This window comes from Dendrobates tinctorius, unplaced genomic scaffold (genome assembly GCF_039654945.1).
Source record: "Dendrobates tinctorius isolate UK_male_01 unplaced genomic scaffold, ASM3965494v1 ptg000084l, whole genome shotgun sequence".
Taxonomy (NCBI): Eukaryota; Metazoa; Chordata; class Amphibia; order Anura; family Dendrobatidae; genus Dendrobates; species Dendrobates tinctorius.
The window spans coordinates 20,676,130-20,748,218 of NW_027361752.1; positions in this window are offsets into that span (position 1 = coordinate 20,676,130).

Below are 72,089 nucleotides of genomic sequence, written 5' to 3' on the forward strand. Positions count from 1 at the left end.
ATGATCACATTTATTTTGACACAGATGTTTTATTTTAGGCAAAGTGATGTAGATCAGTAATTTACAGTATGTGAGTGAGAATAGATCATATATTTTTGCATGTTTGTGCTTAAGTTGCTTTTATTTTCTGATAATTTTTGGACGTCAATTTTTCTTTGCATTTTGCTAAATTCTAAATAGTTTACACACGTTCAATGATTTAACAAAACATTTGTAGAAAGGTGATATTATCACAAGCTTTTTATTCTCCTACAATGGGGAATATTTAAAGCAAAGGAACTGCTGAACATGTTGGAAATGTAAGATAATTGCAAATTATAACAAAGATCAATATGTAACAAATGGCAATGCTTTTGTAATTTATTGCAGCCATGTGGGTTACAGAAAGGAAAAAATCAATGGTAATTACTGGGAGATTTAAGAAAGAGCACCAATGAAAAGTATTTATTCACGATTCATTATTCATTACTCTTTTTAGCTCTTAAGAACATTTCACATTTTTCAATTTTGCAGTGGACACTCTATGGCAGCGGTCTCAAACTCGGCAGCACATAAAAAAAATTTGAGCTGGGGGGCTGCATTCCTTTCAAACTTAATACACCCTATATACGTGCGGCTCTGCACACCTCGTACACACAGAGCTCCGCTCCATACACCTCGAGCACACAGGGCTCCGCTCCGTACACCTCATACACACAGGGCTCCATACACCTCGTACACACACGGCTCCACTCCATACACCTCATACACACAGGGCTCCGCTTCTTACACCTCGTACACACAGGGCCCCGCTTCTTACACCTCATACACACAGGGCTCTGCTCCGTACACCTCGTACACACAGGGTTCTGCTCCATACACCTCATACACACAGGGCTCCCCTCCGTACACCTCATACACACAGGGCTACGCTCCATAGACCTCATACACACAGGGCTCCGCTTCTTACACCTCGTACACACAGGGCTCTGCTCCGTACACCTCGTACACACAGGGCTCTGCTCCGTACACCTCGTACACACATGGCTCCGCTCCATACACCTCGTATACACATGGCTTCGCTCACCTCATACACATAGGGCTCCGTACACCTCGTGCACACACGGCTCCGCTCCTTACACCTCATACACACAGGGCTCCGCTCCGTACACCTCGTACACACAGGGCTCCGCTCCATACACCTCGAACACACAGGACTCTGCTCCATCCACTCTGTAAACCCCTCCTGAACCCACGCATAAACTTACCTTCATCCACTACCATGACAACCAGCACACAGACAGCAGCCTCCGTCCTGCACACACTGAGGCCCCTGATCATGTGACCTCTGACTCCTCCCCCTCCTGTGACCTTATCACAGGTCCTGTGCAGTGTGTGCACACAGAACAGCCAATGCCATCGCCGCTCCTGAATGCGTGCCTTCCCCCTGCCTCAGGGAGTGAGACATGTGGTGCACCGCGGGCCGCAGATGCCTGCCTCAGGGGTCGCCACGGGCCACGTGTTTGAGACCCCTGCTCTATGGGATTTGTAGAGTTTTGGTGGCTACACTTAGGGGAATTGTTTTTGTACATGGCAAATGCCTTTGGGGGATTAAATACAATGTTCTACATATTAAACATGGTTTACTGTTGTAATGATAGTGATATGGTCTAAGAAAGTGTTGGTATCAGGATGTAGATACAAGTGGGAGAAGAATTGGCCATAAGGTCATGAAAAGGGCATGGAGACTTTTCTTTCCTGGGTGGTAAAAACCCAGTACTTTAATGGCGGCCCTATTTCATCTTTGCTTAACTTGCCTCTTTTATGTATGCCATTGATTGCTATGTAAATTGAGTGTGCAACATAATTGTTTGAAGTTAAATAACTTAATTTAAAGCTAAGAACAATTTTTGGACGTTTACTATTAGGATATGTATATGAAAATTCCCAAAAGAGCAAGTTATACTGTACCTTATCCATTGGATAGAAGGATAATTCACAGATTGCTAGGGTACAACCACTGGGAACTTAAGCTGTTGAGCTCTTAAACCAAGAACTCCGTAGAGCCCCATTTTGAATAAAGAGGAAGTACACATGCTCAACCTGAGCTCCATTGTCTATGGGAAGGCCATAAATATCCAAGTGCTGTACTCAGCTTTTTCCAGCAGTCACAGAGGCAGTAAATGAAGCAAAGTCCTAGCATGCACACTTCCACACTATTCTGGGCCTGGCTCTATCCTACTCTTAGAGGGCAGACCCCCAATGATCAGTACATTATGCCTTATTCCATAAATAATGATAATAGAATAGTGGGCGCACACCTATCAGTCAATGAAGTAAAGATATGCAAATGGGGTGCAAAACCTGGTTTCCATACAAACATGTGAGAAAAGGAGAAAAAAGACGAGACCAATAATGGTATGCACAACCACAATGTAATATAGAAAAACCTTTATTGCACCGCAAACATAACCAACCATTAAAACCAATTAAAAATATGGATACATAGCAATCACACTGCACCCCCTAAGTATGAATCAAATCTGTGGAAAATCCACCGTCAATAACAATGATAGTTGAGCTAACTAATGCATAAGGCACATATGGAAATCAGCACATAATACAAAAAGAATGATATTCATATATGTGAACCATGTGTCAATGATAAGTCCTGACAATGATTACAAATATACCATTATAGCAATAATACCAAGTTATATGGCCGCATGTGGAGTGCCATGAGTGTAGGTTCCATGGTGATAACTTATAGTAATATGAGCAAAAGGCTAATAATTATCTATATAAAATGAACCAATATATAAGCACACCACCAAAAACCAAAAGATAATAAGATTCTCTTGCATTCACAAGAGGAAATAAGTATACAACCTGGTAACTGACGGTCTAATGCAGGTGAATGAAAAAGGCATAATAGCCATGAAAAGGATAAGAATTATCCCAGTCACAATAGTAGCTAAAAAAAGGCTTATAATGAAGCCATATAAATGTGGGTCCACAATAAGAGGAAAAGGGGGGTGTGGAGAGAAATAATGGATAACTTGTTAGGTAGATATATATATATATGTGTGTATGTATATATATATATATATATATATATATACTCTGAGCTAGTTCCAGCTATTAACTCTAGGTCTTCCTACTGTCAGTCAAACTACGACGCCGGCACTAATAGCGCATGTCACAATACAAAGGGGAACGCGGGCAGCGTTCCGTCTCCATACATTTTCCCCTTTTCCGCTCCTATAATGATGGTTCATCTCAGCCACCCAAAGCTTGGAACGCACCATACAGTTTGCCCTCGCACATAAAGTTAAACACTGTGGAGTTCTCCTCCACTCAGAGTACCGCTGACCGGGTCCTACTCAGTTAGGCCCCTAGAGCTAGAACCATCCAAGTCCTTTTTAATCCTGCACTAGTCCATTAGGATGGTTTGGCCCTTCTTGGCACAGGCCCAGGAACAACAGCAAAGTCTCTATTTCTTTTCAGGTAATCCTCACAGCAGAGAGAACATTCTATTGTCCCGTCATCAATCCTTAGGACAATGACACAGTCCATTTCTTCACACCTGTCCACGAGACAGGAACACAGTCCATAAGGGACAATGTCCATTCTAGATTGAATTCAGTCATGATGTGGGACCCTCCAGCTGCTGCAACGCATCTCAATCCAGCAGGAGGAAGTGCCACGAGCACAACAAATATAGGATGGAATAATCAACTTCGACCATTCGTGGTTATCTATGTGGGGAAGTTCCGGATGTGTAGATCAAAAATATGCTGGATCTTGGCTCTTAGAAACTTCAAACTGTTCCTGTCATTGGGTGCAACGAGCACAACTTGAGTTCTTCCAGCTTCCGACTCCTTTCTGCCCTTCTCTTAACTGGTTTTCCTTCAACCTCACTTAGACCCAGATTTTTCTTCTTGATCTGACCTGAAATACATACATCACTGAGTGAGCACCCTGGGCCACATATACTGCAGCGGCGTTTGATACCGCCACTGACAACCCTGAAGGCACTCAACACACAACTCCTGGATCTTCAGCAAAACAGTGGGGACTCGAGGATGTCTCTCTGGCCATGTCCGCCATGCAAACTCCCGGACCTGAGTAAGTAACGGCTCATGTGGTGGGCACTTCTTGCACCTCTACTCAGGGCTGAGGAAACTAAGGAAATAAAACCACACTCTAAAATGTCAAAAAATAGTAAATTTACTAAATGGGAACTACATTACTGCAGTGAAAAATAGATAAATGCTACTTAATGTACAAATGGAATACTGGAAATAATGGAACTGCAATATTGCTATAAGAGAATTATAGAAAAATGAAAAGATACTAAGCACATAAATTTGACAATTCATGGGAGCCCAACAGGCATCGACAATAATGTGTCTGGTGAGGCCTTCACCTTCAGGACTATGGGCCATCACTCATTCTTCACTTCTCTTCTTAAATTGAATCACATCAGTGTTCCAGCATGCCATTTTGATATTGACTATCGTCACGAATGCAGGGGTCAACTTAGGGGATGTTAGGCGACTCTTGAACATTTGGGCCTGTAAGGCTCCAGCCGCCTGGCTCTTCCATGGACCATGAACCAAGCTACGGTAAGGGACCTGACCTCCAGTTCCAGTTTGGTCTTTAGTCCACTGATAGAGGACCTGGTTACAGTCTCTGCATTGTGACTGTGTAAGCCCACTCACAAGGATAACAGACATACAAGGAGGAGGCAAACACCTGAAAATGACAGGTCCCTATTCAGACCAGGAAAGTCACTAATCAATCTGACCCTGATTTGTCCTTCTCTGACCACGGAGGCTGGCACCCTAAGTATACGCATTAGCACCACCACGTAATGTTGACTTGCCCTGAATGTATTTAACTACACCCTCTCTATGAACAATGTGCAACACTAACACATAATAACTGTAAAGTGAAATACATCAAAAACTGAGGATAAAGCACAGGTCTAAGAATGTGTTCACACAGACACAAAGGAAAGACAGAAGAAAATAAGAAAAACCACACAGCAAACAGAAAACGTGGAAAACTTCCCAGACCCCAAACATAAAAGAAAAGAAAGGTTACAAGGGAGGAAGACACAAAAACTAACCATAGGAAAAGCAACAGAGATTAACCAGATAAAATAATTCCTAGCTGAAGACCTGAATCTTCGAACAACATTTGTCTTGAAATATAGCCAACAAAGATGCAGGTGTAAGGTGAGTATAAATAGGCCCTCCAAGAAGGAACAGGACAGAACCAAATTGGGAAGTGAGATACACTTGAATAGAAGCAAACCCAAGAAAGGAAATAAAACATAAAAGAACCATCAGCAGTTGGACAGAGACCAAACTGGCTGTGACTCGGGAAAAGGGGGAAATTGACAATGCAGCAAGAGTTCACCGGTTTAGGTAAAAAACTGAGGCATGAGAGTACCCCCCCTACGAGGGGCCACTAGACCCACAGAAGCCCCAAATATCTGACATCACTGATGGAATTCTCTCACATGGTGATCCGCATGAAGATCCTCTGAATTAACCCAGGACTTCTCTTTAGGACTATAACACATCCATTAACGAGATAGTCTAAATGGCACCTGATCTGCCTGGAACCCAGAACTTGCTCCACCTCCCACCCCCCCATCAAAAGCCACCTTAATTATGTCTTGAGGACTCAGTTACCCTTCAAACTATTTTAAAAAGGCAAAAATGAAAGAGTTGTAAATAGAAACACCAGCAATAAATATCAAATGTCCATGCTATAAGGCGACTCAATATCATACTGCAATAAAGGAGGAACAACGACTATATATAGCCAAAATTACAAAGGAGAGTTGTATTTATCAAAAGTTATAATTTAATAAATATATATAATACAAACATCATATGTTGACAAAAATGCATGGGAATACATAAAGGTCATGTGACTAACTCCATGGGTCAATTTTAATGACCAGGAAAATCGGGGACCAAAATTTAGATAACACATGTGCCATTCAAAAAGAATCATATAAAGAGTTAATGATAGTTAAGAAACACATGTTATCCAGCGATAGGAATTAAATAGTACTGATTTCCCCAAAGCATACAATTCCTATACCGCTAGGTAAGCAGCCTCTCATAAACACTGATTAGAATCTCTATCAGTGTATAATACATTGCGCGGTGGAGAAAAAGTTTATAAGTAAAGTAATGCAAAATAATTACCCATAGTGGTATATATGAAGTCCCGTCAAGACCTTGGTCATGTACCCCGACGCGCGTTTCGCATACACAAGGTATCGCTTCCTCAGGGGGTGATACCTTGTGTACGCGAAACGCGGGGACATGCGGAGACATCCGTATACATCCGCACGGCCTGCGTACCCAATGTTAAAGATAGGGTATGCAGGCCGCATGTGGATGTAGGCGGAGCTGACCAGAGGAGGCACGGCAGGGGGCGGAGCTTCACGGAGGAAGTCCGCATCCCTCCGCATCTCCTCCATACGCAAATGTGAAGCCGGTCTTAACCATCACATCCCTAATCTGACCCAAAGTTCCCTAACAGAACTGACTCAGAAGAGCGGTGTCATTCCAGGAGGTCTCTACTGCCCAATGTCTAGACTGTGAGCAGTATTCCCCAACTCTACAGCCTCCCTGAACCAACATACAGATCTTGGATTCAGCTACAGCGACTTTGTCAGAGTCGTCATAGATGAAGCCAAGAGCAGAGAAAAATGTCTCTAAAGAGAAAAATGCCTGGGAATCCTCGGGTAAAAAAAAAATCCCCAGGCATGCAGATTCCCACGGAGTAAAGACAAAGCAATGCCCACTCATTAAAGTGAACCTGTCACCTGTTTTGGCTGCTATAAGATGCGGCCACTGCCTTTCAGAGCTTTTGTACAGCATTCTATAATGCTGTAAATAAGCCCCCGGTCTGACTTGAAAGGGGGGGGAAGTCCGGTGTGGTTCCGTCCAATGAGTGTCACAGGTCCGGGTCCAGTGCCTTCCATCTTCTTGTGATGCCGCCATCCTGCTTGCTTCATCGCTCCTGGCATCGCACTTCTGTGCAGGCGTACTCAGCTCTGTTGAGGGCAGAGTAAAGCACCGCAGTGCACAGGCGCTGGGCCTCTCTGACCTTCCCTGGCGCCTGCACACTGCAGTACTTTACTCTGTCCTCAACAGGGCAGAGAAGTACGACTGCGCAGAAGCGCGATGCCGGGAACGATGAAACAAGAAGGAAGGCAGCGGCGCAAAAAGATGGGAGGTGCCAGACCCGGACCTGCGACACCCATCGGACCAGTCTGCCCTGCAAGTGAGTATAATAAATCTTATTTTTCTTATCTTTCAGGTTGGACCGGGAGCTTATCTACAGCATTATAGAATGCTATAGATAAGCCCTGAAAGGCAGTAGCCACATCTTATAGCGGCCAAAACAGGTGACAGAGGAGACACCCAGAGGAGACAGTACAGAGGTGAAAATATAACTTACATGAGGCAGAAAAAATTGAGCACTTACTTCAATCCAGCTCAAGCAATCCAGTAACTTTACCTTGGGTTCCACTGCACCATTAGAATTAGCAAGTTGATGATGATGCCTGATGTCTGCAACTTCCAAGGAAAAAGTTTGAAGCTGTACAGCCAATGCGTTTATGGAATCCGCGATGATGCCCTAGCACACCCTAAATGGTCTGGCTATAATATTATGACTGTATAAGCACACTCACACGGGTAAGATACAAACAAGGAGAGACAAACACATGAACTCGACAGGTGACTGTTCAGTCTAGAAAAGGTTGGCACCCAAAGTATATGCAATGGCACCCCAGCTGAATGTCAACTTGCTCTGAATGTCCTGAACTGCACAATCTCTATTAACAATGTACAACACTAAAACCATAATAGCTATAAAGTGAAATACATAAAAATCTAAAGAAAAGGCACAGCCTTAAGAACATGTTCACACAGACACACAGGAAAGATAATTGATTTCTATCAATAAGAGATATTCTTAAATTCTTAATTTCTTTAGTTAGTTAGACAGCATGAAAATTAGCATGTTTGCAATTGAATTGCGTTTCTATCTGCCATCATTCTCCTGCAATGGGAGCTTTTGTCTTTCATAGTGTATAGCTGGTTTCCAAGGAGCTTGTCCACTAGTGTCTGCTCTGACGCTGAACAAAAGGGTTAACTCCTAATATCGCAGCCACTTTTGTCCAGCCCATTGATTTATATGCAGCAATTAGCTGCTCACCACCCTCGAAGCTACTGACTTACAAATCACAAGCCCGCAACATCGACTTCTCTCGGAGAAGTTCTCTTAATCATGGCTTCCTGCTCTTGCTGTCTGGAGCTGTGTTCTTATTCAAATCCCTTGTTATCTCTATGTGTAAAAACAGTGACAACAGTGTAGTCTACAGAACAAACTAATGATAGCGGAATGTGTTACAGCAGAAATTAGGCTGAGTTTTATAGTTTTACTAATACTACTGCTCTGCTACTTACCAGACTTTTCACTCAAGGAGGAAAACCCACCCTTCAAAAAACCAGGATGTAATTAGATTGCTTAGCTCTGAGCTGTTCAAAAGACAACTTAAGTATACAAGTTGCTGCAGCTCCAGTGTATCTAAATAAATCCTTTTAAAAAATGGCATGGGTCCCCCCTCATTTTTAATAACTAACCAAGCTAATTGGACAGTTAGGGGACTGGTATTCTCAGACTGGGAAGGTCTCCAGCCTAAAAATAGCTGACCGCAGCCACCCCAGGAAAGGTACATCCATTAGATGCTTTGCCCGGCTCTTCCCGATATCCATGGCCCCTTTCCAATCAGAGAATAATAGCCCCCAGCTGTCTGCTTTAGCTTGGTTGGTTATCAAAAATGGGGGGACCGCACTCAGTTTTTTAAAATTAAATATTTAAATATTTTACAAAATAAAACATGAAGACCCCTCTATTTTTGATATGGAGACCTCTCTATTTTTGATAAACAGCAAAAATAAAGCTCACCGCAGAGGGATATAGCCCGTAGCTGTCAGCTTTACCTGCACTGGTTATCAAGAATAGAGGGGACCCCATGCCATTTTTTTCTCTTATTTATTTATGCATTCAATAAATTCATGTACAGTAAGCTACACACACTCCTCTAATTATCATACTCATATTTATTATTAGGGTATGTGCACACGCTGCGGATTCTGCTGCGGATCCGCTGCGGATTTGTCCTCTGTGGATCCGCAGCAGTTTTGCAGACAGTGTACAGTACAATGTAAGTCTATGTGATTTACAATCCGCTGTGCACATGCTGTGGTTTTTCAACTGCGGAAAAGCTGCGGTTTTGAATCCGCAGAAAGAATTGACAAGTCAATTTTTTCTGTGGATTCCGCAGGGGAAAACCGCTGGCCAATATGCAGGTAAAACCGCAAGTCATTTTAGTTGCAGTTTTACCTGCGGATCCGTAGATATAAATCCGCAGCGTGTGCACATAGCCTTATGGAAAGGTACCAGCTGGTGAATACTCTCATCAACCTCGCCTGCTCTCACTGCTATCAGTGAGACTAGGCTTAGGATGATGAGAATAGTACTCTCATCAGCCGATGCCTGTGACTGGCAGTAACCATTTTACCACTGGTCACAGTGATGGCTCACATGCTGACATCTGTTTAACGTGAAAGGTTACCGCCGATCAGAGCCAGTGTTTCTCGCGCTGTCACACAGATGACAGAGTGGGAAATGCCTGATGTTTGGGCCCCATTCTTTTGAATGGGGTGCGGCTTCAGGTCTGAGTTCAGGCACCCTTCAGTCAACCGAACCAAACTTTTTTTTAAAGTTTGGCCAAACCCTATGGACCTGAACATCCATGGGTCTGCCCGTCACTTGTTAAGATGACTGGCCACTAGGAGCCACACAGCATAGACCCACAAGCCAGATTTGGCTCCCGAGCCACAGGTTGGGAGCCCCTGCAATAGAAACATTAAATATAAAAAACAGAATGGATTTCTCTTCTAGCTCCTTTCTTCTCTATGTCATCTGCTAAAAAATATTTAGAAACAATTAATAATGGCCAGACATCTGTAAAAAGCTACATCCCTATAATCAGACTTTGCATTCTACCCATGTAATCCTAGATGGCATAATTTGGTTAAAAAAAAAAAAAAAAAAGATAGCAGCTTCCAGCACAATAAAAAAGTGAATTGATGAGTGATCCTCTAGTTGCACAGAGAATTTTGGGACTCTATGTTCTCCTCGTCTCAGGATTAGTGAGGTTCAAGTGATCAGACTCCCAGATCACATATTTATCATGAATCTGGTGGATATATTATGATTAATATATTTAGTGGGAAAAGCTCTTTAAAGGGAACCTTTCACCAGGTTTTTCCCACATAATGTAGGGACAGCACCTGAAAGTCCTCATATACAGAAGTCTAGCATGCTGTATATATGTCTCCAATGCATTCTACATAGCATAAAATGTTTTTATTATACACCCCTACGGGGTGGTCCACTCTGATGGGCGTCTCTGATCTTGATCTGGAACCTCATCTCGTAGACTAAGTTCACACTTGCATACCGGGGCTCTACGGATGGCTGCGTACTTCCTGCGTTCCAGTGCAGTCTGTGGTCGTGTCAAAACAACACATCCGCATGTCCTGCGTACCCAATGTTAAAGATAGGTACGCAGGACGCATGCAGAAGTAGGCGGACCTAAACGGAAAAAGTTTGGAAGTGGGCGGATCTTCAGGGAGGAAGTATACAGCCGTCCGCAGAGCCCAGGTATGCAAGTGTGAACTTCGCCTTCTTGTGATCGCTATCCTTCTTGCTTTGTGTGTATCATGTATCCTATAACATCCACATAGTGTCCTCCATCGCTCTACTGCACAGGCATACTTCTCTCTCCTCTGCCGAGGGCAGAGCAAAGTATTGTAACGCACCTGTGCTGGAGCCCTTTGGCCTTTACCAGCGCATGCGCATTACAGTGCTTTGCTCTGCCCTTGGCAGAGCAGAGAGAAATACCACTGTGCAGGAGCGCAATGGAGGACACTATTTGAATGACGTAGTAAGTTCATCCATATTAAGCAAGTAGGAAGACAGTGAGAAGAGAGGAGCTGGGTCAAGACCAGAGACGCCCATCAGACCATACCACACCATCTGTGAGTATAACAAAAGGTCTTTTCTGTGTTATGCAAAGCGCATTTGTGGACATATATAAAGAATTCTAGACTGCTGTATATGAGGGTTTACAGGTGCTGGACTTGCTTTATATCGGAAAAACCTGGTGACATTGTCCCTTTAAATGAAAGTTATTCCACAAAATATTTAAAAAATATTGAAAGTACAAAGTTCTCAACTATCGGTTGCAAGATAAAGTTCATATTCAGAAACTATATCGAGTTTAGCCTCAAGGTTCATTGTGATTAATGCATTGTTCTTCTTTAAATGTACTCTTCACATGCATAAAAAGGAACAAGGCTAAATAAAGGTTGCCCTACTTCTTATCAGAAAACTTTTCATATAATAATGCTTATTCTCAAGGTTTTGTAAGCTTTTTGGATGGCTCATATTTTCTAAATTGCAATTTCCTCCTGCAGTATTGTAGCTGTTAACTAAGTTCAACCAAAATTCAGGAAAATGTCAGTGTCTAACAACAGATTATTCATAATCTACTAATTTAACACAAAGAGGAAGAAATAACAAGGGAATACAAACAATGTAACATTCGGTCTATGTATATGTATATATATATATACATACAGTATATGTACATCTCACGTATAATCAGTGTACCAAATAATAAGACCCAAATGTGCCGGACTTATGTGGAAAAGAGGACAGTCGGAGAAAATCACCATAGAACGGGGAGGGAAGAGAAAGAAAAACCAACCAAAAATGTCCAAATGATAACAATAATGTATTTATTAAAGATAACAGGGGTAACAGCACAATGGTAAAAGCTATCTGTAAGATCACATTAAAAACAGGGATGCACACCCGGTAAATGGGATAGTATTAAAAGGAGTGCCGAAATAACATAAAAAATATAGATATCGTAAGAATAATATAGCCAACAGCAAAATCATACAAATAAAGTGCTAGTGCAATATTCAAAGTGTTGGAACACTTATGAAAGAAGTCGCTATTGAGAAATCACAAAACAAATCTCATGTGTAAGTGAAACAGTGCTCATATCATAAGGGATCAGTGTGTGATAAATCACCCATTGAAGTAGATACAAATCATAACATAATCAGTGGTCGGGACAAAAATCTCACATGAACGGCAGGGCTCCTGAGACCGAGTGTCGTCCAGCCTGATGCGCGTTTTGGCTAGCACAGGTCTTCCAGTTACATGGGGGAAGAAGGATTGAATGCAGTCACGTGATCCAACCTTGTGACCGGAGAGAGGCGTGTCCACAGGTCCTTCAGCCGCACCGAAGAGAAGGACGGGCTGAAGGCAGCTCCCGTTGCTTGAGTGTGAGTGGCTGAGTGCTTTTCCGTGCTGCTTAAGACCTGCACACCCAGATCAAAGGCTTCAAGGCTCCTTCTTACCAGGTGAGACATAATAGCTATGTTGTATGCACCTTTCTGCATGCATGGCTTCTCTGTACAATATAGCTGGTATGTGAGATTGTTCAACTCCAGTGAGCAGTAAATCTATATTTTGCAGTAATTTATGATGGTATTGTAATGGGATTAAGTTAATAATGTTCATTGATGTATATATGCCTTTTTGCTTACTGGTATTGCTACATGTTACATGTACTACCTCATGTATGATATGGTACTGCTACCCCTCCTGGGTATTAGGCTGGGTTCACACGTAATGGAACTCTCACGGAAATTACCGCGAGAATTCCAGAATTCCATTCCGCGGGAATATCGTATTTTAAATTCCCGCGATTTTCCGGCGGAAAAGCTAGCATTTTGCAAGCGTAATTAGCTTGCAGAATTGTTAGCGTTTTCCAAGCGATCTGGAGCATTGCTTGGAGAACTGATTGACAGGTTGGTCACACTCATAAAACATAGTGTTTGGCGAGTGTGACCAACTTTTTACTATTGAGGCCGCCTATGCGGCATCAATAGTAAAAGATAGGATGTAAAAAGTAATTAAAAAAAAATATATTGTTTATTCTCACCTTCCGACGTCCCGCGCTGCCTTCCAGCCTCTCTCCACGCTCCCGGTCCCAGTAGTCCTTTGCGCGAATTACCGCGATGACGTCCGTTCTCGCGGGATCCCGACGTCTCGTGGTCATTCGCGATGACGTCGCCCGAATGATCGTGAGACTTCGCGATCCCGCGAGAGCGGACGTCATCACTCGCAGAGGCTTACTGGGACTGGGAGCGTGGAGAGAGGTGGGAAGGCTGCGCGGGACGTCGGAAGGTGAGAATAACAATATTTTTTATTTTAAATTCTATTTTTTACAGGGATATGGTACCCAAAGCCTGGAGGACAGTCTCCTCTCCTCCGGGGCGTGGGTACCATCCGCAACTGTTCTGCTTACTTTTCACATGGTGTGCACAGCTACATGCGGAAAGTAAGCAGAAAAATGCATTCCTATGGGTGCGGGATCGCCGCGATTCCGCGAAATTAATGAGCATGCTGCGTTTTTTACCACGAAGCAAATCCGCCGCGGTAAAAACCGCAGCATTAGCACAGCATTGCAGAATCCCATAAGAATGCATGGGATGCTTATTTTTCGCGTTTTCGCGAAAAAATGGCGTGGTTAAAACCGCCGCGGAAATGCTAAAAAAAGCCACGTGTGAACTCAGCCTTACCATTGCTTTATTTCCATATTTTATTGATCTTCTTTGCATATAAATTGTTGTACTGTTCACTACATTTTAAGTACAATATATGGAAAGCGTAGTGCTCTTGTTTGGACACTAGTGGGGGGCACTCTAGTATACAGAACAGTTAGTAGGTAGTATAGGGTTAAGGGTAGGATGTGCTGCCGAGAGTTAAGGTTAAAGCAGAAGGGAACTTAGCCAGACGGGACCAGGGTGCCCAAAGTGTCCACATGGGCTACGGGCCCAGGATGGCTCAGCAGCCATGCAACATTATGCAGTTACAGCTACTTAATAGAGCACTTTGGGGGAAACACAAGGGGTCAAGGGGTCTTGAATGTTTCCGAGGTTTGACCAAATGAAGAAGTCAACCAGTCTAGTGCCGCCAAATGGAAATAGCCAAATCAGATCTCATACTTTACACTGACGAGGAGAAATACCCAAAAACAGCTTGTCTGTAAATTGAGATTCTGGTTTCGCTCTTATCTTAAGACATGTGGCAAGGCTCGATAAAGGGTTGGCATTGACTTTTAGGATTGCTGCTTCCAGTAGGTGACACTAGAGTTTAAGTCCTCTTTTTCTCTGAAGAAGCAATTTGCATATTTACTTTCTCAGAGGAGCATACATGGCATAAAAATCTCCTCACTCTGACATGCCAGGACTGTCTTGTCACTCTCCACTCCTTAGATTCCAGTCTTAAGCCTCAAACCGAGCCAAATCAGATATCAAAATTTGCACTAATGAGGGGCAATTCCCCAAAACACCGTGTTTGCAAATAAATAAATTATCTTGTTTCGCTTTTATCCTAAGGCATATGGCAAGGCTTCTTAAAAGGTTGAAGTTAACTTTTAGGACTGGCACTTCCATAGGTGGGCCTCACTACCATCAAGCGTACCCTCAAGTTAAGGAAAGTCAGGGCACCCCCTTAGCCTGAGGGGCATCCCCTGTTTTCCCACTACTGCCCCATGACAATGATACTGTTCAAAAAACATTTCAACAATTCCTTTGAGGAACAAACGAAGTTAGCAAGTTAACCATCTTTAAGATACACTGAATAGAGTTGAGCGACTTTTGGTTTTTTAGGGTCGCGTTTTGTTTTGTGAAACCCGACTTTTCCAAAAGTCGGGTCGAGCAAGATCGTCCGATTATAGGGAAAAGTCGGGGTCGTCCCGAAACACGAAACCCAATGTAAGTCAATGGGGAATAAAAGTCAGCAGTGAGAGGAGGACAGGAAACACACCTACAGTGCCCATTTGAATGCCAAAAGCATCAATTCTTCTTACTTAAGCTTGTCAACCTTAATTAACTTCATAATACAAGTTACGCACTGAAAAATGGGGGTTATTTGGCTAAAGTTGTGGGAGGGGTAGGGCTGGCTCCAGGTTTTCATGTGCCCTGGGCAAAAGAGCGCCCCTTTAACACATACCACAACTCATCATGCTCCGATACGGCAGAGAAATAGCGGTATAGTACAATGAAAAATACTTCACTTTTTACATCTCATGACGAGGCCCATCTATTTCTCCATACAGAATCATTGGTCCCATATAATGTTTGAAACAGTATATGATGAGCTCCACATAATGCTACAGTATATGTTGGTCCCCATGGATGAAGCTCCACTGTTTTATGGGCCCAAATAATGCTCCAAACATAATGGGCCCCATTTCTAATGCTCTAGTGTATAATGGGCCCTGTAAATGCTGCTCCAGTGTCTGATGTCCACCTTTGGAATGTTCCAGTGTATGGTGGGCCCCATCTATCATTCTCCAGAGTATAGTGCTCCCCAAAAATTGCTGTCCCAACATTGAAAACAATCAAATAAGTCTCCTCGCTAGGGAATCCCTCTACTTGTCTGGACTCCTCGTCGTCCCCATCTTCCATCTCACTGCACAGTATTTCAACTTTGCAAGTGCTGTGATCCTGAGCAAGCAGGGAGGGGCCCACTCGTTGGCGACGGCACTGGCACAGGGCCCCTGATAGTACGGTGGTGTGTCTGATGGCGGGTGGGCCGAACCTGCACTTTCATCTGCAGCTTCCTCTTTGTCACCGTGTAAGATGGAACTGTATATGGGAAGGGTAACCTGAGTTTCATCAGGGTCAGATTCAGGCCGTGTAGCATGCAAGGGGAATGTAGTGGTCTGGGTCAATGTACCAGCAGATTCATTGAGCAGTGGCTGGGCATCAGTGCACTTGTGTCACCCCCAGGAGTACGGTCACCACAGTGGCATTACCTTCTTCCTAGGGAGTGTGATGTCATGCTTGGGAGCAACGAACGATCTCTCTAGCAGGTTAACTGATTGGGCGGCGTTATTCCCACGAGTCATGACCCTCCAAACAGCGTTCATGAAGGCAAAGTGTTTGTTTTACGTGGGCAGTATGGTTGCAAAGCTGAACCTTAAAGGAATGTCCAGAAGGGCACCACCAGGAGTGGAGCCTACGGTTAAATTCGACTCCACCTGGGAAACCTCAACCATGCCAGCTACAGAACAGATGCACACATTGCAAGCTTAATTCCGTTAACGAACGAGACTCCGTCATGCCCCGCGGTCCGAGTCCGGCTTACTAGAGGGACACGTGAGGCTCTGGCACATGAGATTGGCCAATAACTGCTGTGTCATGCCCTTACATGTCCGTGGCTGCATGTGCGCTACACTGAAAAGGCCAGTGTTTGTCGCTTACAGGTGCAGATAACCCGCTGAACAACGTTAGTGATGGGGATCACTGATTACAATTATTACCCGCGAACAATGATTTCCCAGTAAGTGCAGGTCAACCGCAGTTCCGGAATTAGGCCTAACCGTCATTCCTGAAAAAATGAAAAACTTACGTGTGCAAACCACAGGTGCTGTAGCTTGCTTAACAGCTCGCCAGCCGTTCTCACGCCCAGTATGGATTGCACGTGATTGCACAAAGGTTAGAAAGGGTACCGTATCCCCGGATAACATGTATGGATAGCGTACACATTCAAAATATATGTCTATACATCAGGAGGCAGGCTCAGACGGTGTTAGGCCCAGTAGGGATTGCACGTGATTGCACAAAGGTTAGAAAGGGTACCGTATCCCCGGATAACATGTATGGATAGCGTACACATTCAAAATATATGTCTATACATCAGGAGGCAGGCTCAGACAGTGTCAGGCACAGTATGGATTTGACGGCCCAGATTACACAGCGGAGGAGCAGGGAGACGTAAAGATTGCAAATGCTGGGGCCCTGCCCAAGCAAGGGGGGCCCACTCGTGGGCGTCGGTACTGGCACTGAGCCCCTCATAGTACAGCGGTGTGTCTGACGGCGGGTGTGCACCACCACCGTCAGAGACACTTGATTGCACTATGAGGGACCCTCTGCCAGTGCCCGCACCCAAGAGTCGGCCTACCCACCTGTCCAGGGCAACGGCACTCGCACGGTGTCGTGCGCTAGGTGGTGACCCCGGCCATGGGGGGGGAGGCAGCACAGTTAGGGAGTTTTAGAAAGTGGCATATGTTGATGTTGGACATTCAGCTGATGCAAAAGGCGAAATAGGTGAAGTCCCAGGAAGAGGTGGACCAAAGCAAGCCATTTTTCTGTCACCCTATGTGTCATCAGGGGAAGGTGGGACAAAATCCTTGGAAACCCATGCATGGTTCATTTTAATGAAGGTTAGATCATCCACATTTTGGGTTGACAGACGGGTCCTTTTTTCTGTCAGGATTGATCCAGCTGCACTGAAGACTCTTTCCGATAGCACACTTGCAGCTGGGCAAGCGAGCTCCTGTAAGGCATATTGGGCCAATTCAGGCCAGGTGTCCAGTTTAGCGGCCCAATAGTCAAAGGGGAATGACCTGTGTGGGAGAACATCGATATGGGAGGAAAAGTAGTTTGTAACCATAGTTGACAACTGCTGTCTCCTGTCACTTTCCATCGATGCAGTATTACCAGTTGTGTGAGCGGTATTTGAAAAATCAGTCCACAACATTGTCATGAAACCCCTGTCTCCAACGCCACTTCTGCTGTGTGCACCACGAACACCTCTGCCAAGCTGCCCCCGGCCCGTACGGCTCGTGTGAGAACCATCACCGCTGCTGTGTGCTGGGAATGCCTCAAGCAACCGATTTACCAGAGTTGCTTGTTTATTAGCCAATATTAGGTCAAGGTTCTCCTGTGGCATGATGTTTTGTAATTTGCCTTTATAGCGTGGATCCAGGATGCTGGCCAACCAGTAGTCATCATCGTTCATCATTTTGGCAATGCGTGGGTCCCTTTTTAGGATCTGCAAGGCATAATCTGACATGTGGGCCAATGTTCCCGGTGTCAATGATGCACTGCGAGTGCTGGTTGGAGGAGCACTTTCTGGCAAATCCACATCCCTCCAGTCACGCACAAACCCTGTACCAGACCTTGCCATGCCAACATTTTCACTTGCCCCACGAGATGCATCCTCCTCCCCTAAGTAATCATCCCCATCATCCTCCTCCTCCTCTTCTTCCTCCACCTCGTCCAGGAGAGGTCCCTGAGCAGACAATGGCTGAATGTCATCAAGGATTCCCTCCTCCTCTTCCTCCTCATCAACATTGGCTGCAGACGCCTGCTCCTTAAGGTGCGTCAAAGTTTGCATGAGCAGACGCATAAGTGGGATGCTCATGCTTAGGATGGCGTCGTCTGCACTTACCAGCCGTGTGCATTCCTCAAAACACTGAAGGACTTTACAGAGGTCTTTCAGCTTCGACCATTGCACACCTGTCAACTCCATGTCTGCTCTCAAAGTGCCTGGCCGTGTATCCTCCCACAAATGCATTATGGCCTGCCTCTGCTCGCACAGCCGCTCCACCATGCACTTGAGGTTTGGTGTTGTGTCCACGCTTGCAAGTGCATGCTGGTTAAATGTCTAAGCATGCAACTGGTATTCAAATTTTTCAGATTTTTCCCTCGGCTAAAGGTCTTTGTGCACTTCTTACAGATAACCTTGGCCTGATCATGAGGATTTTGTTCAAAAAAGTGCCACACTGCACTCTTCCTACTTTGGCAGACATTTTGCGGCCTAGCACGCTGTGATCTTTTGACCCTCTGGACAAGCTGTCCAGCAACTCTTTTGATGTTTGGAACCTGTCTTTGGAGTGCTCCGGGCCTGCCAGATAACAGCTGTTGCGATGTCGATGTCTGCTGTGGATGCTCCTCATCTGAGCTATTGGAAGCAGCACCCTCTTCCCCCAATGGATGCCAATCTGGGTCAACAACTGGGTCATCCATCACCTCCTCTTCTATGTCATGTGCACCTTCCTCTGTGTCACTGTGTATGGTGGTATAGTGTGCGGGACGGGGCACCTGAGTCTCATCAGGGTCAGAATCTGGCTCTGTACACTGCGAGGACAATGTAGTGCTCTGAGTGAATGTACCAGCAGAATCATCCATCAGTGGCTGTGCATCAGTGCACTCCATGTCAGATTCATCTTGGCCTGGGTAATTCACCATTTCACTTGATAATCCAGGCATGGTATGTGAAAACAGCTCCATGGAGTAATCAGTAGTATGGCCTGCGTCATCCTTCAATCTTGGTTGGGGTGAGGGACACAAGGAAAGGTGTGGTTCATGAACATGAGCCTCCAATGACGACTCAGTGCTTTTACTTTTTACAACTGAAGAAGAGGAGGCGATAGAGCTGGAGGCTGAGTCAGCAATGTAAGACAAAACTTTTTCCTGATGCTCTGGCTTTAAAAGCTGTTTGCCAACTCCTAGAAAACTAAGCGTTCGAGGCCTTATGTAGCCAGACGATGACGCAGGCTCAACACCTCCTGCATTCGGTCCTATTTTGCTCTTGCCACTACCATCAGATCCACCACCAACACCATCATTACCAGCTGCCAACCCCTGCCCAATTCCACGGCCTCTTTCACCAGCCTTCCTCATTTTTGGTAGAAATGTAGACAAAATCCAACAAACTATATAGTAATGTAAAACAAGGTACAAGGTGTCTATAGGACAGGGGAGATTTTGAATTTCTGCAGACACTTGTGGACACTGGACACTTTTGGATTGTGTGAGGCCCAATGAATATCTGAGCGCTATGTGACAGGCTCGATGGCACAGCTGTGACCAAAGTGACTAGAGGATAAGGGAGATTTTGAATTTCTGCACACACTTGTGGACACTGGACACTTTTGGATTGTGTGAGGCCCAATGAATATCTGAGCGCTATGTGACAGGCTCGATGGCACAGCTGTGACCAAAGTGACTAGAGGATAAGGGAGATTTTGAATTACAGCAGACACTTGTGGACACTGGACACTTTTGGATTGTGTGAGGCCCAATGAATATCTGAGCGCTATGTGACAGGCTCGATGGCACAGCTGTGACCAAAGTGACTAGAGGATAAGGGAGATTTTGAATTTCTGCACACACTTGTGGACACTGGACACTTTTGGATTGTGTGAGGCCCAATGAATATCTGAGCGCTATGTGACAGGCTCGATGGCACAGCTGTGACCAAAGTGACTAGAGGATAAGGGAGATTTTGAATTTCAGCAGACACTTGTGGACACTGCACACTTTTGGATTGTGTGAGGCCCAATGAATATCTGAGCGCTATGTGACAGGCTCGATGGCACAGCTGTGACCAAAGTGACTAGAGGATAAGTGAGATTTTGAATTTCTGCACACACTTGTGGACACTGGACACTTATGGATTGTGTGAGGCCCACTGAATATCACAGCGCTATGTCACAGGCAGAAATTGGCTAGTGTATCACAAACTACAAGGTGTATGTAGAATTGGGCAGAATAGGAATCTCCCTAGAGTGCAGGTCTGTAAGAACGGAACATGTCCTCGTTTTATTCTCACAGAGTGACACACTGATAGCTTCACTGTGGCTGTGATAACAGCCGTTACACGGTACTGTGTGAGGAGCGTACACCGCTGTATGGTGTGAAAAAATGCACGCTCAGTACCTCAGCAGGACAAAAAAAAAAAATTGGGATTGCTTTTAAAAAAGCAGTTTGCGGAGCAGTGGGTAAACAGCAATGCAGGAATGTCAGGAAGCCTTAGAAGGAAGCCCAACAACCAAAACCACTGATACACCACTATATAGCCTCCCCTTGCACTGCACACACAGTGACTGGTGTGTTGTACAGGCAAAATCGCTAGCAGCAGAAGCAGTTTTTTTTTCTTCTCAGCAGGACAAAAAAAAAAAATTGGGATTGCTTTTAAAAAAGCAGTTTGCGGAGCAGTGGGTAAACAGCAATGCAGGAATGTCAGGAAGCCTTAGAAGGCAGCCCAACAACCAACACCACTGATACACCACGATATAGCCTCCCCTTGCACGGCACACACAGTGACTGGTGTGTTGTACAGGCAAAATCGCTCGCAGCAGAAGCGGTTTTTTTTTCTTCTCAGCAGGACAAAAAAAAAAATTGGGATTGCTTTTAAAAAAGCAGTTTGCGGAGCAGTGGGTAAACAGCAATGCAGGAATGTCAGGAAGCCTTAGAAGGCAGCCCAACAACCAACACCACTGATACACCACTATATATCCTCCCCTTGCACTGCACACACAGTGACTGGTGTGTTGTACAGGCAAAATCGCTAGCAGCAGAAGCAGTTTTTTTTCTTCTTCCCTGCCTAACGCTCTCCCTACAGAATCAGCAGCAACCTCTCCCTATGCTAAGATCGGCAGAAGTAAGATGGCGGTCGGCGTGCACGCCCTTTTATACCCCCTGTGACGCCCACCAAAGCAAGCCAATCACTTGCATGCCCTTCTGAAAGATGGTGGTGACCCGTGCCTATGTCATCACATTGCCCACAGTGTCCGTGGATCCTGATTGGCTGAAAAAGAGCGCAAAAAAAACTTTTGAAACGCGACTTTGGCGCGTAAGTCGTCGACCTCGTGGCCGACCTCATCCTAGGGTCGGGTTTCGTTTCATGAAACCCGACTTTGCCAAAAGTCGGGGACTTTTGAAATTTTTCGACCCGTTTCGCTCAACTCTAACACTGAAACAAGTATTTTAAAGGTCTCACCTACCCTAATCACAGATACTACAGTTTAATATGCTCTAGACTGGATTAGTTGTAATTCTAAGTTTACTAGATTTTTGATCTCTGGAACTATTATGCGTAATAACTTCATAGCATTGCTTCACTCCTCGGAAAACTTTTCATTATCCCAGAAAACTTCAAGATCAACCCCAAAGATTCCCCATGTTTTTGCAAGTACAACATATCAATATCACTAGAAGCCATTTTATTTCAATTACACTAACTCAACCAGACGCTCTTAGAATCTAAAAAAAAACATTGATTTATAGTATTGTAGATAATGAGAGGCCTCACCAGTAATTACCAAGTAATGTAATTTAAATGTCTGTGACCCTATAATTTGAGCTCTTGTGGCTACTATGCTTGATTTTATCCATGTTAAAGAATGTGTAAGTTTAAGGAAATCTTCTACCTCATCGATGTACTCTTTATCCTCATATAACTATGTGTAGGCTTCTGTGTATTTTGTGAGATGTATGCATGCCCTAAACAGTGGTTTGAGACTGAATATATCTGTGCTAGATGTCAGCATATTGTATTTTTATAAGTCCATATTATAGATCTAAATATGCAGCTGTGGCACCCCTGCGGGTCCAATAGCCACAGAGGTACTGCACCTCACCCAGAGGTGCGGTATTCCACGACCAGGTAAGGTGGAGGCACCCAACCAGACTCCAACACCCACATTCCACACACACGTAGCATAGCAGAGCACCCTTTATGGCCCCTGCTTGGAACACGAAGAGTGCTGGGAGGTGGGCGGAGCTTAGGAAAAGAGCGGGAGATTTGTAGTCAGTTGGGGAGTTCCCTCAGAGGGAGGGGAAGTGACAGGACGTGTTTGGAGCAGCTCCTGTCAGGAGGAGCTGCTGGACGGATTGGCTTTGAAGGAAAGCTCCCTGAAGGAAAGAGTGGTTCTTCTAGAGGCACGGGAGGAAAATGCTCCCTGTGGGGCTCGTCCCATGCTGATAGCCATCAGGTGGGGGAAGAATCCAGGTTGCAGAAGGGTCTCAGCCCCTAGCCTAGTGGAGTGTACATCGTGACTTAACTAGCAAGCTGACAGCTGTGGCTACTTTATGGGCCACAGCGAATTACCACTGTTATCTTTGCCAGAAAGGCAGCCACATAGGATCAAAGAAACGCCTGAGTCACGTTATCTGACAGGATCCGCGGCAGCTGGCCTGGGACACTGACTGTGAGATGCTGAAAGGAAGGAAAGTAGCAGGTAGAGTTGTGGAGACGGTCAGGGAAGGTACAAACTGACAGGGAGTGCTGGAAGGGTGTACTTTATTTTGCCTGGGAGTTGACTGGACCCCCTTGCCTGGAGGACTCAGCACTGAAGCGGGCATCTGTATCGTGAACAGAACAATGAGTAAAGTCTTGGAAGTGCATTCAACTGCGTCATTTGTTTCCTTCCTGCGTCATCAACCCGGCACTGCTTCAATTTTCACTCCCCACTACATCACCACCTCAAAAACTACTCTCAACGGCCCTGGGACTGCTGCTCTGCCTGTGGAGAGCCATTCATCTCAGCTGCGTCATACCTATGGTCCCAGGGGAACGGCATTGCAGCGCTGGTCGCCTCTGACCAGAATACCACTGGTGGCATCATGAATCATATATAAACTTTATTCTCATTTAAATACACACCAAATTACATGACCGCCCAGGGCCACGGACCGGGTCACTGCCACTGTGACATTTCCCATTGAAGTTAACAGGCCCGGTACCGAGTATCCCACGCCCCCTGGGGTGCTAGATGTCAGCATATTGTATTTTTAGAAGTCCATATTATAGATCTAAATATGCATCTTGTAACACTCAGGAGCACTGCAAACTTGGGGAGGAGTTTAGAGCTCATTGGGCATGCTCTATTACCCAGATGGTCGGAGCCAGTGATGCACTTCCTGTAAGCGCGAGTTAAATGCTGCTGTCAGAGAATGACAGTGGCATTTAACTAGTTAACAGCCATGGATCGCAAATCCACCTGTAGCTGTTGCGGACACATGTCAACTGTATAGATCAGGTGTCATGTGCGCGGAAAGGTGCGTGCTCAGCCTCGAAGCCTGCACCAAACAGGGGCAATCTGACATGTGCGTATTATTATGGCACATGTTGCAAAGGGATTAATGCTTCAACATCCAGACATTTAATGTACAATTGTAGCTTTCAATTTATGGAAACACTTTGGGGAAGGCTTTTTTCTGTTCCAGCATGATTGTAAATAAAGAGATGGTTGATTCAATCCAGAGGAGACAAGGTTTCTTTACTTCAGCTACTAATTTCTGAAGTAGACTTTTCAACGTGCTGTTCACAGCGGGAACACTCTGTCCTAAAAGGAAATTTTTCCCTTTTAACGCAAATTGGTTTATTATTTTTTTTTACTTTGACTCAATGATGAGAACGAAATAAAACACCAGAGCTTCTGTACATCATATAGCTATGATCACACTAATTGTCATAATTACTGCATTATGCTGACATGAGTTCTTGTAAATGCATAGCAATATTAATATTGCTTATTTATGATACAGGATGCTAAAGCTTTTTTTATAATTTTTTTACAGGTGGGAGCAGGTCAAATAGCTGATATGAATATTAAATCAAAACATAAAAATGGCTAAAAAACTATAATGGAATAAAACACATAAAACTTCACAATATATGAGTGACCTTTTTAATTATTCCTTACCTTCATACCGAGCATCACAAGTTATTATTCACAGCCTTAATTAAGAAAAGTATGGTCTGGGATAATGAAATATCTTAGGATTTTGCCATTTTTCTCCTGATATTGAATAAATTATTTCATGTACGGTACACATTTCTTCATGAAAAATAGTGTATTTAATGGACCAAGTCATCTTCCCATTCCCGGTACTAAGAAATCGTTGCATCAGGATAGAAAAAGAAGTGTATTTTTCTCATTAATATGAGAAGTATTTTAAAGTTGTCTCATTTACGTAGGTAGATAGATAATAGATAGATAATAGATAGATAGATAGATAAAAGATAGATAGTTAGATATAGATGGATATAGATAGATAGATATGAGATAGACAAAGAACTAGATAGATAGACAGATAGATAGATATGAGATAGATAGATACATAGATAGATAGATAGATAAAAGACAGATAGTTAGATATAGATGGATAAAGATAGATAGATATGAGATAGATAATAGATAGATAGATAGATATGAGATAGATAAAAAAATAGATGGATAGACAGATAGATAGATAGATAGATAGATAGATAGATAGATAGATAGATGATAAATAGACAGATAAATGGGCTTATGTGGTCACATGCTCCTTCATCAACAGCGTTCAACCATCATTTTATAAATATGGAATATTCTATATTACAGTAATGCATCCAGATTTCATATGTTCGATGTGTGCATACATCCTAGGGCTTACAGAGGCTGCCATAGTCTTTTGTTGGTATACTATGCAGTCATAGCAGTGTGCACCTGTTCACATTTTTTATTCTGTTAGTAGGTTCAAGACCGTATCTCAGAAGAGAGTGACAAAACCAAGTGCAAGTCCTGGAATGAAATCCTGGACTGTTATCTCAGAGTCTATGAAGTATGTGCCTCTGTATATCGCAGATGTGAAACTCTTAAAAAGGAACTGTACTTTCAACAAACTTTGCATAAATCAATAGTACAGGTGGTTATAAGAAACTTTGTAATGTATCTAATCAATTAAATCAGCTTTTTTCCCCACTTTTCAAACACTTCTTCCCTTCCACACTGAAATCACCATCCACTGTAAAGAAGCAGCTGAATTCAGTCTTTCTCAGAAGTGGACTACAGGTGTCAAATAACACAGCACATTATCTGATGGAGAGGGGAAGGGGAGAAGGAGTGAGGAGCAGGGAAGGGAACAAATAGAAGTAGGCAAAAAAAACATGGTGCAGAGCTCTGTAACAAGTGTTTTATCTCTCAGCAGAGCTTGATTTTGATTAAGACAGCTCAACTCTGCTGTATAATGTCCTCCACACTGCAGCTTGTTTTTGTGATCTAAAAAGTAAATGAACATCAGGAATCATTCTCTGTGTGCTGTGCTCCGTATGATAGAGATCACTGCCACTCATCTGCTCTCCTACTTTCCAGTTTATTGCAAGTTAAGGCCCCGTTACACGCATCAATGTTCCAGCGATCCCACCAATGATCCGACGTGGATGGGATCGCTGGGACATAGTTAGCTGATTGCTGGTGAGCTGTCACATAGACAGACCCATCAGTGATCAGGACCAGCGAGCAAGCTGGTCTCCATTGTAAACAGCGGGTATCTAAGAGCCGCGCGGCTCTTAGTTACCCGCTGTTTACCTTGGAAACCAGCGTGCACTGTGGCGTCACAAAATCAGCAATCTCGCTGTGTGTGACGGGGCCTTTAGAGATACAGAATGGAAAAGGGAAAAGGGATGAAAATTCAGGATTCAAGTCACATTATGTCCAGAAATAGTGCTATTTCTTATGTACAACATTTCTCCTTGTGGAGAATGACATGTCAAGCCGGACATTCCAAGGTTAGGAGACTTTTAAGAGGTAATGCTCCTCTGGGAAATATGCCAATTGACTATTCAGAGAGGAAGAGGACTAGAAGTCTAGTGCCACCTATATAGCTGTGGTACTAGTGTTCTAGTCTTCTTCCTTTCTGAATAGACAATTTTCTTATGCACACACACACACAGGGCAGGTTATTCTGAATATTTAATTGTAAGCTTCTGTAACGTCATCCAGAAGTTAAGTGCGTTCCTCTTGCAGCTACTGTAGGGGTGGTGGGCCGAGCTGGGTGGGTGGTCCCTCTTCTTACCGCGCAGAGACGAAACAGAGACAAAATGAAGGCAGGTTCTGGGTGCAACAAGTCCAAGTTTATTTCTCACTTGCCGTCCGCCTGACGGCCTCAGAAGCACACCGCACTTCCTTCACCTCACGGCCCTCCGTTTCCAGGGCCGCTTTCCACACACCGTACGTACACTGGGGACGTGTATGCGTACACCGTCCCCTCCTCACTCATCGATGCTCCTGACAGGTCCGTCACTGTGGCCGCCTTAGGCCCGTAAACCAACAGCGCTTCCACTGGTCAGTCGTCGTGTCAAATACGGTGTCTCACACCCAGTGCCTCGTCTCTTCTGCGGTTCTTCCTGTCAGGACCACCCCCCTGACGTTCTCTCTCCTCAGTCCCCCTGGTTTAGATTCTCCTCACAGCGCACAGACTGTCGCAGTCCTCCTGTCACTGGAGCTCCCCCTGACTGGAACTTTCTGGAACCCTCCCTCAGTATTTATAGCTCTCCCGGTCCCCTGTCACTGTAACCCCGCCCCCCATGACCAACGGTTTCTAAAGCCCTAAGCTGTTGTCAAGTCCTTTGCTCACACTCCTCCCTGCCATCTAATGGTCAACCCAAGGTACTGCACGTCCACTACACTTACCTAGCTGTTTCCCCACTGTAATAACTAACACCTACCTACACTGTGCAAACCTTTCCTTCTTCACTCTGACTAGTCCGTCCGTCCGTCAGGTCACCTTCCCTACACTCTTCCTTCCTTTGTCCATTGTCGTCCTCGACAATCGTCATCCCTGCCTTCGTCGTTCTGAAGCTACACCTACATTCTGTTGTCGGACCAGCTGTTGAGCCAAACCCACTATCTGCGGGGGCCGAACCATACTGGGAGCACTATGCTCTGAGCAGCCTACTGCTACTCACCAGCGCGCACGTCACATGACAACGTCTTTCAAATTGGGCTAGGTACACCCATATTCTCTCTATGGCGTGTACCTTCCCCTACTCTACCCTACTGTCACCTTCCACTATTCGGTACGCGATGATCGAGGTCTCATACCTTCCAGATCATTACCAGCTCCCGCCTTCCTCCTTCAGGGGTGTCCGTGGTGTTTGGGACCTGACCTAGGACGGCTGTCTCTCTCACGTCTTCCAACTCATTTACCCTTCTTTCAATTACATGTCATGGTCGGCGTCCCGGTCTCCCAGACCTCCTCAACTCTTAGATCCTTACCGGATCTCACACTTTCCTTTGGTCCCGCAGACCTTCCCTTACCCGGACCTGTTGCATTTTACTTTGGCATATTATACATTAAACAACTTTATAATAGCACAAGTACCCATTTTTATATTTTTTTTTCATTTTCCTTTGTTTTGTTTTTTTAAAACCAACATATAACAACATAACATTGCAGATCCCCTTTCGTCCTCCCCCCTTCCTTGGACCTGGACACTCCTCCGCTTTTTTGTATCCCCGTTCTGTCAGGCAAACATATTTACATATACTTTCCATACAAGGAACATAGAAAGAAGAAAGAAAGAGAGAAAAATAGTTGCATCAGATAAAACAACAACAAAACATTTTTTTTTTTTTTAAACGCAACTGTCCTTATAACCTGCACAACGCTGCTGAAAACTCCTGACAGTTCAATCCGCCTTATAGCGGTCAGTAGTGAGGGACCCCACAGCCGTGGAGTTCCGGGAATACTGAGGGTGTCCATTCAAGTCCTCTTTACGGGGGTTCGCTTCCTTCGGGCTCCGCTAGCACTGCCACCGCATAATACCCGCGGGGGCAGTATTCTTTATAGTAGGAAACCCAGTCCCCTTCCTTAAGCGCCCGACCATGCCGTATGGAGGCCACATTCACATATACCTTCTGGCCGGTCGTGTCACGGATGAAGCCGTACCCCCTGTCGACGTTGGTGTATACCAGCCGTCCCCGTGATCTCTGCACCGCCATGCCAGCCTCCCCCTTTGAGAGGAGCAGGCTCCATACCTCCTGCTCCCGAACTTTCTTCTGTTTGATCATCTCCGCGACCCAAACGGAGGGTGCCGTGCCAGTCCCAGAGTCCGGTGGGCGGGACTTCGCTGTAAAAGCGCGTGGGGCAGAGGCGGCCGATGATATCTGCGGCCCGATGATATCTGCGGCCCAGCAGCCGCTGGGGCCAGGTGGCAAATGGGGACAGCCGGGTCCTTGAGGGCTGGAGTCACAGGGCCTGTCAAACAGGCTGCAGCCGGTTCTAACACTGGCATAACCGCGGCCGCAGGGTAGGCCACGTTCAAAACTTCCAGCAGAGCCGGAGTGACGGCCGGTTCTGGTGATGGAGCTTTTTCCGGCCGAGGGAGCACAGCCGTGCCTTCTGTAAACGAGATCCGCCCTGATGACTCCGGGCGGGATGGCTCAGGGACGGGGGCAGGGCCCTCGCTCAACTCTGCATATACCATAGGGCCCTCTGCAGCCAGACCTTCTGGTACGCTGGAGACTGCTTGCTGTGGCAGATTGATAGGGGCCGCTTGTGAAGCCGCCGGCAGAGCCGGGGGAATTCTCACCTTCCCCGGCGCCGCGGTCTCCATCACGTCACCATGCGGCTCCTCCCGCAGTCTCCGCTCTCCAACTCGGTATTCAGCGGGCCTAGCCTCCAGGCTCAGGAGCTCCATGGGGAAGTTCTCCGCCGGTATCAATGGCGGCTGCTCCTTCTGGCTCCGCACGGGCTCCACACCAGCTCCGCTTCTTGCACCCGAGGATGACGTGTTCTCTCGCCGCCATCGCCACTCCAGGCGGCCGATGCCCCGACACCCGCAGCATCTCATACTGTCTGGTGGGCAGCAATCAAATGGCGCCAAGCAGCCACACCCCAGCTTTCCCTTGGGGTCACTCCCTCTGTGGGGTGGGGCGTCGACAGGCCTTTCCACCCATCTGCCAGGGTCCAGTACATGGGAGCGTCGGCCTCTGGGCACATCCTGCTGTCCACGGGGGTACGTTGGAGGGGGTCCCAGTCCATTCAACACGACTGCAAACACCCGGACCTCTCCCCTGCGCTGTAGTAATGCCGCCATCTTACGCAGCACCTGATGCCGCCCCGGATCTTCTGTCAGCACCACTGAGTCACCACAGTGCTCCCAATTTGTAATCCACAGGTAAGCCAGTTGTAATCCACAGGTATTTATAATCCAAGCAGCACAGTCCAAGTCCTTCTCCATCCTTTAAGGCAGGCCTGCCGCAGAAGATGATGTATTAGCGGCGGCGATCCTGCCGACTACGCCAAATGTAGGGGTGGTGGGCCGAGCTGGGGGGGTGGTCCCTCTTCTTCCCGCGCAGAGATGAAACAGAGACAAAATGAAGGCAGGTTCTGGGTGCAATAAGTCCAAGTTTATTTCTCACTTGCCATCCGCCTGACGGCCTCAGAAGCACACCGCACTTCCTTCACCTCACGGCCCTCCGTTTCCAGAGCCGCTTTCCACACACCGTACGTACACTGGGGACGTGTATGCGTACACCGTCCCCTCCTCACTCATCGACGCTCCTGACAGGTCCGTCACTGTGGCCGCCTTAGGCCCATAAACCAACAGCGCTTCCACTGGTCAGTCGTCGTGTCAAATAAGGTGTCTCACACCCAGTGCCTCGTCTCTTCTGTCAGGACCACCCCCTGACGTTCTCTCTCCTCAGTCCCCCTGGTTTAGATTCTCCTCACAGCGCACAGACTGTCGCAGTCCTCCTGTCACTGGAGCTCCCCCTGGGGACTGGAACTTTCTGGAACCCTCCCTCAGTATTTATAGCTCTCCCGGTCCCCTGTCTCTGTAACCCCGCCCCCCATGACCAACGGTTTCTAAAGCCCTAAGCTGTTGTCAAAGCCTTTGCTCACACTCCTCCCTGCCCTCTAATGGTCAACCCAAGGTACTGCACGTCCACTACACTTACCTAGCTGTTTTCCCACTGTAATAACTGACACCTACCTACACTGTGCAAACCTTTCCTTCTTCACTCTGACTAGTCCGTCCGTCCGTCAGGTCACCTTCCCTACACTACTACCACTCTCCTCTTCTCCTCTTTATTTGTCAGTATAGGGTGCATCATTTCACCAATCAGCCATGAGGAGAGCAGACCAGAAGATGGCACTCCAGCACATTCCTAAGCAGAAGAGCAAGGCATCGGGTGCAGCCATAACTCAAGACAATAGCATCCGACCCATGTACATGTTACTCTGCACCTCAGATAGATGGATTATAGTCAGACGGATAGACAGATTTTGCCTTCTACTGTAGTGAACATTAAATAAGTGAAACATGAATAAAGAATTTTAGCAGCAACAATAAGACAAATCCATTCTGAGCCATATAACGAACAGCCAGAGATCGCCGTGAATATAAAGGAATGATACGACACTTCAGATGTGTTCGAATGCTTCTATTAGATGATGAGTTGAATTATAGTTCTCAAAGATGACATTCATTACACTTCTGATGTTTGGACACGTTCTTCATATTTGGGAACAATCAAATCTCTAAGTCGATCGAGAGGAAATAGCACTAGCAAGCAGAAATGTGCCAAATTACCCAGAAACAATCGAAATAGCTGCCAAGCAGGGCAGCCTGCTGATTTCCAAATAGTGTAGTTAATCTGACACTAAACTGTCTTATATTTTGCTTCAATAAATTGCATGTTACTTAGAAACCTACTATTTGTATCCCGAATTTCTATATTTTTCTGCTTACTGGGAGTTTGACAAAAGGTTAAACTCATCTGAAATTCCTGCATGTAGGGAGAAAAATGGTGGCAAATGATAGAGAGAGCTCGTGGAATCAGAAGTGTGACCTCGTTTAGTTCTAGGTTTCTTTATCAAGGCGTCAAACAAAAAAATAAATCCTTTCTACTTTGCTATATGCAGAAAAAGTTTGGTGTATAGACAAATACAGATAATAGTAGTGTGATCACATGTATCAAAGGGGAGAACACACATCTCCTTGTTTTTCACATTCCGTTAGGAGACAGTATACTTACGCCATATATGCTTTGTAAACCTACCACATGCATTGTACTATGTGTTATATAATTGTGTGATTAAGTTGCTAGACTTATGGGCTATGGTACTCAGCTATAATCATGTTGTGACAGAGTAACATCATTAAAATGAGGAATCCGGCACTCTATTCAGTCAGTTTTATTAATAAGACTAGTGTACAAGTAAAATGTCTCGGTCTTCTGACCTTCGTCAGTTACCCACTAAGTAATTCATATACAGACATGGCAAAAGTGTTGTCACCCTTGAGATTTTTCCAGAAAATAAAATATTTCTCTCAGAAAGTTATTGCAATTACACATGTTTTGTTAAACACATGATTATTTCCTTTGCATGTATTTGACAACACAAAAAAAGCAAAGAAAAAATGGCAAATTGGACATAATTTCAAACAAAGCCCTAAAAATGCTCAAAATTGTTTGCGACTTTCCATAACTGTTGGTAAATAACTTTGTTTCAAGCATGTGATGCTTGTTCAAACTCACTTGTGGCAATGATAGGTGTGGGAATTATAAAAATCACACTTGGAACCAGATAAAAAGGGGAGAAGTTGACTCAACCTTTGCATTGTGTGTCTGTGTGTGCCACACTATGCACGGAGAACAGAAAGAGGACAAGAGAACTATCTGAGGACTTGAGAACCAAAATTAATGAAAAATATCAACAATCTCAAGATTACAAGTCCATCTCCAGAGATTTTGATGTTCATTTTGTGCACAAAATAATCAAGATGTTTACAATCAATGGCACTGTAGCTAATCTCCATGGACGTGGACAGAAGAGAAGAATTGATGAAAGCTTGCAAATCAGGATAGACCGTATGGAGGATAAGCAGCACCAATCAAGTTCCAAAGAAATTAAAGCTCTCCTTAAATCTGAGGGTGCATCAGTGTCAATGATAACTATCCGTCAACATTTAAAAGAAATGAAACGCTATGGCAGGAGCCCCAGGAGGACCCAACTAGTGACACAGAGACATGAAAGGTTAGACTGCAGTTTGCCAAAATCTATGTGAGTAAGCCAAATTTTTTCTGGGAAAACATCTTGTGGACAGATGAGACCAAGATACAGTAGAGCATTTTGGTAAAGCACATCATTCTACTGTTTAATGAAAACGGAATGAGTCATACAAAGAAAAGAACACAGTACTTACCATCAAATATGGTGGAGGTTTCGAGATCTCTTGGGGTTATTTTGCTGTATCTGGCACTAGGTGACTTGACTGTGCACAAGGCATCATGAAATTTGAAGATTACCAAAGGATTTTGGGTTGCAATGTGGTGCTCAGTGTCAGAAAGCTGGGTTTGCATCCTAGGTCATTGGTCTTACAGCAAGACAATGACCCTAAACGTACTTCAAGAAGCACCCAGAAATGGATGGAAACAAAGTTCTGAAGAGCTCTGAAGTGGCCAGCAATGGGTCCGGATCTAAATTTCATTGAACACGTGTGGAGGGATCTTACAATTGGTGTTGGGAGAAGGCACCCTTCAAATATGAGAGACCTGGAGCAGTTTATAAATGAAGAGTGGTCAAAAATTCCAGTTAAGATGTGTAATAACCTTGTTAATGGTTTTAAGAAACAATTGATGCAATTTTTTATTCCAAAGGGTGTTCAATATTAAGTTGAGGGTGCCATCAATTTTGTTCTACCCTTTTTGTTTTTTTTGGTTTTTTTTAAATGATGTCCAGTTTGCATTTTTCTGAGTTTTTTTGTGTTGTTCCAATACACACAAAGTAAATAACAAAACTTGTGCAATTGCAATAATTTTCAGGCAGAAATAATTCATTTTCTGGAACAGTTTCAAGGGTGCGAACACTGACTGTAGGTTCAGGAAAGTTAATAAGCAAAGCATAAGAGAATCTGGCTTTTCTCTTTGTATTTCAAATAGTAGCATATGCCTGAAGGAATCGAGCTTCTAAGCCGCGAGCAGGTTAGCGATGTCCGTCCAGCCTGGTCACACTAGCGATGGATATCACTATCCTGCGCATGGCTTACATGCTTGGTTTCCCCCAGGCATACGCTATTATTTGAAATGCAAAGAGCTGCATTCTCTTATGCTTTGCTTATGAATTTTCCTGAACCTATATGAATTACTTGGTGTGTAACTGATAAAGGATAGATGACCGAATTTACTTGTACGCTAGTCTTATTAATAAAACTCACCGAATTGAGAGGTGAATTCCTCAGTTTTTGTATCCCAAGGGTTGGGACCCTATCCACCTACAAGAATATTAGCAGAGCCGTTCTACCTTCCCATTATCATTAAAATGAGGTGCAAAACCTACACGTTTCGAGCGGCTTACCCATTTATGATATTATTTCATCATAACACGCTTTTATTCAACATTCAATAAAAAAGATTTTCTGCTCTATTCCTGTGGCTGGACTAAAGATGTACTTTTCAACTTTCGTTCAAATGCTACAAAGGAGCATGGTCCGCGACCAGGATTAAGGCTATATATACCCCGGTGGGCTGAATAATTTTTCTTTTATTTTTGGACTCCTCTATAATACTATTTTCCTCAACTAAAAAAAAAAGATATGCATATCAACTGGAAAAACTTCAATTTTTCAGTTGTTTCTTCTATTGAAAGAGAAACACAATATCAACGGGTCATAGAATGTAAAAGTCTGCAAAATGTAAAAGTTTGGGGATCCATTGCAAAAGGTCCATACCATGTCACATTCACTCAGCAATCTCCACACTAGTGATGCAGCACCCCTCAGCCTATGAGCACTGATTTGGGATATGAAATCAGTATTTTGGGAGGCAAGAGATATAAGGCTTCAATGCAATAACCGCATGGGCTCATGCACACATCACTGATTTTCTCGTACCAGGACATCGGTCTGAGTTTCACCAGTGATTTTGATCAGAGGTTAGTCTAAGCTTCATCAATATTTTCTCTAATTAAAAAAAAAGTTCCTTTACTTGTTCCTATCTATCAGTCCATGAAAGACAGACAGCACTCAGATTGTATATGAGTGCTGTCAGTTTTTTTCATGGACCCATAGACTTTCATTGTCAGTTTTGATCCAACACTCAGATCAATATGGGACATATCTACGTGATTTTGCACTGACCACAGATGTGATTGGTAATATAGACTTTCATATTTGCATGAGCTATCTGTGAAAAAAATTGTTAGTACATGAAAATTTGACATGTGATAGAGTCACTACCTAGCATGTACCATTTCTAATACTCATTTTTTTGTATATCTTATTTATCTTCCCTTCTTTTAGTTACGAAAACAGACTAGGATCAGTTGGTTTGCTACAGTTCTAGGTATATACTAAGTCCCAAAAAGTTGCAATTTGGGCAAAAAAAGTAACCTTGCAAATAGTCTCAATTCAAATTGTACTAATTATTTTATTTGTGCACCATGCTTGGCAAAAGTTTTTTATTAAAAAGAGCAATGAGTACCAGGAAGGGCTTAGCCAACAACTTTTAGGCAGATTTCTTAATTTTTTATAGCTGAAAACATTTAAAATTTTGGCTAAAATCTGTGTCTGCTCAAATGGGGTGTAAATTTAATTTTTTTTACTTTCTGCAAGATGTGCACCTTTTTATAACTTTGGCACCATTTATTATAATGATTTTTTTTAGACTAGTGTATAAAATGTCAGTCTTTATAATCCTGCTCCTAAATACTGCAGATTGAATACCCATATTGTTAGCTTAAAGCTAAATCTGTAAAAGCCCCCTCCCCAACCATCAATCATATCATTTATAGTACTCATCATCTAAAACAAAAGGATCTTTTTGGACCCCTCAGATTAATGAGCCAAGGTCATCCACAATCCCAATATTTAAGGGGGGCAGAGAAGCACTGTGCTAGCATATCTGGCCATAGCAAAGTAATTTTTTTCTGTAGCATGTTGACACTGAAATCCTAATGCCACTGACACCACATGAGGACATTATGATCCTATTTTAAAGGGGTTATCCACTATTCAGAGCAGTCACTCTCACTTCTTCAAGGTGTACATGATTGGTCTGAAGTTCAGTAGAGTGAAGTCTGCTCTGATTGGCCTCAAGGATTGCATGACATAACAATGTCACAAGATCCCCAGGAGAGTGAATACGGACACCATTCGCACCGAAGGTGTGCATAGGTGTTATTATTCTACAAAATGGAAACTTAGGGATTGGGAAGGGTTTGTAAAAGTTTGTTCAATGAAATTGATCTATCATTTTGTCCCTGTGTAATGCTAGTTTTCAACTGTGCTGAAAATGTTGTCCATGGATCTGGAAACTGCAACAGCCAGAAGAACTACCAATAAACCAACATGCATATGGAGGAGAGAGAAGGGAGATAGGTAAGGAAGCTGGAAAATGATAATTTGGGAGAAATTAACACATATTTAAAAAAAATATATTTTTGGTCATTCATGACTAGTGTTGAGCATTCCGATACTGCAAATATCGGGTATCGGCCAATATTCGCTGTATCGGAATTCCGATACCGAGTACCGATATTTTTTCAATATCGGATACCGGAATCGGAAGTCCCCATAATGCAATGAGCCACTGTTGTGGCTGTGATTGGCTGCTGAAATTATGTCATCATGATGCGCGGTCTGTGCGCATCATGATGCGCGGTCTGTGCCGACTGCGGGGGGCCTGTACCGACTGTGGGGGGCCTGTGCCGGCTGTCGGGGGTCTGTATGGGCCTGCCGGGGGCTTATGCCGGCTGCCGGGGTCTGTACGGGCCTGCCGGGGGCTTGTGTCGGCTGTCGGGGGTCTGTATGGGCCTGCCAGGGGCCTGTGCCGGCTGCCGGGGGTCTGTACGGGCCTGCCAGGGGCTTGTGCCGGCTGCAGGGGGGCTGTACGGGCATGCCGGGGGCTTGTGCCGGCTGCCGGGGGTCTGTACGGGCCTGCCGGGGGCTTATGCCGGCTGCCAGGGGTCTGTACGGGCCTGCCGGGTGCCTGTGCTGGCTGCCAGGGGTCTGTGAGGGCCTGCCGGGGGTCTTGTGTGTGTGCAGGCATCGTCCGATGGGACTACAAGTCCCATCGCGCGATCCCTGCTACAATGACAGTGATTGACACATTAGCCAATGATGGGACAGTAGTAGTCCCATCATCCGGCTAATGTGTTGAATGTAAAACAAAAAAATATATATATATATACATACTACATACATACTACATACTACATACTACATACATACTACATATATACTACATTCATACTACATACATACTACATACATACTACAGACATACAGTACATACTACATTCATACTACATACATACTACATATATACTACATTCATATTACATACATACTACATTCATGCAACATACATACATACTACATACATACTACATATATACTACATTCATATTACATACATACTACATATACACTACATTCATACAACATGCATACTACATATATACTACATTCATACTGCATACATACTACATACATACTACATATACACGACATTCATAAAACATACATACATACTACATATATACTACATTCATACTACATAATACTACATATATACTACACAAATACAACATGCTACAGACATACAGTACATACTACATACATACTACATATATACTACATTCATACTACATACATCTTACATACATACTACATATATACTACATTCATACAACATACATACATACTACATATATACTACATTCATACTACATACATACTGCATACATACTACATACATACAACATGCTACAGACATACAGTGCATACTACATACATACTACATATATACTACATACATACTACATATATACTACATTCATACAACATACATACATACATACTACATATATACTACATTCATACAACATGCATACATACATACATATATACTACATTCATACAACATACATACATATATACTACATACATACAACATAGATACAACATGCTACAGACATACAGCATACATAGAACATACATACTACACACAACATACATACATTCATACAATACATTCATACATTCATACAATACATACATATAGACATACAGTACACATAACATAGAGTACGTACTCACCAATACTTGTCACATTGTTCCCCGAAGCCAGTGTCATCTATGAAAAAATATGAAAATAACAAACAAGCCAAATACTCCCTGATCCGCAGAAATCCACGTGTCCCACGCCGATCTCCCGTGGAGAACAGCAGCATCAGCTGATGCGACCACTCTCTACGGGGCTCCAGGAATCCAATGACGGGAGGTAGGTATCCTTCCGCACTGTATTCCTCCGCCACTGTAAAAAAATAGTCCCTGCCCACCCGCACACACAGACACGCACAGTGTCCGCCCACGCACCGCCCACACTCTTCCCCCCTCCCAAACTGGATGTGCAAGTAAAGAAGGTTTTTTTTCATTCCGATATTTCTGTCCCATTGACTTGATGGGACTTCTGGTATCGGAATCGGCGATACCCGATACTTTTTTTGTATCGGGCCGATCCAATCCGATCCGATATTTCTCTATATCGGATGGTATCGCTCAGCACTATTCATGACCCAATACTGCAAGGCAGCTGTATTCACCACGAAGAACTATCAATTGTTCCAGCAAAGTATTCAGAAAAAGAACTTCTTACAGTTAGGTCCATATATATTTGGACAGAGACAACATTTTTATAATTTTGGTTCTAGACATTACCACAATGAATTTGAAACAAAACAATTCAGATGCAGTTGAAGTTTAGACTTTCAGCTTTCATTTGAGGGTATCCACATTAAAATTGGATGAAGGATTTTGGAGTTTCAGCTCCTTAACATGTGCCACCCTGTTTTTACAGGGACCAACAGTGATTGGACAGATTAAATAATTGTAAATAAAATGTTCATTTCTAGTACTTGGTTGAAAACCTTTTGTTGGCAATGACTGCCTGAAGTCTTGAACTCATGGACATCACCAGACGCTGTGTTTCCTCCTTTTTGATGCTCTGCCAGGCCTTCACTGCGGTGGTTTTCAGTTGCTGTTTGTTTGTGGGCCTTTCTGTCTGAAGTTTAGTCTTTAACAAGTGAAATGCATGCTCAATTGGGTTGAGATCAGGTGACTGACTTGGCCATTCAAGAATATTCCACTTCTTTGCTTTAATAAACTCCTGGGTTGCTTTGGCTTTATGCTTTGGGTCATTGTCCATCTGTAGTATGAAACGACAACCAATCAGTTTGGCTGCATTTGGCTGGATCTGAGCACACAGTATGGCTCTGAATACCTCAGAATTCATTTGGCTGCTTCTGTCCTGTGTCACATCATCAATAAACACTAGTGACCCAGTGCCACTGGCAGCCATGCATGCCTAAGCCATCACACTGCCTCCGCCATGTTTTACAGATGATGTGGTATGCTTTGGATCATGAGCTATACCACGCCTTCACCATACTTTTCTCTTTCCATCATTCTGGTAGAGGTTGATCTTGGTTTCATCTGTCCAAAGAATGTTTTTCCAGAACTGTGCTGGCTTTTTTAGATGTTTTTTAGCAAAGTCCAGTCCAGCCTTTCTCAGATGGGTTTTTTCTGTTTTTGCAGCTTAAGATTGTTTGTTTCGCCTGCATGGAGAGCTCCTTTGACCGCATGTTTCCTTCACAGCAAAACCTTCTAAATGCAAGCACCACACCTCAAATCAACTCCAGGCCTTTTATCTGCTTAATTGAGAATGACATAATGAAGGGATTGCCCACACCTGTCCATGAAATAGCCTTGGAGTCAATTGTCCAATTACTTTTGGTCCCTTTAAAAACATGGTGGCACATGTTAAGGAGCTGAATCTCCTAAACCCTTCATCCAATTTTAATGTGGATACCCTCAAATGAAAGCTGAAAGTCTGAACTTCAATTGCATCTGAATTGTTTTGTTTAAAATTCATTGTGGTAATGTCTAGAACCAAAATTAGAAAACTGTTGTCTCTGTCCAATTATATATGGACGTAACTGTATGTCTAGAAGTTGAACAGCCAGGAGAAGGTTTCTGAGAATATTGCAATATACTGTATTTAATAGGAAAAGTTCCAGTATATGTCAAACGTAATGTACAGTAGAAACGCGACCAATCCCCATTGCTGGTGTGGGCAGGAGGAATCCCGTAAAGTGTCTGGACCGGAACCAAGGGGATTGCCTTCTGGGTTCCTGAAGAAACGGTACCAGGGGGCCAACGAAGGAAAGCGGGCGACTAGAGGTAACAGGGCAGCAGGGGGCGGGGCTAGGTATAGAGGAGCAGGGAGCGCACGGGGAGTTCAGTTGGCAGAGAGGCAGACAGGACTAGAGGGACCGTGGAAGGTAGAGAGAGGTCTTGTCAGACGTTGATCAGCGGGGAGATCGTCAGTGGTCTGTGGAGGATAAGCGGCGAACTGCCCAACAAGAAGCTTGTGCTTCACCCCAACCCTGGGTGGCTCTCTGTCCATGGTCGGCCGCAGCCGTTACCGCTGTCATTCGCTCTGGTGTGGCTGGTCCGCGGTCCCTAGCCGCCGCTGTCATGACACACCAGCCCGCTGCGGCGACCAGGACACTGCCTCCCTGCCTCAGCCCGTGGCTGCGGCCCCTTCATCACCGGCCACAGCAGGCGCTATCTCACCACAGTCGGCAGTTGAAGCCTACTCCCCGCCTACAGAGGGACCCTTAGCATAGGCCTGCCAACAGTCACTATTGCAAACTGCGTCACAACCCCGCCTTGGGGAGAGGTGCCTGACAAGACTTTCTGTGAGACCGACCCCGCCGTGTTGACGGGGTTATCTCTACAAAGGATCACCCAGGGCCTGTTTGCCCCGACAGCCAAGATCTTTCAGGGCCTGTTGTGCCCCCAGCTTCTGGATTACTCCAGGGCCTGTTGTGTCCCAACAGCCAAGATCCTTCAGGGCCTGTTGTGCCCCAGCTTTTGGGTTACCCCAGGGCCTGATGTGCCCCAACAGCCAAGATCCTTCAGGGCCTGTTGTGCCCCAACAGCCAAGATCCTTCAGGGCCTGTTGTGCTCCCAGCTTCAGGATTACTACTGGGCCTGTTGTGCCCCAACAGCACAGATCCTTCAGGGCTTGTTGTGCCCCAACTTCTTTTGGATACTGAGACGCCTAAGATCACTGACATCGTTCAGTAGCTAGGCCTAGCGGTTGCAACGTCAAAGCAGACACATCAGTGACGTCAAAACAGCCGCAACAGAGACCTTGAAGCAGACCCCCCCAGTGACACCGAAGGATGACCGGAAGGATAAGTTGACTTTAGGAAATAAGTACTCATAGTTGGCCGTACGTGGCCTATATTAGCCGGCCCTGCCGGGTTAGACGTAGTCTCGATAAGTAAAGTATTGTTATTGTTGTTGAGTCCCTGCGTGGACAAATAAGTGTTATCCCTTTTTGGTTGCTCAGCATAGCCCTAGCGGCTCCAGTTCATAAGCATTGCTTTCCAAAATCATACTCAGTCTCGTGTCTCATCTTTGCATCCTAAGAACCTGTTGGTACCTACACTAGTACAGGGTGATTGGCTGGCACTTGGATATAGGAATTCTAACTGCCTTAAAACATGTCATGATCTGAAAGCTTTTCCTCTTTGTTCCCCAAATTAATTTATCATTTCAGTTGAAATAATGAATCGAAAGCACTTTTCATATATCCAGGTCTGATACCAAATGCGCGGTACATGGATAGTAAAGTGTTCCCGCTCCAAGTCTTAACGGTGCAGTCCCAATTATAGAATAGGCTTTGACATGAGTAACAGATTTTGTGCCCTTGAAGAAAGATGTCGGTATTTTATGATGTAGGGATTTTATGTGAAGTGATCACTCTCTTTCATATATTATTATGTTGTACTGAGACTAGCACTGTCTCAAGAAAACCGAGATTAGAATTCAGAAGACGCAAAAGTCTCTTATATTTGTGATTTCTTGGAAATACTTACTGTACATTCCTGTTATGTGGACTTTAAAAGAGGCATCTTATTGTTTGGATCCTGGAGTGTTAGGATGCAATATATTAGTGGCTCCCTCTTAATATTGCACAGCATGATTTCTGTTTGTCCTAACTGCCCCATCTTCACCCAAAAAAAAAAGAAAAAAAATAATATTATTATCCGGCAGAGTCACAGATGAGTATAAGTCACAACTTTGCCGCTCTTACAAAGTAATTTTGTCTGTTACTATTTTTCCATTTCGTATTATTAACAGAAATTTATAAAGCCTATAAACCAAAAAATTAAAGGCCATTTGCACATAGAATTATTTTTGTAATTTCCCAGCTAAATAAAAATGGAGTTAAAAATGAGTAGCTACTATTCAACTTACTAATATACCTTAGAATTGAAAGGTAGCCGATATTCAGCTACATTCTCCTGTACCGGATCTTTGCAAGTCTTCTTCTGAACTGCATCTAAAACAGGACAGTGGTTCCTATGTCGATACCTGGCTAGAAATGAATGTGAAGGCGGCTGGTTGATTGCTCATTAGGTGTAACAGAGAAGGAAACTGGTTTAGCTATTGAAATCAGAAGCCAATCTTCTTCATGCACATCTCTGGTCACACACTGACTTGAGCTGGACACTAACTAGAAGAAGACATGGCAGAACCTGGGACTGGAGGATGTGTGGAGATGAAAAATAATTTAAACTAAAACTCAGCAAAAAGATGTGAAGGACCCTGTTTCAGCAGCCAATTTTGTAGTTCATGACTGCAGACTATTGTGAGTCTCCTATTATCTACGACATCCCTGGCAACTCTTCTGATTAGTGAGCTTCAGAGACATAATTATGTTGCAGTAAGATGCACACATCATGTTGTGGTGGCCTAACAATCAGAAGAGATGCTGAGGATGCTACAAGCAGGAGGCTCTCAGTTCTCTGGTCCAGTGACCATGGACTACCAACGTGGCTGCTGAACCAGTGTTTTACGAATCTTTTTTACACAAATCTAATATCAACTGCCCAGTGGGAGGTTAAAAGTGGACTAATGGGGACTTCAGTCATGCTGGTGAGTATAGCAAGCTGCATGCTTGATTGCTTGTGGACTTATCGGGATATGATTACTACCATATAGCTAAGTTTGAAAGGGATTGGATACTGACCGATGGTATCTAAGAATGTTATACAAATCTTTTCAGAAAAATTTGAAGCTTTGCAATATTTTTTTATTTGATGCAATTTGATTCCATACCAATCAAATTTTGGGAAAAAATAGTCGAAACTGATGAATTTGAATTTCAAAATCATAGTATTTGATATCTTAATCGAAAAGAAAACACACTTTCCCTTGCTCCTCTGTCATCTTCTAGAGACACATGTTAATAAAGTCTGGACTGGCTGCTGTAGGTGGATGTACAGTAGATGAGTCAATGGTGTCATTTCATAACCTGCATCTTATGAGAATATTCTGAATGGAAGCTCAATCAAGGTGTACCCAATCAGAGTGGGCCCTACTCTAGTAATTCACTTTGCTGTTGAGAACAAGTACGTGGATGAAAAGCCACAGAATATGAGGAAGTGGTAACTTGAACAAATTGATTATGTATTTACTAGTAACAATGTAAGTAATCAGAAATGCAGTATTTGGAAGTTTAGTGATTTACAAGAAAACCTTAGACTATTATACAATAATATAGATTTATGCTCTGGGTAAGTATGCACACTGCCCTTAACAATTCAATTTTAAATCACAGGGTTAACTAAATGATATACCAACTGATGCTACTATTACACTAATCCACAGAATGTCAAGTCTGTGTAATAACTATTATGGTCCTCACCTAAACTCTGATTGTTGTTATCATCACTGTGACAGGCCATAATGCGAGTCAACTCTATTTCCTCATTAGGTCCCAAATCTGACAGTTTAGGACACTGCAACTCCCTTCACCAATGTGCTATTCCGGCTACCACTGTCTTTTAGAGCGTAGCCCAACACTTCTGCATACCCTTCGGACCTCAGGTCACTTGATTGTCCCTTTTAGTAGGTTTCCTGCTTCAACTGCTCACAGGATAGTCCATTCTTTAAGTAGGGCTCCGGTCTTTACACGAAGACCTTGTCCTACCATGTCACCTGAGTGGTTCTCTTTTTCGTTAATCAGGCACCTTGGTCTGAGTGAAGGATCTCGTCTTGCCGTTCTCATGTGTCTTACATTTGTCTGTAAGCCCGTTCAGTTTGCACTGCACATCTGATCTGACACAGGTCCAGAGAATGACTCCTTCCCTTCCCTGGCCTTAGGGGCTTTTTATTTTTTCTATCTGCAACACAGTATGTCACATGTCCTTGTGCATCTTGCACCTCCCACACCTAGACACCCACATGCTCTCTGACTCTACTCTACCACTGGCATCCATATCCTTATTCCATGACACAGACAGTGCCACTGCTTTCTTCAATGACACTCTCGCATCAGATATTAGCGAGGTCCCCCTCTTGTTCATGGCAGAGTGCGATGTATCAACAGACAACCCTGGCACAATAACACCACTAAAAAGCTCCGGCAAATGTGTAGGGTTGCAGAGCAGCGTTGGATGAAAACAAATCCGCAAGACGACTTCACTGCATTCAAACAGACAATACTCGCTTTCAAATCTGCCCTCACCTCTGCTAAACAGGCCTACTTCACAACCTCAAACAGTTATTTAACAGTTATTTAACAGTTTTAACTCCCTCCACCATCCACCACTTACCCCTCCAACCTTCCTCATCTCTGCTAAGGACTTTGCCACACACTTCAAAAATAAGATCGACCAAACAAGGCAAGTCTTCATTGTTTAATCACCACAACCACTTTGTATACCAGATCAATGCCCAAACCCCATAACCTCCCTCTCCAACATCACTGAAGTTGAGCTTAATTATCTCCTTTCCAAATCATACCTTACCACCTGTGCACTCGACCCCATCCCATCCCACCTCCTCCCAACCTCACCACCACTCTTATCCCATCCCTAATCCACCTCTTCAACCTATCACTAACTTCTGGTACCTTCCCTTCTGCTTTCAAACATGCCACAATCACACCTATCCTTAAAAAGCCAACCTTCAACCCAACCGCTATGTCCAGCTATTGTCCAATATCGCTGCTCCAATTCGCTTCCAAACTCCTGGAGCAGCACGTCCCTGCTGAACTTTCCTCCCACTTCTCATCTAAATTGCTTTTTGAGAATGTACAATCTGGTTTCCACCCCCATCACTCCACTGAGACGGCCCTGACCAAAATTAATAACGACCTACTTACAGCCAAAGTTAATGGACAACACTCTATACTCCTCCTTCTAGACCTGTCCTCTGCTTTTGACGCAGTTGACCACTGCCTCCTACTACAGATCCTCTCCTCCTTTGACGTCAAAGACCTCGCCCTATCCTGGATATCCTCATACCTTTCCAACCGCACATTCAGTGTCTCCCACTCCCACACTACCTCCTCATCCCACCCTCTCTCTGTTGGAGTCCCCTAAGGCTCTGTTCTAGGACCCCTATTCTTCTCAATCTATACACTTGGCCTGGGGCAACTCATAAAGTCTCACGGATTCCAGTACCACTTCTATGCTGATGACACTCAGATCTACCTCTTTGGCCCAGATGTCACCTCTCTGCTCTACAGAATCCCGGAGTGTCTATCAAACATATCCTCCTTCTTCTCCTTTCGCTTCATCAAACTCAATGTGGACAAATCTGAACTCATCATCTTTCCTCCATATCACAGATCTTCCTTACCTTACCTATCTATCACAATTAACGACATCATGCTTTCCCCCATACCGGAAGTCTGCTGCCTCGAAGTGACCTTTGACTGTGCCCAGTCATTCAAACCGCACATCCAAGTTCTTTCCACCTCCTGTCGCCTCCAGCTCAAAAAATTTTTCAGAATCCATACTTTCCTCAACCCTCAATCTGCTAAAATGCTTGTGCATGTCCTCATCATCTCCTGCCTCAACTACTGCAACATCATTTTCTGTGGCCTCCCTGCTAACACCCTCGCACCTCTCCAGTCCATCCTTAATTCTGCTGCCCGACTAATTCATCTCACTCCTCGGTACTCCCCCCGCTTCTCCTCTCTTCAAATCTCTTCACTGGCTCCCATTCACTCAGTGTATCCAGTTCAAATTACTAATCCTGACCTACAAGGCCATCTATAACCTGTCTCCTCCAAATGTGTCTGAACTAATCTCCCGCTATCTTCCCTCATGTAATCTCCGATCCTCCCAAGACCTCCTTCTCTCCTCCACACTTATTCGCTCCTCAACCAACTGCCTCCAAGACGTCTCCCGAATATCCCCCATCCACTGGAATTCTATGCTCCAACACGTCCGACTATCAACCACATTTGGATGCTTCAGACGGAACCTGAAAACCCACCTCTTCAGGAAAGCTTACAGCCTGAAATGACCCCGCTGTCTCCTCACCACTACCGGAGCAACCACCTCAACCAATGCAGGAGCTGCTGCAACCCCCCGACCTAATGTCTCCTTTCCCACCATCCAGTAGAATGTAAGCCCGCAAGGGCAGTGTCTTCTCCCCTCCATATCAATATGTGATTGTTAGTTTTTTTACTGTAAGTGATATCTGTAACTTGTAACCCCTTCTCATGTACAGCACCATGGAATCAATGGTGTTATATAAATAAATAATAATAATCTCTATATATAAAATTGAATGTATGTATGTGTGTATTACCAACCAATCACGAAGCATCTTTCATTTCACCAGAGCGGTTCAAAAGAAGCTTAGCTGTGATTGGTTGCTATGAGCAACAGTTTTCCTTGCAACCAATCACAAAGTAACTCTCATTTCGCCAGAGCTGGTTAAAAGTAGCTGAGCTGTGATTGGTTGCTATGTGCAAGTTTTCCCACTTGACAACACCTCAGTAGACACTGACATGGTGGGAGAAAACTAGCATCCCTGGGAACATAAGCTCCCAGCCATTGTCTGCCCCCCAGAAAGGAGCACAGAGCACATGACAGAAATGAATCCCCCCCTCCCGTGTGGTTTCATTAAGTGACACACATGAATGTAGGAAAGTACACATATTAAGTGTCATGTGGATTTAATATTTTCTCACAGACACTTGCATTATTGATGTGTTACTATGCTCTGATGCTGTGAGTTTTTTAAATTGCTTCTTTCCCCATAATTCACCTGAATATACCCATATAACACATATTGCTTTTCCCATAACAACCCATTTAATATGATACTATACTGCATACAGATGCTGTACATCCATGAGCAACTCAGCCGCACAAATTACAAGTTGACGGTGCATGAAAATGTGTGTGAATGTTTCTCTACCGTACTAATGTATAAGGTTTGTGCCTTTCCATTGGTGAAAAGCATGACTGTGATATTTATGGTGGCAGATAAGAGAGAATATCAGCCTGATCAGTAGAAAACCTGGGATCTTAGTGAACCACGTTTCTGTGCAGTTTCACTATTCTACTTTTACTGGATTTGACGGGATGATGTGGGATATTAGGGGTAGTAGTCCGGTAGCTCTGGCTGATGAGATTATGTGGGATATTAGGGGTAGTAGTCCGGTAGCTCTGGCTGATGGGATTATGTGGGATATTAGGGGTAGTAGTCCGGTAGCTCTGGCTGACGGGATGATGTGAGATATTATGGGTAGTAGTCCGGTGGCTCTGACGAGATGATGTGGGATATTAGGGGTAGTAGTCCAGTGGCTCTGGCTGACAGGATGATGTGGGATATTAGCAGGGTCGGACTGGGGTGTCTAGGGCCCACCAAGGGAATTAATTTTAGGCGCCCACCTACAGTAATGTACAACTCAACATTTAGGCTTTGAGACCGCGGAATTACACCATGGGTTCTTTTGCCGTATATCCCACGCCAAATCTGCATCATTTCAGCATCCTAATTCTACTAAAAGCTGCACCGTTGTTCATATGCTGCAGATCTTTCCGCACTACGATTCATTTAATCCTTTAGGGCCGCAGGCCTGTTTTCACCTTAATGCCCAGGCCATTTTTTGCAAATCTGACCTGTGTTACTTTGAAGTTAAAAAGTGACCCCATTTTGGAATCTACACCCCCAAGGATTGACGTAGGGGGTATAGTGATCACTTTGTCCCAACAAGAGTTCCATGGTAGATGCTACACAGCCCAGCCAATCGAAGCGTTCGTATCTGCAGGAGGGGCTAAAATTCGCCCGAACCAGCCAGGCAGCGTTGCTGCCTGCCGGTCTTAGCGGCGAAAGCCTCCCGGTACCCGGGCGATTAGCTGCCCCAATAGGCAGCACAGGTCCCCAATAGGCAGCATTGGTCCCTATAGGCAGCACAGGTTCCCAATAGGCAGCACAGGTTCCCAATAGGCAGCACAGGTCCCCAATAGGCAGCACAGGTCCCCAATAGGTAGCACACATCCCCAATAGGCAGCACAGGTCCCCAATAGGCAGCACAGGTCCCCAATAGGCAGCATTGGTCCCAAATAGGGAGCAAAGGTCCCCAATAGGCAGCACAGGTCCCCAATAGGCAGCACAGGTCCCCAATAGGCAGCATTGTTCCCAATAGGCAGCATTGGTCCCCAATAGGCAGCATTGGTCCCAAATAGGGAGCACAGGTCCCCAATAGGCAGCACAGGTCCCAATAGGCAGCACAGGTCCCCAATAGGTAGCATTTTACCCAATAGGCAGCACAGGTCCCCAATAGGCAGCACAGGTCCCCAATAGGCAGCACAGGTCCCCAATAGGCAGCATTGTTCCCTATAGGCAGCATTGGTCCCCAATAGGCAGCACAGGTCCCAATAGGCAGGCACAGGTCCCCAATAGGCAGGCACAGGTCCCTAATAGGCAGCATTGTTCCCTAATAGGCAGCACAGGTCCCAATAGGCAGCACAGGTCCCCAATAGGCAGCATTGTTCCCTATAGGCAGCATTGGTCCCCAATAGGCAGCACAGATCCCCAATAGACAGCACAGGTCCCTATAGGCAGCACAGGTCCCCAATAGGCAGCACAGGTCCCCAATAGACAGCACAGGTCCCCAATAGGCAGGCACAGGTCCCTAATAGGCAGCATTGTTCCCTAATAGGCAGGCACAGGTCCCTAGTAGGTGGCACAGGTCCCCAATAGGCAGGCACAGGTCCCTAGTAGGCAGCACAGGTCCCTAATAGGCAGCACAGGTCCCCAATAGGCAGCCACAGGTCCCTAGTAGGCAGCACAGGTCCCCAATACGCAGCACATACAGACAGTAACTCACTGACCCGGCGTTGGCCTGTGTACCAGATACACAGGTGACAGGCTGCGACGAGTCTGACTCTGAAGAAGAAGACTGTCACTGTAATCCCATGGCCGCAGTTGAGGCCTCCTGGATGGCAAGGCCCCGCACCGCCCGTCCTGCTCCTCCGGCCACCGGGTGTGCGCAAATCACCGGTCCGTCACGCTGCCTGGGCTCAGCTCACATTGACTTGACAAGTCTGGGCAGTAGCGGTGACTCCTCCAGCGAGCTCCAGTTACCCGCCAATGCCGCACTGCGCGCAGGAATCAGTGTGCGGGGCGGGGGCCTCCGGGGTGTGCTGTGCTCTGTCCTGTAGTCAGAGACAGAGCAGAGAACGACCCGACGTATCAATGCGCGGTATCCGGCGCGGCGGGCGGGACTAGGAAGCAGAGCAAGAGTCCTCCTCTGCTCCTGCTCCTTGCCGGCTGCACTGCAGGAACATCAAAGTACCGGATCGCGGCTGTGAATCTCCCTGGTTCGGGGAACTGGCTGCTTTTTTAACAACCGGTTCCACCGAACCGGGGAGAACCCGCTGAATCCCACCCCTGGGCAGGGCCGGCTCCAGGTTTTTGAGGGCCCCAGGCGAAAAAGTCTCAGTTGGCCCCCCCTTAACACATACCACGACTCATGCCGTGTGACATCCGTGGTGACGGCCAAAAACGGACACGCATGTGATCCACACGGACACTCGCTCTGTGGCAAAACACGTTCATGTGATGGAGGCTACTGATTAGTAGTGTACGCATGAAAGAAGAGAGGGGAAATAAAGAACAGAGAAAGAAAGAGAAAGAATGGAAGGAAGAACAGAGAAAGATACAGAGAGAGAAAGAAAGAAAGAACATAGAAAGAACGAACAGAGAAAGAAAGAAAGAAAATAAAGAACAGAGAGAAAGAAAGGAAGAACAGAGAGAGAAAGAAAAGAACAGAGAGAAAGAGAAAGAAAGAGGGTAAAGAAAGAAAGAACATATAGAGAAAGAAAGAGGGGAAAGAAAGAACAGAGAGAAAGAAGAAAGAAAGAAAAAGAACAAAGAGAAAGAAAGAGTGGACAGAAAAAAAGAACAGAGAGAGAAAGAAAGAAAGAAAGAAAGAAAGAGAAAGAAAGAGGGGAATAAAGAACAGAGAGGGAGAGAAAAAAGGGGAAAGAAAGAACGGAGAGAGAAAAAGAGTTGACAGAAAAAAAGAACAGGGAGAGAGAAAAAGGAGGGGAAAGAAAGAACAGAGAGGTAGAGAGAAAAAGAAAGAGGGGAAAGAACAGAGAGGAAGAGGGGAAAGAAAGAACAGAGAGAGAGAAAGAAAGAGAGGAAAGAGAGAACAGACAGAGAGAAAGAACAGAGACAGAAAGAAAGAGAACAGAGAGCGAAAGAACAGAGAGAGAGAAACAAACGATTAGAGAGAAAGAACAGAGAGAGAAAAAAACAGAGAAAGAAAAATTCTATTAAGATACTATAGCAGCCCAGCTCCCATTGTAGTGCCTACCTGAGCCTCCTGGTGCAGGACATATCATGATCCGCTCACATGGCCGACATCCCCGATTCCAGGGCGATCTCGCTGTCCGCTGTCAGAGGTGGACACGGTGATGGATCTGAAACATTCCCTGAAGTGCCTCCATGGTTCCGTCACAATCTCCTACTGAAATGACCTAATTTCTGGTCAGCTTCCAGCACGTCACTTCCGGTAGAACGTTACGTGCAAGTTTTAAATTGCTCCTTGGGGCTCCGCTGTGTACCCCTGTGTCCTGCGGGGAAAGTATGCTCCCGGCTGGGGCAGTCTCTCTCTCAAAATCGGGACTGTCTCGCTGGATCCGGGACAGTTGGGACTCGGGAGGTATAAATGCTCCCCACCATACACCTCGTACACGCACGGCTCCGCTTTGTATGCCTCGTACACACACGGCTCCGCTCCGTACACCTTGTACACACGCAGCTTCACTCTGTACACCCCCGGCTCTGCTCCGCTCCATAAACACATGGCTCAGCTCCGTACACACAGGGCTCCGTACATCTTGTACACACACGGCTCTGCTCCATACACCTCGTACACACACGGCTCTGCTCCATACACCTTGTACACACGCAGCTTCACTCCGTACACCCCCGGCTCTGCTCCGCTCCATAAACACACGGCTCAGCTCCGTACACCTCGTACACACACGGCTCTTCTCTGTACATCTCGTACACACACGGCTCTGCTCCATACACCTCGTACACACACACGGCTTCGCTCCGTACACCTCGTACACACACGGCTCTGCTCCGTACACCTCGTACACACACGGCTCTGCTCCATACAACTTGTAAACCCCTCCTGACCCCACCGAAGAACACACACGGCTCTGCTGCATCCACCTTGTTAAACCCCTCCCTGACCCCACACAAGTACACACACGGCTCTGCTACATCCACCTTGTAAACCCCTCCTGACCCCACACAAGTACACACACGGCTCTGCTACATCCACCTTGTTAAAGCCCTCCCTGACCCCACACAAGTACACACACGGCTCTGCTACATCCACCTTCTAAACCCCTCCTGACCCCACACAAGTACACACACGGCTCTGCTACATCCACCTTGTAAAACCCCTCCTGACCCCACACAAGTACACACACGGCTCTGCTACATCCACCTTGTAAAACCCCTCCCTGACCACACACAAGTACACACACGGCTCTGCTACATCCACCTTGTAAACCCCTCCTGACCCCACACAAGTACACACACGGCTCTGCTACATCCACCTTGTAAAACCCCTCCTGACCCCACACAAGTACACACACGGCTCTGCTACATCCACCTTGTAAAACCTCTCCCTGACCCCACACAAGTACACACACGGCTCTGCTACATCCACCTTGTAAAACCCCTCCTGACCCCACACAAAGTACACACACGGCTCTGCTACATCCACCTTGTAAACCCCCTCCTGACCCCACACAAGTACACACATGGCTCTGCTACATCCACCTTGTAAAACCCCTCCCTGACCACACACAAGTACACACACGGCTCTGCTACATCCACCTTGTAAACCCCTCCTGACCCCACACAAGTACACACATGGCTCTTCTACATCCACCTTGTAAAACCCCTCCTGACCCCACACAAGTACACACACGGCTCTGCTACATCCACCTTGTAAAACCCCTCCGTGACCCCACACAAGTACACACACGGCTCTGCTACATCCACCTTGTAAACCCCTCCTGACCCCACACAAGTACACACACGGCTCTGCTACATCCACCTTGTAAACCCCTCCTGACCCCACACAAGTACACACACGGCTCTGCTACATCCACCTTGTTAAACCCCTCCTGACCCCACACAAGTACACACACGGCACTGCTACATCCACCTTGTAAACCCCTCCTGACCCCACACAAGTACACACACGGCACTGCTACATCCACCTTGTAAACCCCTCCTGACCCCACACAAGTACACACACGGCTCTGCTACATCCACCTTGTAAAACCCCTCCTGACCCCACACAAGTACACACACGGCTCTGCTACATCCACCTTGTAAACCCCTCCCTGACCCCACACAATTACACATACGGCTCTGCTACATCCACCTTGTAAACCCCTCCTGACCCCACACAAGTACACACACGGCTCTGCTACATTCACCTTGTAAAACCCCTCCGTGACCCCACACAAGTACACACACGGCTCTGCTACATCCACCTTGTAAACCCCTCCTGACCCCACACAAGTACACACACGGCTCTGCTACATCCACCTTGTAAACCCCTCCTGACCCCACACAAGTACACACACGGCTCTGCTACATTCACCTTGTAAAACCCCTCCGTGACCCCACACAAGTACACACACGGCTCTGCTACATCCACCTTGTAAACCCCTCCTGACCCCACACAAGTACACACACGGCTCTGCTACATCCACCTTGTAAACCCCTCCTGACCCCACACAAGTACACACACGGCTCTGCTACATCCACCTTGTTAAACCCCTCCTGACCCCACACAAGTACACACACGGCACTGCTACATCCACCTTGTAAACCCCTCCTGACCCCACACAAGTACACACACGGCTCTGCTACATCCACCTTGTAAAACCCCTCCCTGACCACACACAAGTACACACACGGCACTGCTACATCCACCTTGTAAACCCCTCCTGACCCCACACAAGTACACACATGGCTCTGCTACATCCACCTTGTAAAACCCCTCCTGACCCCACACAAGTACACACACGGCTCTGCTACATCCACCTTGTAAACCCCTCCCTGACCCCACTGTCCCACACATAAACGTTACCTCATCCATCCAGACCAGCACCATAATGACAAGCGACCAGCACAGCAGAGTCCTGCAGCCACCCTGATCATGTGACCTGACTCCTCCCCTCCTGTGACCTCATCACAGGTCCTGTGCTGGCACCGCCCACAAGATTACAGCCGAAGGAAGTGATGATCATTGCTGGCTGTAAGGGGCTGCGTCACTGCGTGGGTCCCTCGCGGAGGGCGCAGGATGGGGTCAGTACATGGGGGGCGTGGCGGCGGCCGGCGGGTATCCCAGACAGCGTGAGTGGGCCCTCCCATCTCGCCAGGGCCCCGGCACTTGCCCGGGTGCTGACGCCGGCCCTGCCCCTGGGTACGAGCGACCAGTGAGTGACAGTGACATTCGGGGGCGGGGCCCACCGAGGGATCCAACGGTACCTCGGTGGGCCAGTCCGAGCCTGGATATTAGGGGTAATAGTCCAGTAGCTAGCTCTGGCTGACGGGATGATGAGGGATATTATAGTGAATGTGGTTATGCGGAGTGGGCGAAGCTCTACACTCAGCTTTATATATATATATATATATATATATATATATATATATATAGATATAATCATAATTTGTTATAACTAACAGTAGTTAGTTACTATGCCCGGGCAGCGCCGGGCTCTTCAGCTAGTAATAATAATAATCTCACTTTCTCTTCCCCCTGGCAACAGACATTCTTTTGTTAGTTCCTATTTGACTTCCTTCTGTTCCCATCTATATAGTCTCTGGTCACTGGATGGCAGTGTTCATGTCTCTGTGCGTTCCATTATTCACCTCCTTACACTATGAGCCAGAAGGTTTCAAAATATACGAGGGCAGAGCAGGACCTGGGCCTGTAGGTGTTTTACAGCTGCCTGTGGAAAGCTGAAGGTGCACAGTAAAAAAAACTGGAGTCTGAACTGAGAAAGTAAATTAATGTGTATGCACAATGTAAGTGCATATTAACACATGACCATTAACCAGAGAAAACAAAAAGTAAAAAAGCAAACCACTTTTACTAGTGGTTCAGTCGCTCCATCCTTGTTCACATTCACGTCACTTGACAAGTGAAAAGGTTTTAAATACTAGAGTAGGGACTGTCCCACAAGGGTTGCCGTGACGTGGCAGGATGGCTTGTACATTATTTTGATCAAAATTATGTTTACTAAATACCCTTATTACTGTTATTATTACTTTTATGCATTATTTGCAGTTTATTTTTTACTTTTTATTTCAGGATATTTTTGCTTTTTGTTTTATAAAGTGCACAGTGTAAAAGGGGCAGCCTCAATCCCAAAATGCACAGAGTACAAGAAACTGAAGCAAGGCCAAAATTCTTAGGCCAACACACCTGTTAGTATAAGTGTAATATGTAGATGCATACTGTGGCCATTAACAGACAAATATAAACTAAATGGAAAAGTTGGGGCGCATTAGCTGAATCCCACCCCTATGTAGTACACATTGCACAACCTATCCCAATAATTTTGTAGAACCATGCTGGGTTCTGGTGTACTTTAATACAGACCCTTACATGCAGTCATATAATGGCAATCTGAAATTGCCCATTGCCTGCATTTTAGTGGAACTAAGCAACCAGCAATCTAACGTAGACAGTCACTGTATAAAATGAAATTATGAAAATGGAAACTTTCACATTTGACCCTGGAGAATAACTGATTTTTTAAGCCAATTAACAATTGGGTTATAATTAAAAATGTGGAGGAACTAATATAAATGTGTCAAACTTTACCGTCCTGGAATAATGAATGAAAAACCTATCAGAAATAATGTCATACAATTCATAATATTATAGCGAAAAGTCAAGAAGAGACATAACTGAAAATTGATGGTGAACATAATAGAAATAGCATTTAATACTGTGCTACATATAAAGCAGATATTGTACTAAGCGATTAATGATCTGAATAGAGAATTTCTGCAAAAAGAGGATTCATAAAATGGTTATACTGCAATATATGCAGTATTTAAAAAAGAAAGAATAGGACCCTCACTGATCATCCCATAATGCAACATAGTTGGGGGTTTCTGCAATTATTTCCCTAAAAGAGCATTTCCGGATATCTTTGGGGAGTCTCTAGGTGAATCAGAGGTACAGCTTACAAGTGCTCCATGATTTGGAAGTCATAAATTTGGTAAGTATGCTATTTGGAGAGTATTTAAAATCATTTTAATTGTTTTGTAGCTCTCAAATCAAGTAGCTTATACCACACCCAAAAGCGTGAACAGATATTTTCCACTATTGTAAATTATTAATAGTGGCTTCTGCTGCCAACATTGTTAGATGGGAATTTTTTAAATAATTCTTCAATTAGGGCCTTCTGGTACTGCAACATTTTTTTTAGACCTCTCCACCATGGGAAGGAGGAATGTAAAGTTCTCTTCGTAGCGTGGGTCTAAAAGGGTGAATAGTGCTGTCCAAAATGCACACAAAACGAGGGTCACAAGAAAGGCAGCAGAACATAAACTCAACCATGTGTGCCAGACTACCAACAGCCAAGATTCCCGGTCCCCACCTACAGAGGTTGTCCTTCTCATCCTCCTCCTCATCCTCTCTCTGTTGGAACATGTTTGGTGCAACAACTCCATTCCTATCTATAAGTGTTTAGTTGCTAGATTTGTATGCTGTTTATAAAGTTTAAAAAAACTCCCAGAGGCTCACACAGAGATAGCATGTGACTGTATTTCCTGTTTTTCCTGTGTCTGTGTGTGGGAGAAGCAGCCTGCTGTAGGTGCTGCACAGATAGAGACACACAAATGATTTATTCCTGATCTATTAAGCATATTGTTCCTGATTGCTCCTGAATAAAAAGCTCTGTTGTCACACGCTTGAAGAGTATCCTGAATAATCCGCTGCCAACAGGTTATGGGCCCAGAGTGACACAGAACCCCAGAGTAACACAACAACAGAAGCCCAGAGCAAAAGCAGCACAGAGCAACAGAGACGATGTCCACTAGCAGCAATCCTGTCAAGTTCTCAGTGCCAAGTCTCACTAATCAGAACTACCAGTCCTGGAAATTCAAGGTGAAGATGCTGCTCATTAGATAAGGTACATGGAAATATATTCAGGAACAAGTGCCTCATCCATTACCAGATGATTGGTTAGATAAGGATTAGAAAGCACAAAGCATGATCTCCCTCAGTGTACTGTAGAAGGTAATCAGATTGTGCATATATGCAAGTGTACATAAAAAGAACAAATGTGGATGGCACCGCTGTTACCGTGGTGGAGTGAGATTGTGTGTGGTGTTCGGACTGTTGATTTGCCTACAGCCACAGGTGTTGGTCCTGGGAAATCACAGTGATGAATAAATCCAGTAGAAGACAAAAGGACCGCACTCCATTTTCACTCCTGTTATCACTCCCCCGGCCATCATATGTCGCATGTGCCAATAAAGAAGCAACATTTCTTCACCAGCCTGTTGAGTGCGGTCCTTTTGTCTTCTACTGGATATGCAAGTGTACAACTGCAAAGGAGATGTGAGGTGAGTTACAGAAAGTGCATGAAAGAGCAAATCTCAGCAATAAGCTTTATCTCATGAGAAAGCTGTATCAGTCTAAGATAAGTGATGGACAGAATATGCAGGACTATATAAGAAACACCCGAGAGATAGTGGAGCATCTCAGGGGTATTGTAAAAGAAATTAAAGATTTTCATGTTGCTGCACTTCTACTAAGTGGTCTTCCAGAAAGTTATGACACAGTTGTGACTGCACTAGATGCACAGCCAGATGATGAGCTGACACTAGATTATGTTAAAGGCAAACTTGTGAATAAATGAATGCAACATGTAAGCAGCAGTAATGAATCCAGAGCAGAAACAGCATTAAAGACACAGGATTTCCCTAAATATAAGAGCAATCTAAGAGAAATTCATGAATGTTTTGTCTGTAAAAATCCTGGCCTCCTTAAAGCAGACTGCAGAATTTGGATAGCAAGAATGAGTCAGCTTAAAAAGCAGAACAGTCATCAAAGGGTTAAAATGGCTGCAAAGGAAGATTCTGCATGTGTCTAAACTGCATTTAATGCCAGTACAGACCCTTCTACAAAGCATATATGGTGTATAGATACTGGTGCAAGCAGTCAAATAACAAGGATTTCTTCACTGACCTCAATGAAAACAAGTCAGAAAAAGTCATCTTAGCAAATGGTCACTATATGGCTTCAAAAGGAGTAGGATACGGCTACCTCCACTGTTCAGTTTCCGCAGCACAAAGCAGAAAGATCCCAATAAAGCAGGGTTCCCCAGCTTCAGTCCTCAAGGCCCACCAACAGGTCATGTTTTCAGGATTTCCCTTGTATTGTACAGGTGATGCAATTTTCACCTGGACAATACTAAGGAAATCCTGAAAACATGACCTGTTGGTGGGCCTTGAGGACTGGAGTTGGGGAACCCTGCAATAAAGGATATTCTCTATGTTCCCAGCCTTGAAAGCAATCTTCTGTCAGTAAAGATCTCACGCAAAAGGTGAATGTAGTTACTTTTAAAGATACCAACTGCATCATCTCAAAGAAGGGTCCCACTCTTGCAGAAGGAAAAATCCAAGATGAACTTTATCAGCTAAAATTGAAATAAAGCGTGTACAGTGCTAAACAAGATCTGCATAAGAACTATATCCATATATGGCACAGAAGTCTTGGGCACAGAAGCAGTAAGGCAGTTAGCTCAACTTGCAAATGGTATTGAAATCAACCAGTGTAGTCAAATGAAGAAGTGCACTAGCTGTCTTAAAGGGTAAATGTTCACAAAATCCTTTCCTAAAATAAACACCACTAGATCTGCACAGCCTCTGGATCTGATACATACAGATGTACAGTATGTTGTCCAATGAGTGTTCAAACTCCTAGCAAGAAGAGATATTTTCTCACATTTATTGATGACTACTCCAGATATACAGTCGCCTACCTGCTTCACAGTAAGGATGAAGTTCCACAGAAACTTGAAGAATATCTTGCTGTAGTGTTTAACGAATTTGGAAGAGTGCCAAAAGCCCTGCTTGCAGATAATGGAACCGAATATACAAGTGGTAAGGTGCAAACCAGTTTGAAAAAGGATGGAATCGTGTTCCAGACTACCATTCCATACAACCCAGAACAAAATGGAATTGCAGAGAGAAAGAACCCTACTCTCTGTGAAAGTGGAAGAAGTATGTTGTTTGATGCGAATCTACCTACAACGTACTGGGGAGAAGCCATCTTGACAGCTTGCTATCTTCAAAACAGAGTGCCAGGTAAAGCCAAAAAGAAAGCTCCATATGAGCTATGGAACTGCAAGAAGACTAACCTGAAGCACCTCTGGATATTTGGACGCAAAACAGTTGGATATGTTCCCAAAGAAAAACGTTCCAAGTGGGAATCACACACAAAGCAAGGAGTCCTGTGGGCTTTAGCGAAACTCGAAAGGGATACCGAATCCTGCACCCAGAGACCAACACAGTAACAATCAGCAGAGATGTATTGATTGATGAAAACTCTGTATCGCTCAAATTCCATGATGTTGCAAGAGTTATTCAACCTAACAAGCAAGAACAAGAATCTCAATCACCACACCCAGATGCCGAAAAGGAAAGCACTGAAGTGTGGATAAGCTCTGAAGCCACCAAGGAACACACAGAAGAACCAAGTCAACCTCCAGTCAGGAGATCAGAAAGACCAAACAAAGGTATCCAAGCTAGACGACTTTCTTATATGGTCAGAACGCTTCCTGAACCAGAGCCACAATCATGGCAAGAAATGCCAAAACTGCCTGTCCACGAGAAGCAGAAGTGGATAAATGCCCCTAATGAAAAGATGGAGTCCCTTCACCAACTGCAGACATGGGAGCTTACTGAGCTTCCGCAAAGGTTATTGCAAAGCTAGGTGAAATTCTCAACCAGCACTTTGAGACTAAGAACCTTGGAAATGTGACACATTATTTGGGAATCCAAACCCAGAGAGAGGAAGATGTGAGTTATCTTCTCAACCAAAGTTCTAAAATTTCTGCAATAGTAAACCAGTTTGGAATGTCAGAAGCCAAAGGTGCGTCAATTCCAATGGATCCGACCTACTTAAAGTTGGAAAAAGAAGATCTGCTACCCAGCAATGAGAGTTACAGACAAGCAGTAGGGGTGCTTTTGTACATAGCAACCACAACTCGTCCGGATATCATAGCCACAGCCAGAATTTTCTGCCAACATGTAAGCAAGCCACGCAAAAGAGACTGGAATGCAATTAACAGAAATCTTCAATATCTTAACCCTTTCGCGCCTGAGCCTGTTTTTGCCTTCGTGACCAGGCCAATTTTTTCAATTCTGACCAGTGTCACTTTATGAGGCCATATCTCTAGAACGCTTCAACGGATCCTGCTGATTCTGACATTGTTTTCTCATGACATATTGTACTTCAGGATAGTGGTAAAATTTCTTAGATATGAACTGTGCTTATATGTTAAAAAAATCGAAATTTGGCAAAAATTTTGAAAATTTTGCAATTTTCAAACTTTTAATTTTTATGCCCTTAAATCAGAGAGTGATATCGCACAAAATAGTTAATAAATAACATTTCCCACATGTCTACTTTACATCTGCACAATTTTGGAAACATAATTTTTTTTTTTTAGGAAGTTATAAGGGTTAAAAGTTGACCAGCGATTTCTCATTTTTACAACAAAATTTACAACACCATTTTTTTTAGGGACCTTTTTTTTTAGGGACCACCTCACATTTGAAGTGAGTTTGGGGGGTCAATATGACAGAAAATACCCAAAAGTGACACCATTCTAAAAACTGCACCTCTCAATGTACTCAAAACCACATTCAAGAAGTTTATTAACCCTTCAGGTGCTTCACATGAATGAATGGAATGTGGAAGGAAAAAATAAACATTTAACTTTTTTTCACAAACATTTTACTTCAGAACCATTTTTTTTATTTTCACAAGTGTAAAAACAGAAAATGAACCACAAAATTTTTTGTGCAATTTCTCCCAAATACGCCGATACCCCGTATGTGGGGCTAAACCACTGTTTGAGCACAAGGCAGAGCTCAGAAAGGAAGGAGTGCCGTTTGACTTTTTCAATGCAGAATTGGCTGGAATTGAGATAGGACGCCATGTCGCATTTGGAGAGCCCCTAATGTGCCTAAACAGTGGAAACCCCCACAAGTGACCCCATTTTGGAAACTAGACCCCTTAAAGAACTTATCTAGATGTGTTGTGAGCACTTTGAACCCCCAAGTGCTTCACAGAAGTTTATAACATAGAGCCATGAAAATAAAAAATCATTTTTGTTCCACAAACATGATCTTTTAGCCCCCAATTTTTTATTTTCACAAGGGTAACAGGAGAAATTGGACCCCAAAAGTTGTTGTCCAATTTGTCCTGAGTACACTGGTACCCCATATGTGGAAGAAAACTACTGTTTGGGCACACGGGGGGGCTCGGAAGGGAAGTAGTGACGTTTTGGAATGCAGACTTTGATGGAATGGTCTGCGGGTGTCATGTCGCGTTTGCAGAGCCCCTGATGTGCCTAAACAGTGGAAATCCTCCACAAGTGACCCCTTTTTGGAAACTAGACCCCCCCAAGGAACTTATCTAGATGTGTGGTGAGCACTTTGAACCCCCAAGTGTTTCACTAAAGTTTATAATGTAGAGCCGTGAAAATAAAAAAATCATTTTTTTTCCACAAAAATGATCTTTTAGCTCCCAATTTTTATTTTCACAAGGGTAACAGGAGAAATTGGACCCTAAGAGTTGTTGTCCAATTTGTCCTGAGTACGCTGGTACCCCACATGTGGGGGGACCACTGTTTGGGCACACGGTGGGGCTCGGAAGGGAAGTAGTGACGTTCTGGAATGCAGACTTTGATGGAATGGTCTTCGGGCGTCATATTGCATTTACAGAGCCCCTGATGTACCTAAACAGTGGAAACCCCCAATTCGAATTCCAACCCTAACCCCAACACACCCCTAACTCTAGCCCTAACCCTAGCCCTAACCCTAACCCTAGCCCTAACCCTAACCCTAGCCCTAACCCTAGCCCTAACCCTAACCCTAGACCTAGCCCTAGCCTGCCTACCTGCTTTTTTTTTCTTTACTTTTTTTTTTATTTTTGTGTTTTTTATTTTTTGTATTTTTGACTCATAGTAACGCCACTTCTCCTCTGATCTCACACTAGCAGATGATCAGAGGAGAAGCAGCGTTACTATGTGACAAGATCGCTGCCCGGCACATAGTAACGCCACTTCTCCTCTGATCTCACACTGACAGATGAGCAGAGGTGAAGCAGCGTTACTGTGTGACAAGATCGCTGCCTGACACAGCTGTGCCAGGCAGCGATCAGCTGTGCCAGGCAGCGATCTAGTCACACTGTAACACTGCTTCACCTCTGCTCATCTGTCAGCATGAGCTCAGTGGAGAAGTCGCGTTATAATGAGGGAGATCGCCGGGAAACAAGCAGCTTTCCCAGCGAGCTCTCTCATTGGCTGCTGTGACTCGACGTCATCAGGACCTGAACCAATCAGGTCTCGATGACGTCGGGGGTCCCAGCATGCATTGTGCACCGGGATCCCCGCGTTATAAGGTATGAGGGGGTCCCGGGGGGCACAAAACCGCCGACAGTAGATAAACGTCGGCGCTGCACAAAGCCCAGCAAGCGCCAACGTTTATCTACTGTGGGCGGTCGCGAAGAGGTTAAAGAAACTCAAAGGCTAAATCTTAAGATATCTGCATCAGGAAATCTCACTCTCAGAGGTTATATGGATGCAGTTTGGGCTGGAGATTCAAGTGATTGAAAATCAACAAGTGGTTACTTGTTCAAGTTAGGAGAAAATTCAATTTCTTGGTCAAGCAGAAAACAAGTGTCAGTCGCATTATCTTCTACAGAAGCAGAATATATGTCTGCTGCTTATACAAGTCAAGAAGTAATTTGGTTGAAACAACTTTTGGAAGATTTCGGCCAGCCATTAGTTCAACCAACAGTTATCTATGAGGACAACCAAGGATGCATTAAACTTGCCAGCAGTGAGAAGATTAGTGCAAGAACTAAGCACATTGATGTAAAACATCACCACTTACGTGACTTAGTGGAAATGTTAGGAGTGGCGGAAGACGCTAAATAAAAAATAAATAAAGTGCCTTCGCCACCCGGGGTCCACAGTGCGGTGGATGGAAAAAACGTTGCTAGAGAGGCAGAGCACAAGGCGTTAATGTGCACAAGGGTTAGACGGCACCCAGTGCACAAAGCAAGCTCTGTTATACTCACAGAGCTGCAGGCAAATAAGCTCAAATTAAACTCTGAGTCTGTTCAGAGTCACAGACACACAGCGATACAGTCGCGGTATTCACGGTCACAGGAGTAGCCTTAAACAGCAGGACTACTCCATCTAGACCTACCGTCAAATAAGGTGCGAAGCATCACAACCGCAGATGCAGAGAAAGCTGCAACTACAGCGCGGCAAGAACTGAGCCGCTGGCAAGGCGCTGCAATAACGCTGGCGCAATGCATACGCTAAGCTGCTGAGCAAGATGGAGCAAATGCGCGCTGGCGCTAGCGCTGCTACTGGCTGAACCCAAACACTCACACAATCGTATTATCAGAGGGAAGGGGTTTCTTAATAAGTCAGTCACCAGTCCAAGCATCCATCACCATACATACAGCAGCAAGTATGAAATACTAGCACATGGCGGAACAGCCATGCGTGCTTTTTATATCAAACAGGACCTTCTGGAAGTCTCCAAGGCTCCAGGAGGAGCCAATAGGATTAGACACAGGACCGGAGCATGTGACTCCCGAACTCCAATGGGAGCTCGTCCCATGAGCATGCTCAGTGGAGGGAACAGAGGACTTAGCCTCTGGAGAGAGTTGCCGCAAGGCACTCTCCTCTGCAATCTCCTCTACCGCAGATGAAACGCAGGAGACTGCAGCATGTAAGGGTCTAGATTTCATCATAGGGAAGGAAGAAATCAGACTCCTAACATTACCCCCTCTCCTAGGGCCCCCTCCTCCCTGAGCCTTCCGAACCATCAACCTGGGCTCAAACTCACCCGAAGGCGAGCTTGATGTCCTGGTAGGTGTTACAGTAAACCAGGACACCTGGAAGGCATCAGTGGAAGTAAAGTCACCAGGTTTCAACAGAGACACCTGGGAGATGGCAGGAGCTGGCGATGCAACTGCACACCGCCGCGAATCAGCGACCATCACCACTCTCCGCTTAGGAAGGTTAACCTGGGCACATGAAGTGCAAGCCTGGATAAATTTTTTAATATCCCGAGCTCTATGAGGCCACCAATACGCTCCAGCTAAGAGCTTCGAGATTTGCATGTAACCTCGATGTTGAGACGCATGGGAGGCATGTGCCCATACGAGAACTTGAGCCCTAAGATGAGGAGGGACAAAAGTCTCGGTGACCGGTTCAGATTCTGACCATTGCGGGGAGCTGGCTTCCGGAGAAACCGCACATACATGGGGACAACCGCAAATGGATTCCTGATCAGAGTCTGTGTTGAGATCGGTACGAGACACATCCATGGGCTCAGGGGGTATAACCTCTGGCTCAGACAGCTCAGGAGGTATAAAAAATTTAGGAGCTGAGGTAGCTCTTCGCTTGGAGTGAGCCCTCTCCATACCGCGCTCCGAAAAACGGAGGTCGATACGTGAGGAGACAGAAATTAGCTCTTCCAAACTGGTGGGGATCTCTCTAGTGGAGAGAGCATCCTTCACGTGCTCTGCTAGACCTCGCCAAAAAACGGGGATAAGCGCTCTGTGGGACCATTCCAACTCGGACGCCAGTGTCCGAAAACGGACGGCATACTGGCTAACCAAGAGCAACCCCTGAGTAAGGGCGAGCAGCTGCAGAGACGTATCATGCGTGACCCAATGACCGAGAAATACTTGCTTGATGGCTGTTAGCAAGTTGGCCGCAGTCCGAATCTCGAGGCCACCACGTTCCCATAGAGGCATAGCCCATTCCAGAGCACTGCCCGACAGTAGGGAGATAATGAAGGCCACCTTAGCCCGCTCTGTAGGGAATTGCGCAGCCAGCAGCTCCAGGTGTATAGAGCACTGGCTGATGTAACCCCTGCAGGAGGCGCCATCCCCAGAGAATTTTTCGGGCAACGGGAGGCGGGTAACTGTCGGCACAAGGGAGGACACGGACATATGCCCCACGGCATCTGTGAGTGCCTGAACAGCAGCATCTGTGGCCTGCGCAGCTGCGAGAGACCTCTCAAGGGTGGCCAAGCGAGCCTCGAGCTGTTACACACACTGCACCAGTTGCTGCTGATCTGCCATCTCTAGCCAGACCCTGGCGCTGGTATTATGTTAGGAGTGTTGGAAAACACTAAATAAAAAATAAATAAAGTGCCTTCGTCACCCGGGGTCCACCGTGCGGTGGATGGAAAAAACGTTGCTAGAGAGGCAGAGCACAAGGCGGTAATGTGCACAAGGGTTAGACGGCACCCACTGCACAAAGCAAGCTCTGTTATACTCACAAAGCTGCAGGCAAATAAGCTCAAATTAAACGCTGAGTCTGTTCAGAGTCACAGACACACAGCGATACAGTCGCGGTATTCACGGTCACAGGAGTAACCTTAAACAGCAGGACTACTCCGTCTAGACCTACCGTCAAATAAGGTGCGAAGCGTCGCAACCGCGAACGCAGAGAAAGCTGCAACTGCAGCATGGCAAGAACTGAGCCACTGGCAAGGCGCTGCAATAACGCTGGCACAATGCAGACGCTAAGCTACTGAGCAAGATGGAGCAAATGCGCGCTGGCGCTAGCGCTGCTACTGGCTGAACCCAAACACTCACATAATCGTATTATCAGAGGGAAGGGGTTTCTTAATAAATCAGTCACCAGTCCAAGCATCCATCACCATACATACAGCAGCAAGTATGAAATACTAGCGCATGGCGGAACAGCCATGCGTGCTTTTTATACCAAACGGGACCTTCTGGAAGTCTCCAAGGCTCCAGGAGGAGCCAATAGGATTAGACACAGGACCGGAGCATGTGACTCCCGAACTCCAATGGGAGCTCGTCCAATGAGCATGCTCAGTGGAGGGAACAGAGGACTTAGCCTCTGGAGAGAGTTGCCGCAAGGCACTCTCCTCTGCAATCTCCTCTACCGCAGATGAAACGCAGGAGCCTGCAGCATGTAAGGGTCTAGATTTCATCATAGGGAAGGAAGAAATCAGACTCCTAACAGGAACATGGTGTACTCAAGTTTGTTTATTGCGAGTCTGACAAGATGATAGCTGATGGTATAACAAACACATTATCAAGAGCCACGTTTGTGGACTTCAGAACTGCAATGGGACTAACAGGATAAGTAGTTGTTGAGTGGGGGTGTTGAAGTATGTTTGGTTCAACAACTCCATTCTTGTCTATGAGTGTTCAGTTGCTAGATCTGTATGCTGTTTATAAAGTTAAATAAACTCCCAGAGGCTCGCACAGGGAGAGCATGTGACTGTATTTCCTGTTTCTCCTGTGTCTGTGCATAAAAGAAGCAGTCTCTCACAAACGCTTGGAGAGTATCCTGAATAATCCGCTGCCCACACCCTCCCATTCTCTCATCTTCAGGCCATCCATACTGAATAGATGGGATGAAGGTTGTGCAGATACTACTGTCTGTAGCAAAGACAACCAGCTCCAGTTCCTCCTCCTTCTCCTCATTATAACCCAATCCACGTTGAGAAGATGAAATGAGGCTGGGATGTGTAGCATTATCCAGGATAGTTTCTTACTCCATCTTAACTTGCTCCACCTGCAAAGCCTCCTCTTTAATAGTGGGCAGTGAGCATTTCAGTAGACAGAGAAGCAGGATGATGACCCTGATTATGGCATCATCACCACTCACCATCTTGGTCGAGACCTCAATGTTTTGGAGAACCACACAGATGTCAGACATCCATGCCCACTCATCACTCATGTATGGATGCTCACCGAAAGGCCAAAGTGCATGGTGTAGCTGTTATTCAACTACTGCCCTCTGCTGATCAAAAAGCTGTGCCAACAAATGTAAGATTGAGTTCCAACACGAGGTGACATCGCACACCAGTCAGTGAGCTGGAAGTTGAAATGCCGCTGCAGCACTGCCATGGCAGCGAGAGCTGTATCCGACTCGCGTAAAGGGGCACCCACGTGGCAAACTTTTACAAGTAGCTCAGGCAGATCTGGGTAGGATTTGAGAACACGCAGTTCACCACTAAGTTGAGCACATGGGCCAGGCATGGTACATATGCGAGGTTGCCAAGCTTTAGGGCTGACACCAGGTTACCGCCATTGTCACACATGACCATTCCTGATCGTAGGTTCAGGGGCGAGAGCCACAGATCAGTCTGGTCTGTTAGACCTTTCAACAACTCCACGGCGGTGTGCGGTTTGTCATCTAAAATGATTTGCTTCATCGCAGCATGTTTCTGCTTGGCCGAGGCAGCGAAGCAATGCTTCCAACTTGAACCTGATATTTATGTTTGTGAGCTGGAGAGTGAGGATGAGGTTCAGGAACTCCTGTAGAAGGTGGGGGCAACCCTGATTGAACCAGATCCCGCAATTTTCGGTGTCGGCAGCATGTGTTCGGTCCTAGGATCTGACTGGGTCTTGACTTTCAGAATGTTTACTCAGTGTGCCATCAGGGAATTGTAGTGTCCTTGGTCACAATCACTTGTCCAGGTGTCCATGGTTAAGTGGGCCTTCCCAGTCACAAAGTTGGTAAGGGAAAGATTAATGGTATGGGACAAGCGATTTTGTAAGGTGAGGACGACACAACGGGAGAAATAGTGGAGGCTGGGGACTGAGTACCAAGGGACGACTGCCGCCATAAGGTTTCATCTACACAAGCCTAAATGGCAACATTTCCAGAGCTAATAATCTGGAGATATGACAGTTTAGTATTGTAGCCTCTGAGTGAATGGCTGCATAGTTACGCTTGCATTCCAATGACGGGTAGGGACAACTGAACGCTGAGCTAGGACAGGTGCAGGGTGGAAGGCATCTTCACCTACGTCATGGACAGGTCATTGGCGTGCATGCAGAACAGGGGAAGAGGCAGTGGTGTTATGCTGGAGTCACACATAGCGACTTACCAGCGATCCTGACAACGATATCAACGTGTCAGGATCGCTGGTAAGTCGCTATGTGATCGCTGGTGAGCTGTCAAACAGACAGCTTCACCAGCGATCAGCACAGCGATGCCGAGCGTGCGGCATCGCTGTGTTCGTTAGCGCTGATGCCATGGAACCATTTAAAAAATAGAATTAAAATAAAAAATATTATTATTCTCACCTTCCGATGTCCCGCGCAGCATTCCCGCCTCTCTCCACGCTCCAGTCCCAGTAATCCTTTGCGAGAATGACCGCGAAGACGTTTGTTCTCGCGGGATCGCGAAGTGTCGCGGTCATTCTTGCAAAGGATTACTGGGACCGGAGCATGGAGAGAGGCGGGAATGCTGCGCGGGACGTCGGAAGGTGAGAATAATAACAATATTTTTTATTTTTTTATTATTTTTTACATCCTAGCACAGCTGATCGCTGGTCTCCCACCTGTCACACGCAGCGATGCGTGCTGGCCAGCGGGAGATCAGCGGCCAAAAAAATGTCCAGAGGTTTCTTGCAGTGATCAGCGATACCGGCAGGGGGGCCGGTCGCTGATCGCTGTCACACACAGCGATCTCGCTGGTGAGATCGCTGTTGTGTCACAAAAGTTGTGACTCAGCAGCGATCTCGCTAGCGAGATTGCTATGTGTGACGGGGTCTTTACCCACAGACACTGTTTCTGGACCCTGGTGTTCGGCTCAAGTAGTCGTGTGCTTTGCTTGCATGTGCCTGAGCATTATTTTCATATGACATCTTGCTAGGTCAGCCAATCAAAAGAGGAGCCAGCTATGCCAAGAAGTGGGAGGTTCTAGACTAGATCCTGCAAATCAATTTGCACCATCTCTAATTGTAGCCCCTCTGATGAGACTCCCACTAGTTTGTCAAACTGACAGGAAGAAGCACTCACCTCATAGGTGAGAATGTACACAGTTATGTATTGCATGCGATCAATAGAAAGTTTTTGAGTCTCTGCTGTACTGTTGTAAATGAGCAGTGCATTTCTCTCCAACGGTATGAGCAATTGTTGGATTCTCAGGACCCAGACCATCACCAATTAGCACTGCATCACACTGGCCACAAAGTTTAGTAACACTTTAACCCCTTCATAACATATGATGTTCATATACGTCATATGTCGTGTATCCCCTTTGATGCAGTCAGACTCCGGAGCTGAGCTCACATCTTTTTCCACACATGACAGGTGATTTGATCAGCTGTCATCTGTTAACATGTTAAGCAGCATTTAACATGCTCGAGCCAGAAGCGTGTCACTAACTCCACCATTCGGTGCCCAGTCACATGTGTGCGGCGTGCCGATGCTTTGGCAATGACAACCACGGGACTCTGCTGTAGACCCCAGGTTGTCTTTCTAATCTGATATGAGCGCCACCCAGTGGCGAGCACTCATAGCAGATGAGCATTTTAGGAGACTTGAAGCCACAATCTTCTGATCGCTTGTGCTACACATATCAGAGCTTCAATGTGTAGCAGGACAGAGGCCCTGCTATGTTCAGGACAACGATCGGAAGATTGTTGCTTCAAGTCTCCTAAGATGACTATTGAAGCAAGTGAAAAGTAAAAAAATAAAAAAATTTTGTCTTTTTTTGTTTTTTAAATAAAAAAATATAAAAGTACAAATCTCCCCCCTTTTATCACATTCAAAATAAAACAATAAAAAATTGAAAATATACATATTTGGTAACACTGTGTTCAAAATATAAAAAGAATTAATCTGATCGGTAAACAGCATAACGAGGAAAAAAAATTAGAAATTCCTGAATTACGTTTTTTGGGTCACCTCAGCATTGCAATAAAATGCAATAATAGGCACTCAAAACATTGTGTCTACCTCAAAGTAAGGCCAGAATCACACTACCGTGTGTGATGCGAGAAACTCGCACGAGTCTCTCGCATCAACACCCGGCGCTGCCGCCGGCACTCAGGACCGGAGCTGCCGCTGCATGTATTTCTATGGAAAATGGGATGGGAGTGAAGGGGTTATTGTCTACTAAGGGGGCTTTCATATAGTTGCAGGGTTATTCCATTAATCAACATTAGGGAAATATATGAATTAGGGACTGTTATGTAATAGAGAGTTTAATCTTAGACATAAAATAATGTACTGTAAATTATGTTACGAATGTTGCTGATCTTATATTCTGGTGTTGTAGGCACATATACTCATGCTGGCTCATTTACACTTTTTAGAAATAGTTTTTAGAAACTTACATCTGTTGTCTCAGCGGATATATCTATACACAGGCAATGTCCTGGGAGTTGAGAGAGAAAATTGAACTTTTCTATCAGTTCCCACTGTAGGGTTTAATATCATTTAAATACATGGTCTAATACACTTAGAGTTTTGTGCTACATTTAACAAGATTAAGTGATCACACACTGTTTCATCTCAACCCGTTTGGAAATCACACGACAGCCTTCATTCCAACGAAAACATCCTCCTGCGGTTTCTAGCTGGTGTTATTCCTATCTTAATCTTGCATCTGATCACCAGGGTGGAAAAAAAATATTGGAATCAAATCTGAAAAGAGATAAAGAGAGACACAGGCAGAAAAAGATAGAATAGATAGATTAGATAGAAAAATATATAGATAGATGCTTTGGATAAAAGGATACAATATTAACCCCTTTCCAACATCGGGCATAACAGCATGTAGATGTAGGACACCCTCCCGTTGATGTGGGCTCCGACATTGAACCCACATCTTTTCATGCACGTCAGCTGTTTTGTACAGCTGACATGTGCCTCTAACAGCCGCAGGTGGAATCGCGATCCACCCGCAGCTGTTAACCTGTTGAATGACAGCGGCATTTAACATGCGCTTCCGGCAAGCGCGACAGAAATCCTGCCCATCGGCGCCCATGTCACATGACCGCAGGTTGCCAATGGGTTGGCATGACAAGTAGACTCTATGGTTGTCACTGCCAGAGTTCTATGAGCACTTCCTGGTGGTCAGCGTTCACAGCAAGTCACCAATTCTGGTACATACAGGCGATCTGATCATTGCCTGTATGTCCCAGAGGCGATCAAGTTATGGCAGCTTCTAGTCTCCCATGGTGACTATTGAAGCATGCCAAAAGTTTTAAAAAATTATGTTTTTAAAAATATCAAAAAAATAAAAAAAATAAAAGTTCATATCACCCCCTTTTGACCAATTCACAATAAAAAAAATCAAACTTACACATATATGGTATCACTGCGTTCAGATATAGAAGAATTATTAACCGAATTGGTAAACGGCGTAACGAGAAAAAAATCAAAACGCCGGAATTACTTTTTTTGGTCACCACAATGGGGTGATTAAAAGATCGTATCTGCACCAAAATGGTATCTTTAAAAATGTCAGCTCGGCAGGCAAAAAATAAGCCCTCACGCAACCCGAGATCACAAAAAAAATGGAGACACTATTAAAAAAGACACTTGTTCACATAATCAATCACACTCCAACCTCTTTGACCAACTCTAAACTTCTTCAAGAGCTACAGGAAATGTCTGACCTCTGTAATTGCAAACAAAGGTTTCTGTACCAAATATTAAGTTCTCTTTTTCTATTGTATCAAATACTTATTTCATGCAAAAAAATCCATATTAACCCCTTCACTCCCCAAGGCTGTTTGCACCTTCATGACCAAATTTTACAATTTTTACCATTGTCACTTTAAAACTACTGTTTGGGCACACAGCAGGGCTTGGAAGGGAAGGAAGAAGCGCCACATTGGAGTTCACATTTTGATGGACTCGTTTGAGGGTGCCATGTCACATTGGCAGAGCCCCTGAGGTGTCAGAACAGCAGAACCCCCCATAAGAGACCCCATTTTACAATCTATACATTTCAATGAATTCATCTAGGGGTGCAGTAACCATACTGAAACCATAGGTGGTTCACAGAATTTTATACCATTGAGCAATGAAAAAAAAATTACATTCTTACCACCAAAATTTAATTTTAGCCCCTGATTTCACATTTTCATACTGGGAAATGGTAAAAAATGCCACCAAAATTTGTCCCACAATTTCTGCTGAATGTAGAAATATCCCATATGTGGCTATACAGTACTGCTTAGTCATAAGGTGAAACTCGGGAAGGACGTAGAGCTCGCAGTATGGCTAAGCAGTACTGTTATACAGGAGGCAACCTGGAGAGCAAAATTTTGTATAATATTTTGCAGACTCCATATACAGAACCCCAAAGAGCTAGAAGAGCAGTTTCCCCCCTCAAGTGACCCCACTGGGGAAATTATACCCTATTGGGAATATATCTACAGGTGTCGTAACAATTTTGACTCCTTGGGTGTTTTCCAGAAACAAGCAGCAGTGGATGTTGCTAACAGAAAATTGCAAACTGCCGTTTAGTGACCAGTACGTTGCAGTGTCCATTACGTTGTAGTGCCCTTACATTGTGCCAAACTCATTCACCCTTAAATTAAGCAGACTCTCATTGCTATGTAACACCACGGCCGCCGGGTAGTAGCCTCCTCAGCCGCTCCAGTACTCACTGTGTGCTGGAGGCTGTTCAATCACTGGTATGCTGTTCACTTTTGAGACTCAAATGACTGTAGACAGAGGCTGAAAACAACTTAAACAGTTCAACTTTATTCTCTTCAGGACACAGCCCATCCACAACTGCTTCAGGACTCTTTACTCAGTACCAGCAATACATCTTCATCTACAGCAGTACGTTACTTCTTCCGTTACACACGTTTGAACCACACAAGCAAGCGAGCACGCCACATGGAAGACGGTGAACACGGCACTTTGACCCTTCTTCCTGCGACCGACTTCAGCACACGAAGGTACCTGTCTACTCCATTAAAGCTCACCCCTTTATGGCACTGTTACTCCTGTACGTGTACTAGGCTTGCAGCTCACTAGACTCTTGACACAGCTCCCGCACTCCAGCTGTCACTTCCACAGGGAGCTCACCCACTGACCTCCCTGA